This window comes from Miscanthus floridulus, chromosome 5 (genome assembly GCF_019320115.1).
Source record: "Miscanthus floridulus cultivar M001 chromosome 5, ASM1932011v1, whole genome shotgun sequence".
NCBI lineage: Eukaryota > Viridiplantae > Streptophyta > Magnoliopsida > Poales > Poaceae > Miscanthus > Miscanthus floridulus.
Genome location: NC_089584.1, coordinates 88168738 through 88240826, shown reverse-complemented (window position 1 = coordinate 88240826; position 72089 = coordinate 88168738). Strand labels below are relative to the sequence as shown.

The 72089-nt window shown below is 45.0% G+C and overlaps 2 protein-coding genes across 7 annotated transcripts; one reads left to right on the top strand and one right to left on the bottom strand.

The window, feature by feature from the left end:
• The first annotated feature begins 23518 nt into the window (after nucleotides 1–23518).
• LOC136450192 (mitogen-activated protein kinase 10-like) lies at nucleotides 23519–32835 on the top strand. Its single transcript, XM_066450547.1, has 10 exons — nucleotides 23519–23933; nucleotides 27841–28249; nucleotides 29347–29474; nucleotides 29588–29647; nucleotides 29914–30063; nucleotides 30163–30318; nucleotides 30409–30620; nucleotides 30738–30836; nucleotides 31700–31866; nucleotides 31939–32835. The coding sequence occupies exons 1-10, from the start codon at nucleotides 23910–23912 to the stop codon at nucleotides 32370–32372; spliced, it is 1839 nt and encodes a 612-aa protein (XP_066306644.1). The 5' UTR covers nucleotides 23519–23909; the 3' UTR covers nucleotides 32373–32835.
• Nucleotides 32836–33289: 454 nt separating this feature from the next.
• On the bottom strand, nucleotides 33290–39065 carry LOC136450191 (uncharacterized). Of its 6 annotated transcripts, none has more exons than XM_066450545.1 (7): nucleotides 38868–39065; nucleotides 37668–37879; nucleotides 36276–36406; nucleotides 35279–35381; nucleotides 34560–35060; nucleotides 33998–34335; nucleotides 33290–33716 (listed from the first exon to the last, which is right to left on the bottom strand). In XM_066450545.1, exons 3-7 carry the CDS (start codon nucleotides 36363–36365, stop codon nucleotides 33558–33560), a joined length of 1191 nt encoding a protein of 396 aa, XP_066306642.1. In that variant the 5' UTR covers nucleotides 36366–36406; nucleotides 37668–37879; nucleotides 38868–39065; the 3' UTR covers nucleotides 33290–33557. The 6 variants fall into 6 exon arrangements, with proteins under 6 accessions (XP_066306642.1, XP_066306638.1, XP_066306640.1 ...); XM_066450541.1 differs by having other exon boundaries at nucleotides 33290–33725; nucleotides 38868–39064; XM_066450543.1 differs by having other exon boundaries at nucleotides 33290–33725; nucleotides 37668–37784; nucleotides 38868–39064.
• Nucleotides 39066–72089: the final 33024 nt, after the last annotated feature.

Here is a 72089-nt window from a genome sequence, read left to right as displayed (position 1 = left end):
TGTGAAACCTCTACAGAGTGTATGGTTGATCGATCGATACATATGCTGACTTGTTGGCTACGGACCTTTCCTGGGTTTCGCTTAAACTAGATAGGAGATGAGTCCTTCTCTTCTTCCCCTAGGAGAAAGTGTTGGTCATAGCCAAGGGCTACGGGCCTTGAGACAGTGCCGAGAGGGAGTTGGCATGTCGACTGAGCGAAGGTGTGGAGATGATGTGGAATGGTATGGTGGAAATGTGGTGATGGTGTGGAGATGGTGGTATATCGATCCCAGGATCGAAACCTGGCTCTGGACGGGAATGGGGTGGAATGTGTGTGGAAATGGTGATAAAACTTGACCAACTATTATTATATACTTGATATGCTATAACATAGGAAACCCCAGCCTTATAGGTTCCTTTTGATTATTTCCAACTTGCATCCAATTTCCACAAAGCAATGCTCATAGGGTTGGGAGTGGCTAGTACAAATCATACTGATAAATTTTAGCACACAGGTTCTGCTGAGGAGTATAGCTCCAAGGAGTTTGATGGTTGAGGGGTTCGTTCCTATGCTCGAGTTTGGTGATCTTATCTTCAAGCTCTTCTAAATGAATGCTATTTTTGGATTCCGCCAATGCGGCGATGTAATAATTTATATATTTCCACACTATTTCTACTCTGATATTATCGTTGTATGGATGTGATATTCGACTAGAATTTGGGTAATATGATCTACAACGATCTTATTATACTTCGACTCTGTGGATTTCCCTTCATGGAAATCGGGTTGTTTCAGTTGGTATCAGAGACATACTTGACCATAGGACGAAACCCTCAGAAATGGATGATAGAATAGGACATGAACAGCCCTTCTTTCGGTTATATACTGACCCTACATCTACTTTTATGCAAGGCTTATCTATTTATGGACCTGCTAACACCTGTTCCTTAAAATTTACAGATGGCAATGAATGTTGACTGGCCGCCTCTAGGACCGCTACCTCTGGACCACGCCAAGCTTACCTTCAACCTACATAAGCTCAGGGGTTTTGCACAAACCCTCTGCCGAGTTCTCGTCACGCTAGAAATCCCTGACGAGCTTGTTAAGGTCACCTACACCGGGAAGCCAGCTTAGGAAGGAGGAATCGAAGGACTGATTGTCACCTCAGTCGAGTTCCCAGCTAGCACTACTTTACCTTCTATCCTAGCTTTCACCGAGATGACTATAGAGGACACAGTCGAGGAGGGACTACAAGCTATCTCACACAAGGCACTTCGCAGAGTGATGAGGGACCACTACGAGCACCTGAAGATGATAGAGTTCCATCTACTACCCCAGGCCCTTAACCTCAGCCTTACCCCTAGTGAGCAGAGCTTCACAGCCGGCAGAGTTATCTTCGCCGAGGAGGACAGATGCCTTCATGTCTCAGCTATTCACCTACTAGAGTAGGACAGGTATGTGACTCAGCTGGAGTAGAGGAGATGTTAGGACCAGGCCCTTTAGTGGGAGTACCAGGAGCGAGACTCACAGGGAGCATAGGAGCGAGCTAGTCTACTAGAGACAGTTGCCAAGCTACAAGACAAGCTCAACCGTCGTGAAGAAGCCCACAGAGCCGAGGTCGCTGACTTACAGGACAAAGCCGCCGACCTAGGCAACAGGAACTGCTACCTCGACAGCAAGGTATTGGAGTTGCAGAGAGAGTTGGACGACAAGAAGGCTGAGTTCAACCGTAGAGGAGACAGAGAGAGATCAAGGGGATTGATATGCTGAAAATCCAATCCTAGAACAAGACCATGACTCAAGAGCTAGAGGAGTTCAGGAAGAAGGCCGTTCGCAACTAGGGTCACCTGATCGAGGCACTCAGGCAGAACGAGTACCTACAGGACAAGTATGAGAGGACATGGTAGGCCTGGCAGAAGTCTGACAAGAAGCGCCTCAGGGAGATGAAGGGTATGTGGGATCAACTACCCAAGGAGATTCGTAGAGTTTGAGTTAGCCCTGACTTGCCTCAACCTAGACGCCTGCCCTACCCTACCTAGAGCCAAGCCTACTAAGGAGCTCACCGAGGCCCTGAAGTACGTGTCCCGACTTCACAAGTCTGATGAGGAGATTGAGATCGAGAACAGTCATATCCCAGCTGTGGTGTACGAGTTATAGTAGATGACCCTGCATGGTCATGAGTCATGTTAGTAGCTTCCATGAGTTATACCCCATGATGTACCCCTTATGAGATGTATTATGAGACACTATGCATAGTACGATTCTCGCACATCTTCAAGTGTAGCTACTGGAGATGATGCTATATAATAAAACCCATGTAATGAATGTTTTGGATTTTATTGCATCTTATGGATCTTATTGCTTCTTTGTAATGAGTGTTGGATAGTATAAATGTTTTTCTTTAAATCGTCGAAATCATGTAATCATATTGAATTATAAGCACTTATGGCACAAACACTAAAAATCTCTATGATCCGTGTTGCAGATGCCGAACCGCCGATCTAATCACCTAATGAATCGTGGACGTGCGCCCACCCCCAAACCAGCCAAACCAAATGGGGGTGTGGTGGCAACAACCGTGGCCGTGGTCGTAGCCGTGGACGTGGAGGGATACCCTTCCACCTAGAGAATACCCCACCACCTGAGGAGAACATCCCACCACCACCACCACCGAACCTAGCAGAGGTGATGGCACAACAGACCTAGCTTCTTGCAGCTCTTGTTGATAGAGCAAACTGTCAATAGGGAGGATAGCAGAATGACTTCCAAAGGAAGCTAGAAGGATTTCTGAAGCTAAGGCCACCTACCTATGATGGCACCGACCCTAACCCGCTGGTAGCCGATGACTGGCTCAAGGAGATGGAGAAGAAGCTTGACCTCACTACTTTCACCGATGATGAGTGTGTTGGAGCTGCCACACACCAGCTCATAGGTGCAACACGCACCTGGTGGGACAATTTCAGTGATTCCCATGAGGACCCTGCCAACATCTTGTGGGATGAGTTCGCCGAAGCCTTCACCGAGTATCACATTCCCAAGGGTATCATGGAGGCCAAAGCTGAGGAGTTCTGCAACATCAAGATGGGAAAGGACAGGGTGACAGAGTACACCACTCGTTTCACCAACCTTCTACGCTATGCACCTTCCTATGTTGTGAACTCTGAGAAGGAGAAGCTGTACTATTATCGCAAGGGACTTAACCCGCACATCAAGCTGAAGTTTGGCGGTATTGAGAGTAGCACATTGCGTGCTCTGGTGGATCACTGCATCCAAATTGAGAAGGACCGTGTTGAAGCTGGAGAGGAGTACAAGGAGAGGAAGCATAAGCCTGAGGAGTCCTTCTGTGGCCGTGATCGCAAGAGGTTCCGCAGAGATGCACCATCTAGGGAATGCTCTCGCCACAATAGGGGTGACAACCCTGGATCAAGTAGGGGTGGTAGAGGCTACACCACCAAATACTTCTTCCCTGCTCAGGATCGCTACACCTGGGATCATTATGCTCAGGATCACAACACTCAGGACCGTTCCAACCGTCCCTGCTTAGCAAATGAACGCCCAGCACAAAACCGCTCTACACCAGGCACTAGAAACTGGAAGGCACCCGCGCCAACCCCAACAGGTGGTACGCCTTTCACCTGCTTCGCTTGTGGCCAACTGGGTCACAGAGCCACCGAGTGCCCTCAAAACTCAGCTGCTCAAAAGTCTCAGTTCAAGGGATCTGCTACTCATGGACGTCTCAACCATCTGGACGCCAAGGAAGCATAGGCTGTCCCTGATGTTGTGTATGGTATGTTTTTAGTTAATGGCAATACTGCATCAGTTTTATTCGACTTTGGAGCAACTTGTTCCTACATATCATCCAAGTTTGCACGAGAGCATGACCTGCCTATAACCCCACATGGAAAGCCTATCATCACCAGCTCACCTTTAGGAGACCTAAAGTGTACCCACATCTATAAGGGAGTGAGTCTTACCATTGAGGGTCTTACCTTTAAAGCTAACCTAACCCTGTTACCTTCCACGAGCCTAGATGTTATCTTAGGCATGGATTGGTTAACCATTCACCAAGGTATCATATCATGTTCACCTAGATACGTCCAAGTGACCCACCCATCAGGCCAAGTCATTAGATGTGAACCCCAGTCTAGAAAGTCCACCTCTATCCTATGTGCCCTTAAAGCAAGTTCAGAATCACAGAAAGAGGAGAAGACAGTTCATGATGTGCCTATGGTCAGAAACTATCCCAATGTATTCCCTGAAGAATTACTAGGTATGCCACCAGACCGTGATGTAGAGTTCATCATTGATCTTTTGCCGGGAACAGGACCCATTGCCAAGAGACCCTATCGCATGTCAGTTGACAAACTGGCCGAGCTCAAGAAATAGCTTGATGAGCTCATCTTGAAGGGGTATATCAGACCCAGTGCTTCACCCTAGGGATCCCTTGTTCTATTTGTTAAGAAGAAGGATGGCTCGATGAGAATGTGCATTGACTACCGGAACTTGAACGCAGTCACCATCAAGAACAAGTACCCTCTGCCAAGAATTGATGATCTACTTGATCAGCTTCGAGGTGCCCAGTATTTCTCCAAGATTGATCTTAGATCTGGCTATCATCAGATGAAGATTCGAGAGAGTGACATCCCGAAGACAGCCTTTGTGACTAGGTATGGACAGTTTGAGTTCACTGTGGTGTCCTTTGGACTCATGAATGCTCCCGCATACTTCATGAACATGATGAATAAGGTTTTCATGAATGAACTAGATAAGTTCGTGGTAGTATTCATTGATGACATCCTTGTTTATTCATCCACCGCTGAAGAACACAAACATCATCTGAGAACGGTGCTTGAAAAATTAGCACAACATCAGCTTTACGCAAAGTTCAGCAAATGTGAGTTTTGGCTATAGAAAGTTGCCTTCCTAGGCCATGTACTATCAGCTGAAGATGTCACAGTTGACCCAGCCAAGATTGAAGCTGTGGAAGAATGGGATCAACCCCGTAACGTGACTGAAGTCAGAAGTTTCCTAGGATTAGCTGGATATTACTGCCGGTTCATCGAGAACTTTTTCAAGATAGCCCGTCCAATGACCAACCTTCTGAAGAAGACCAAGGAGTTTGAATGGACGCCCGAGTATGAACAAAGCTTTCAAGAGTTGAAATTGAAGCTCACCACAACTCCTGTGCTAGCATTGCCTAAACTCAGCAAAGATTTCGTGGTCTATTGTGATGCATCCTGTCAAGGACTTGGTTATGTGTTGATGCAAGGAGGAAGAGTGATAGCTTCTGCTTCTCGACAGTTGAAGGAACACAAGAACCGTTACCCTACTCATGATCTTGAGTTAGCAGCAGTTGTGCATGCCTTGAAGATCTAGAGACACTACTTGATAGGCAACAAGTGTGATATCTACACCGATCATACGAGCTTGAAGTACTTTTTCACTCAAGAAGATTTGAATATGAGGCAACGCTGATGGCTAGAATTGATCAAGGACTATGACCTGGAAATTCACTATCATCCAAGAAAAGCTAATGTAGTCGTGGATGCTCTCAGTCGCAAGAGTTACTGTCACACTTTGATCACTGAATCCGTACCACCTGAGCTCAAGGAAGAGATTGAAGATTTCCAACTTGAGATACTACCGCATGGCTTGTTGAATGAGCTCCACATATAGTATGATCTCACGGATCGTATCCGTCAAGCTTAGAAAAGTTGTGAAGAGATCAAATATCTCCATGGTCTGATGAAACTAGGCTACAAGACCAACCACCATGAAGATGAACGAGGAACCATCTAGTTCAAGGACAGAATCTGTGTACCTTCTGATCCAGCACTACAAGAGGAAGTTCTATCAGAAGCTCATGATTCTAAATATTGTATTCACCCTGGAGGTTCAAAGATGTACCAAGACTTGAAGAAACACTTTTGGTGGAAAGGCATGAAGACAGACATTGCGGGACATGTGGCACGATGTGACACCTGTAATAGAGTCAAGGTTGAACATCAAAGGCCTGCAGGATTGTTGAAGCCTCTTGACGTTCCCGAGTGGAAATGGGAGAGCATATCCATGGATTTCATAGTTGGATTGCCCCGTTCATAGAAAGGCAATGATTCCATTTGGGTGATTGTTGATCGTTTGACCAAAATTGCTCACTTTGTACCCATTAAGACCAGGACCGATGCTGAAAAATTAGCAGACCTATATGTTGAGCATATTCTCAGACTACATGGAGCTCCCTCTAGTATTATATCTGATTATGGTCCTCAGTTTGTGTCCCGATTCTGGGAAGCCTTGCACAAATCCATTGGAACTAAACTTGATTACAGTACCTCTTATCACCCACAGACAGATGGATAGACTGAACGAGTGAATCAGATCTTAGAAGACATGCTTCGCGCTAGTGTACTGAATTATGGCTCTAATTGGGAGAAATGCCTACCCTATGCAGAGTTCTCTTATAATAACAGCTACCAAGCCAGTATCAAGATGTCGCCGTTTGAAGCTCTATATGGCAGACCTTGTAAGACACCATTGATGTGGTCTCAACTAGGGGAAAGATCGTTCTTTGACTCCGCTAAGATTCAAGATGCCGAAGAAGGAGTTGCCCAAGTAAAGGAGAACTTGAGAATTGCCCAAAGTTGATACAAGAGCTATGCTGACAAAAGAAGAAGAGAACTTGAGTTCAATGTAGGAGACTTCGTCTATCTCAAGGTATCCCCGCTATGTGGAACTGTCAGATTCCATGTGAAAGGAAAGCATGCCCCTAGATTTGTTGGCCCATACAAGATTCACAAGAGGATTGGAAAGCTCTCCTACAAACTTGAGCTACCTGAGGAATTGGCAGGTGTGCATCCCGTATTCCATGTTTCATAGCTACGCAAGTGTTTGAGAGTGCCCGATGAAGTAGTTCCATCTAATGCACTTGACATTCAACACACTCTCGAGTATAAAGAGCATCCTATTAGAATTCTGGGCAGAGATACCAAAGAGACCCGAAGCAAGACTATTCCAATGTGCAAGATCCAATGGAGCAATCACACCGAGAGAGAAGCAACATGGGAGAAAGAGTCTGACCTCCGGCTACAATATCCTTACCTCTTCGAAGAGTACGTTATGCTTTAATCTCGGGGACAAGATTCTGTTAAGGGGGTAGGACTATAACAACCCAAAAATCCACCAACCAAAAATCTCAACTACAAAATTTTTCTTCAAAACCCCATGTGATGATGAGTGACATTTGTAGGAGCTAACCCTAAGTGTTGCATTAGTCATAAGCATAGCATGTCACTTGTTGTGTAGGTGTGTGTTTAAAAATCCTTAACACCTACATTCTTGCATGCATTTTAATTCTAAACAAGTGAGTTGCTTTTTATTGATCTTTTGTTGTGCAAATAAAAGAGAAAGGAAAACAAAATAGAGAAAGAATAAATGAAAGAGAAAGGAAAGAATAGGGAGTAGCAGCAGCAGCCTAGGCCTGCTTGGCCTTGCGAACCAGCCCGCCTGACATCCCACACGCGCACGCGGCCCACGAAGCCGGCCCAGCAACGCCCTACCGCCTATGTGCACACAATCCACTGACGAGCCGGACCCACCATTCAGACATCACGCACCGCACGCCACCACATCAGGACAAGCTGACAAACGGGCCCCCTCTGTCAGCCGCCCAGCTACAGCATTGTCGTCTTCCCCACGCTCCCTCCACCACGCGACCAGGAGCCGACCACAGAGTAGGCGCGGGCCCGGGGTCATGCAAATCGCATGACCCCGTTTTCCTCTTGCGCCGCGCCTACGCTATCGCACGCGAGCCGTCAGATGCGCTCGGCGCATCACCACAGCCCATCGCTATCCGCCATTGAAGCCCTTGGGGCTCGGCTATAAAAGCCAACGTTCGTGAACCCTAACCCTCAGCCCGTTCGCCGCTGCCGCTGGTGGCATAGCACCACACCGCGCCAAGTTAAGAGAGAGGGAGGAGGGAGAAGCACGGAGGAGAAGGAGGCCGCTGCAGGGAGGAGCTCGCCGTATCCAGGAGCGCAGCCTCGATCAGCTACAGTGACATAGCTACTCGGCATGGCACTACATCGCCACATCATGGCCTCACCTCACCACTACACCGCCATCCTACCGCCATGAACCCTACAGTGAGCCAACTTGTTGAGACCACCTCCCTAGCCAAATGGAATGCGCATCACCATGATCGAAACCTTGTTGAAGCTTCGAGCTCCGGCCTAGCCCAACTGGTTAGCTAGGGAGACCGCCATGGCCACATGTACCAAGACCCAGGACACGCCGTGCATGCTGTCATCAGCCAAAAGGAGGACCCCAGCCATGACATAGTACATTAGAGCAGGAGCGCACATGCACGAGCACGCTCACCATGGCCGAGAGCACAACCATGGTGAGACCACTGCGTCTTCTACGTCACGGTAAAGGCGACGTTGACACACCGACTGGCCCCACCACGACAAGAGTCATGCCGCACTCACCTTAGCCAAGGAAGAAGCCCACTGGAGCCCTACGTTGCCACACCGCACCTTGTCAGAGCACCACCACCTCTGTTTTGCCTCACCACCGTGGCCAGAGCCACCGGGAGCACTAGGAGCTCCTTCAACACGCCCACCATGGCCGTAGAAGCACTGTGGAGCTCACATGCTTCTCCAACTAGACTCTCGTTACCACCATAGCCCTGTCCATGCACGCCAACAGACCCATGCCGCCGTTCACCATGGCCGGGACCCTAGGAAGCCCTAGCCGCCACCTTGACCCCACCACTGCACTTGCCAAGGCATAGGGAAGCTTTTGCCTACCTTAATCGCGCACCAGTACCGCCCGAGGGGCTCGCCAGTGACCTCACCGCCGGCGGTAGCCCCATCGGGGAACAGCGGGGGATATCTCCCCTCTCTGACCACGACCCCATCGACCTCGTCGACCACATCGACCACCCCGAGCAGCTTCGCCGAGCAGCTCCGACCATGACCACGTCGACCGTATTCTGAGCAGCTCCGCCAAGCCTCCGACCATGACTACGTCGTGCTCGTGAACCGAACCCTCGGGAAGGAGTAAGTGGACCAAGTCCTTCATAGACCGGCTCTATGGTCTATGGACCAACACAGGCGGGTTCACCATGAATCGTGCCTCACCTGCTCCTGTGGACCACGGCCTGTTAGTGGCCTAGCAAGATGATGTGGCCGCACCAGCACGCGCCACGTGGCAGACCAAGGTCCAGCCCGTACCCAGGCTCAACCGGCCTAGTTTGGACCCGGCCTATATTGACCATTGACCGGTCGACATTGACCGTTGACCGGGGCCACATGTCAGTGACTGTGATTCATTGAACGTTGACTCACCGGTTGACTTGACGTTCACTTAGACAGGACCCACCTATCAGCCAAGGTTTAGCCCTGATAATGCCATGCCGATGTCATACCGACGATGTGACCACGCCAGCGTTGGGGACCTCGGTGATCCCTTCGACCACTTCAGCAATCCCTCCGACCACTTCGGTGACCTCTCCGACCACCTCACCAGCTGTTTCACCACTCCAAGTTCCCACACGTCACGTGAACTAGTCATAGCGTGGCACGTGTTAGCCCAAGATTAATTCAACCTTTTCCCATTAAACAGAAATGATTGAAACTTTAAAAATTCATAACTAATTCATACGAACTCAGAAAAGCACCAGAATAGGACCAAAATTCATCGAGCCCTACGCAATAAACCCAAGTTTGAGTGCATTAGGCTCTTTCGAATTCTTATTGCTTCTTTGTGCTATTCTATAGATGTCGCTAACGCGACTATAATGCGATCGTTTGCAGACTCGGAGGAGAACTAGACAGACGAGGACCAAGAGTACCATGAGGAGTACGGAGATGACTACACTGAAGGTGCCACATCCCACCGAATCTCATAGCACCCATTACACATGGCTTATGTAGAACTGCTAATGCTTTACTTTAATGTTATATACACACTATGATAGGAATTGCATGGTAGTATGCTTTCTTGATGACCTTTACCTTGACGCAACCTTACCCCTGCTCACCCTGCTGATAGGCTAGTCACACGCTCGCTGCTATATTTCATTGCTTATCATTACTACTATGCTTGCACTACATTGATGCGTGGTAGGAAACTGGTGTTATCTAGACTATGGGGAGAGTGCTGCGTGTGTGACTTGGGTGCATGGAGGGTGAGGGTTGTGTCAACCGAGCTGGAATAACAACGAGCCTGGGGCGAGTCCTGCCATGTGGTGCTACCTAGGCACTTGGATATGGAATACCTATGGCGGGTAAATGGTAATTGGAGGTGGCCTCGGGTGTGAACCTCATAGAGGTGGAGCCCGGGGTAGAGGTGCTGTGGTGGCATGATAATTGGAAACCCTGACGAAGACATTCTGGCTTGGTCATCCCTAAGGACTTACTAGTACTCAGATTCACCGGGAAGCCTTACATCCCACTCACCCTATATGGTGTGGGACGGTCGGACTACTTGGTAGAGCGGTGCCACTACTGCTAGGCGAACATGTGCAAAGAGGTACGAGGTGCGTGGTTTCCCCCCACACCCTACCGATGTAACACCCCGGCCTAGGGCTTAACAGGATTAATAGGATACTTATACCAACAAGTTGCAACTTCTTTTTTGGAAGCCCATCTCTTAAGAACTCCAAGGTTAAGCGTGCTTGGCCTAGAGCGATGGGTGACCAACCGGAAAGTCCTTCTCGGGTGCGCATGAGTGAGGACAAAGTGCGTAGAAAAGACTTGTGTGGGTCTGTGAGGGCAGTCTATGTCCTAGAAAAGCTACCAGATATAAGCGGGCCTGGCCTTATAGAGGTGGGACGTTACAACCAAGACTTTAGGAGGCCTTGTGGACCCGGCTCCTGACATCCAGAGGGCCCCGGCTCTGTCTACGACTCACAGTATTAGCCATCCCAGACTAGACTTGGGATGTTCTAGGGCTGAGAGGTAGGGTGGCATCGTTCTAGGCTAGCAAGCGACCGGAATCTGCCTAGACGGGGCACCGTCGAGGATGGCTATCTTGTGGGTATGTGAAACCTCTACAGAGTGTATGGTTGATCGATCGATACATATGCCGACTTGTCGGCTATGGACCTTTCCTGGGTTTCGCTTAAACTAGATAGGAGATGAGTCCTTCTCTTCTTCCCTCGGGAGAAAGTGTTGGTCGTAGCCAGGGGCTACGGGCCTTGAGACAGTGCCGAGAGGGAGTTGGCCTATCGACTGAGCGAAGGTGTGGAGATGATGTGGAATGGTATGGTGGAAATGTGGTGATGGTGTGGAGATGGTGGTATATCGATCCCAGGATCGAAACCTAGCTCTGGACGGGAATGGGGTGGAATGTGTGTGGAAATGGTGATAAAACTTGACCAACTATTATTATATACTTGATATGCTATAACATAGAAAACCCCAGCCTTATAGGTTCCTTTTGATTATATCCAACTTGCATCCAATTTCCACAAAGCAACGCTCATAGGGTTGGGAGTGGCCAGTACAAATCGTACTGATAAATTTTGGCACACAGGTTCTGCTGAGGAGTATAGCTTCGAGGAGTTTGATGGTTGAGGGGTTCGTTCCTACGCTCGAGTTTGGTGATCTTATCTTCAAGCTCTTCTAAATGAATGCTATTTTTGGATTCCGCCAATGCGGCGATGTAATAATTTATGTATTTCTGCACTATTTCTACTCTGATATTATCATTGTATGGATGTGATATTCGACTGGAATTTGGGTAATATGATCTACAACGGTCTTATTACACTTCGACTCTGTGGATTTCCCTTCGTGGAAATCGGGTTGTTTCACTACTGGCTAAGTCTTCGACCTCAGGCTCCATCCTCTCAACGGCATCAATGTACTCTTGACTATCGGCTTCCTCTGCTATCTTGGACAAAGGCGCCTCTAGAGTAAGAACCCGAACCTGGGCCAAGACATTCTTGGTACACAGTTGGGCGCACCTCTTCATGAACTCTTGGAAACGAGTCGGAATTCGAGGAATTAACTGAGCCCAAGATTGTCCATTATCCGCTGGAGTTCGAAGAACATCGGCTACTAAACGAAAGGATTTCCACAAAGCTTTCTAGTTTTTAGTAGCCATCACCAACTTGCCAGACAAGTCTTCAATAGTTTTTTGGGCCTGCACAAGATCTCTATCAGCTCCACGCCTAATCAACTTAGCAAGCGCAAGTTCTTCCTCAGCATGAGTAATTACCTCCTCAGCCTTGTTGTGACTAGAATGAACAAGAGTCTTCATTTCATCAATGCCCTTCGAGAGCTTCTGCTTTTCAACTCAGAGAGCTCGACAAGACACCAAACAACAAGTTAGCGGAAAGGAGAATTTGAATATAGAAGGAAACAAAAAGAACCCACAATACCGTTGCACTCCTTCACGGCCTCCAAGTTCTTCATGGCCTCCAAATTCTTTAAAGCCTCCTAGATAGCAGCATCCCTCTGCTTCTCGGCCTCAACAACCCAGGAACGAAGACCTTGTTCCTCCTTCTGATGCATTTTACGCTCAGCCTCCATCTCGGCCTGGCAGAGATCCAGCTCTGCCTTCAGGGCGCTCAACTCAGAAGACAACTTCTTCTCGGTTTCCGACAAGAAGAAGAAGTCGGTATGGTCCCGAGAGAAGGACTGAACAAAAAAGAAAGAGAGAAAGAAGACATAAGAACAGGAGAAAGACGGACATCCAAAGAAAGAACTTTAGAAAACTTACTTGGAGTTTTTCTCCAAAAGAAGTCACAAAGGTCACGAAGTCTCCCTAAGAAGCGGTCAACTCTGACAACCGATGAGTGGCATCAAATTGATGAACCACATCTTTAGTAGAAAGAGGAGCAGAGGGAGAAGATGGACGATGCGGAGAAGGCAAGATCAAGGACACATCATGGGAAGTCCGGGGCAACCAAGACAGCAGCAGCATCATCACCAGAAGGCCTTGTCACCCCCACAACCACTTCACCAATAGTGCGCTGCGAGTCCTAAGGCTCAGTACTCGGTGGCACAATAGAGGGCTAGCAAGAAGTCGACGGAGGGACGAGAGAAGATGAATGCCTCAAAGTTGAATAAAGAAACTCGCCAATGAGAACAAGAGAAAAGGAGAACAGAAGCAAAGAAACAAAACCAGAATTCACTCACACAACTATCTTCTTCTTCGTAAAACAAAAGGAAGACCTCGCAGGGGAACCACGGCAGCAAAAACATCCCCGCCACTCGGTGGCAGGAGCGGTGTAGCCGGTACCAGAGCACCGAAAGAACTCGGTACCAGAGCTATGGAAGAACTCGGCACCAGAGCTATAGAAGAACCCAGTGCAAGAGCCTCGGAAGAACTCATACTCGACGACAGCTTACTACAAAAAAAATCAAGACCAAAGTCAAAACAAAGAGGAGGGATTCAGCAGCAGCAAAATAAGAAAACAACTCACCACCGCATGATAAGGGGTGCATCATCGTCCTCTTCTTTCTCAGTCTTGACCAAGGCCACCATAGCACCAGCTGAAAAAAGAACAAAAGTACTCGGTTCAAGATAAAAACAAGAAGACAAAGGGACAGAGTGTATTAATATGCTCACCTAAGAGCATGCTAGCTACAACTAGAGTACCTGGACGAGTACTTGGCTAGCGAGACTTCTTGGAAGCAGGTAAACCAAATGAAGAACCATCCGCTTGCCCCCTCTTCGAGACACTACGAGGACCTCGAGGGACTGGATGAGGAACATATTCTTCATATACATCAACAACTCTGAAAGAAACTCCAGAAAACACTATGGTGATTGGGAACTTACTGGTTACAGAAGCCCCAGCAAGGTTCTCCCCAGTATTCACCACGGTAGGGAGGACATCAAGGGGAATCGGGTCAACAAAGTTGCGCCCCAATTCCTGCGAAACGAATAAAACAACAAGACAAGGAAAATTAAGCAAAAATGGATGCAGCAAAAGACATATAGAAAGAACCCACACGAAGAAAAAACGACTTACAGCTGGAGGCGGGTTGTTGGCAGAGTACTCGGAGACAGTAAGTGGGACAACGCTTGCTCCTTTTAGCATCTTCTAGAGATCCTCGAGTACCTCCTCATCGGTCAACTCAAGGGCAGGGACCATGCGCGAAGGATCCTCAGCCCCAGAGTACTTGAAACCAAGGTTCTCTTGCTCCTTCAGAGGCTGAACACGACGACGAAGAAAGCTCGAGATGATTCTGAAACCGGTCAAGCCCTGCTGCTTCAGAGTGCTTATCCGCTCAAGGAACGGCTGGATCGCCTAGAGCTCGTCTAGAGTCAGGGAGTTCTTTTCCCACCGGTCGTTAACCAAGGGACCAGATCCAGAATGCACGGCAAGAGAAGGAATCAAATTAGCGGCATAGAACCAATCAGCACGCCAATCCCTCATAAAATCAACCAGGTCATAGTCAAAGAACTTGCTTTTAAGACCCTGGTGAAACTGAATCCCACAGCCGCCAAGAACGTTGGTGTCTTCACGGCGGGGTTGAGGCTTCAAACGAAAGAAGTGACGGAAAAGAGAAAGAGAAGGAGGAATTCCAAGGAAAGCTTTACAGAGATGTATGAAAACAGAAAGATGGAGGACGGCATTGGGAGTTAGATGGTTCAAACTAACTCCAAAATAACCAAGAAATTAATGAAAGAAGGTAGAAGCAGGAAGGCAAAGATCGGCACGGATAAAGGAGACAAAAAGGATAATCTCACCAGGACCTAGAGCAGGGACCCGATGCTCACCTGGAACTCTCCATTCAGCAATGCCCTTGCTCTAGATCAGACCACCGTCGGCAAGCTCGCGAAGCTGGTCTTCAGTTGTTGTCGGAGCTGGCCAAGCTTTCTGGGTAGCCCTCATGGCCATGAACTCCTGGTTCTCGATCATGGAAAGAGATGACTCCTCGTCCATGAAGGTTGCTTGAGACTTGCTCGCAGCCTTCTTCCTACCCATGTACTAACGGAGGCAAGAAGGAACTAGGGGAAGAGAAGGCTTGGACGGCGGCGCTAAGATGGCGGGGGCAATGGCGACGGTGGATTTTTGAAAGCTAGGGTTTCAAGGCAAGAGAATGGCAGTAAAGAAAAAGAGGATGAAAGGTCTTTAAATAGATTTTACAGTGATAAAAATAGCCCACCAGGCCCATTAAAGCACGGTGTGAGAACACAACGGTCTATTTACTGACACAGCTAAAATAATAGAGGGCACAATTCCACACAACGGTATAATTCAACGGGCAGATTTCAGACTTATCCATCCAGCACTATGACGGAGTTATCAGATTACTACAAGAACAACCCGTCAACCATGAAGAAACGAAGGACTACCTCACAAGGAACATAAGAACCCGGTTCTTACGGAAAGAACTCAGGAATCTCATAAACAACCAGGACTACAACAGAAAAATAAATGACAACTCAGAAGACAAGATTCTTTCTATTACAAATGACTTCGAAAGATACAAGATTACACATCTTACAAGACCCAACAAACTCGGAACTACGACAGGCAAGTAGCAAAAAAGGAACCCGGAAACAACTAGGCTCTGGAACGACTACGTGTTCCAAATCGCTACTCGGTAGAACAAACCACACTCGGCTACACTGTTTTCTTCAAAGGACGGACGCAATGCACCCAAGGAGGAAACCAGTAGAACGGCAGGACAACATGGAGCAGAGAAGGCCGGTAGGCATCTGTCTACCCAAGTCCGATGTGATGTTGGATATAGTGTTGATCTGCACCGGACAGTCTCAAGACAAGCGACGAGGATCAACCCAGAACTGCCAGATGAAGGAACGAAGCCCACATCACAAGACTCCCTCCAACTACTGCCATGTACATCCTAGTACATTGCTGCTGTGGGATTAGTCTACCTCTAATCCCTATCACAAGACTTCCTCTAGCTACGACAAGACATACGAGAACTACAAAATGCGTTCGAGGGCTGCTCTACCTCACAAACTACCATATTCATGACTATAGAGACTTCAGAACAAGTAACAAAACGCTCAATGAATCAAAACAGCAATCCAAGAGGGTATTTATAGACCAAAGGAGCGGTGCACATGGACCAGGAGCACCAACGAAACAAGCCTAACAAAGAACATAGTGAAAAGACAGAATTCAATAAAAGAGGACTCAGGCGTGAAGGAACAGTACTCAACAACAAGCATATTCAGGAGAATATACCAACACAGTACAACCTGTGAACAAAAGGCATTTACACTCAACCACCACCATACAACTATATCTGACAACAGCAGACTACCAGAGAATACGCCAAGACCATGCATCCGAGTTCTTCCTGAACAAAATAACCCAGATATATGGTCAGGGGCTGCAACAGGAAAGGTATACAGCTTTTTTGAACAACTCAGATTCAAGACCCTCCAACTTTTTGTTCTAAATAGCAAGAGGCTCGGAGGCTACACTCAGTAAGTGCACTTTTTCCTTTAAAAAACGTACGTCACTCAGAAGACTTCTTCAAGACAGACGACTTCAAGGCCACAAGATAAAAAGAACCCGAACATAGCTATATCCGAGCTCTTTTTAATAAAAAGAATCCGGACATAGCTAAATCCGAGCTCTTTTCAACAAAGAAACCGGGTATATGCTCGGGAGCCTTTCGACGAAGAATCAGGGAGATTTCAAGAAAAGACCCTCAAGCTATTTGTGCCAAACAGCAAGAGGCTCAGGGGCTACATCTAAATGGGGGTACTTTTTTCTTCAAAAAGGTACACACCACGCGAAGAACTTACGAAGTGCTGTACGGTTTCGCTCAAGAAAGCACTCGGACGACGCTTGTTCCTGCTCGACAAGACTTGAAGGAACAAGACGAGGCTTCCAGAACTCAACCATGAAGTGCTCGGGGGCTTGTCGGTGCGGGACCCACGGGATACCCCGCAAGAAAGGGAGAAGAACTAGTCTAACTAGGATTCTTCCCCTGTAATCTTAGTAGTAGTATTATTCTGTAATCCTATTAGGAACTCTCATTGTAAACCGATTAGGACTCTGGCCTCCTGACTATATAAAGGAGGGCAGGGCTCCTTGGATCGAGAGTTCAGACAACAATTGTACAACACAACACTTTACGATCAATCCAACGCAAAGGCTAACACGGACTGGACGTAGGGCTATTACTCGATCTACAATAGAGGGTCCGAACCCGAATAAATCGACTGTCTCTTGCGTTTACCATCGAGTTCTGCATACGCTAAAATCCAAACATACTGCCCCAAATACCCCGTGGCAGGCTATCGGTGGTCAAACATCAATAATTTGTGAATTTTTTTTAAAAAAAAAAGGCTAAAAACAAAAAGAAAAAGTCGGCCTCCGCGGCTTCCAAAGAAAGCAAAACCACAGCAGCCTTTCTTTCACCGTCGCAAGTCGCAAGTCGCAACGCAAGGGGAAAAAAGAGGAAACTCAACACAGGGGAAAGGAAGCGCACAATGCAAGGACGAGCGCGTACGAAAGGGAGCAGCTCTGTTCAGATCCCTGACACCACCACCTGACGATTTTATCCGAAGCCACAGTCACCTCGCTCTCGCGCACGGGCGCAGCCACGCGCCGCGCGACACGTAGCGCGGGGGCCTCGATCGATGGAGACGGCCGCCGCCTGGTGCTGGTGCCTGGCCTGGTGCTGGTGGTGACCGGGCCCGTCTGACCGAAGCGAAAGCGAGAGGACCCGTGCGCCAAGCGCCCCAGCAGCCATCACCGACACTCGCGGGCGGTCAGGTGTACCGAACGACGCCATCGCAGTCAGCGCGCAAGAAAAGCTAAGAACGCCGTCGGAAACGCATAAAAAAGGGATCGTTTTTTTTTGCCGAACCCGTGTGGGCGGCCGGGCGGGAGACGCCGAGACGGCGACCTCCGAACGGAATTGCGGTGGAGGTGCAGGACTGCAGGCACGATGACACGAGTGCTGCAGGATCCTGCGGAATGAAGTGTTCTCAGAGTCGTGTACGAGTACCAGAGTACCCGTACCAGTACTGTCCATTTTAAATTTAGATATCCATATAAGTTTTTTATTGGAGACCACCTCAACTAGCTGGGGCTTCTAGAACGGCAGTTTAGCAGTCCTGTCAGTGTACGCCTACTGCTACTTCGAGTGCGAAAGCACTTTTGCGGCGCATAAAAATAAAGCTACAGCCACGTTAGTTTGCAGGCCGTTCGTTCGTAAATTTTTTAGTAAAAATAGTATTTTTCTTTTATATTAAATCAGCCCGCAGTAATAATCTACGATCATTTCAGCCCTAGCCGAACAGCCTATTGGTTGTTTTAGATGCCTCCATCTGTTACCCAGGGTAGATGTTTATTAATTAGTGGGTGGCAGACGCATGCATTTCTCTTGTTTGTTCTAGACTAACGTCATGTTCGTTTTGCTGAAAAGTTAGGGCTGAAAAGTATTGTTCGCTGATTTATTATGAGAGAAAAATATTATCCATTTGCTAAAATAGTATGGCTCATAAGACAAACGAACATGGCCTAACACGAGCATATATGCCTACATTTTCTTCATCTTTAGCCTAAGTTCGCTCGTCAGCCTTGCTTATCAGGCAAGATACAGTGTTTTTCTCTCACAACAAAACAGCCGCAGCCAGCTTATCAGTCGTAAAAACCATCAGACGAATAGCTTGTTTATTCGTGGACTGTAAATTTTATCAACACTGCTAACACCCGGATGTTCGGACAGATGCCTGTGGCTGCAGTCCATCTATGCGTCTGATGGCGCGTCTGCTGCTCCTAGGAAACCGTGCCCCTCCAATTTCTGTCTGCGCCCCCTCCGCATGCTGCACCCGCATACGGTGCGGGGACCGCCTGCGCCCCTGCTGCCAACGCCCTCCGCTTCCCGCGCGCCACTGCAGAGCAGCGCTCCATCCCTCCGCTCCCTCACGGGCATGCACGACGCCCAACCGGCTGCAACAGGCGGTTGTAGCAGATGGGTCACATTTGCAACATCCCGATCTGCTTTTGAAATATTCAGATGAAACACTTGCAACATACGTACGAAACAGATAAAACACTTGCAACACGGGCCTGAACATTTGCGAAACACTTGAAAACTCTTGAAAGTCATTGCAAACATAAGCAACATCTAGATAAAACACTTGCAACATACATGTGAAACATATGCAACATTCAGATGAAAACACTTGCAACCAATGTATGAAAAAATAGATGAAACATTTGGAACATACACTTGAAGCATACGTGTATATCCATTGCAACATGTGCAACAACACATCTACTTTTGCAACATCAAGATAAAACACTGCAACATTTATATAAAACATCTGAAACACTTGAAACATTAAGCTTGCAACATGTGCTGCATAATGTCACCTTGCTGCTGACGAGGTACTTGAGCAGTGCGGGCACGTCGGTGAAGGAGAGCGCCGCGACGACCAGGAGCTTACCACACGCCAAAGTCGAGGTCCCCACCAGGGAGGTCCGTGTTGATGTGCCCGAAGGAGGTCGTCGTCGTTGTCATCCACGCTGCTGAAGATTATTAAGCTAATAAAATAGAAATAAATATGTATTCATATTCTTAATGGTACACGTTTGCCTTAATAAAATAGCTAATGTATTTTTGCCTTAATTATAAGTAGCTAATAGAGAGCTCATGTTCTGTGCGGGGTCTGGGAAAGGGTGTCAGTGGCAAGCCTTATCCTCGCCTGTGCAATGCGAGGAGACCGCGACTCGAACCCGAGACCTTCTGGTCACAGGCGGTAAGACTCTACCGCTTGCACAGGCCCGCCCTTCTATAAGTAGCTAATGCACGGTAGTTAAATAGCAACCCACCAGGTCTGCAACCAAATAAGGTGCAGTCAACTTCCAGGCAAGTTACAGGCGATGCATTTTTCTCTCAGGGTTCAATCCAAACATGCCCTCATTGCCAGATGCACCTACCTTGAACAATCTCTTCAAGTCGTAGCAGGGTGAGTGATTCATCTTTTAACTAGAAGTTACCAGCACACACATCGTGAGCGCGCGGAGCCTTCACGACGCATGCATCTTATCTTAAGTGGCATGACAATTAGTTGAAACTTCAATTCCATCACTAGTAGCTAATGCCTAATGCTCACCACCTAATGCCCACCCAGGCTAAAAAATCCAGTGCGTCCAAACCCGTACTGGAAACGCAGGTTCATGCATGAGCTAACGCAGTTGGACACGCACTTTAATAGATACGCAAAACACCTTTATTTATCAGAAGAAGGAAAAACGCAAATCATGGATGAGCTAAAAAAAAGGGCGGCTAAATTTTCCAAAAGCGGGAAGCAGCAAGCTGGGATACGAAACCAGAAGTGAGCAGAAACGAGGTAGAAGGAGGCGAGAAAAGGTAAAATAAAGGAGGAAAGGCGGCCAGGGAAACGAAGGTTTGACATGAAGCTCTGGAATTTGTATTTTGCAACGGCAAAGAAAGAGCGCGAGAGCGGCAGGAAGAAGCCTGGCAGCCACGCAAAGCGGCCGCCAGATCCCGCAGAAGCGGACACGACACGATGGAGCTCGCTCCCGCAGCCGCCTGCCCCACTATAGGCAGCTGGTGCTAGTGCGCGACGTTTGCAGGCTCCCCTTTTTACCCTTGTTTGCCTGCCACCGCTCGGCTGCACGTGTGTGTCGGGCTTTCTGACGGCGCAAGCGCAGCGGCCAAAAGCGCGAGCTCGATCGCGTTCAAAAGTTTCGTCTCACCCCTGTCCTCTGTGCACCGCAACAGAGGTTGGATAATGTAATGACCATCGTGCATGCTTATCCGGTCCTGATATATAGCATTCATAATTTCATACCGATGACACGCTAGGACTAGGGATAGGAGTGGAGACGTGACCTCTTAGATGGGCTACGTTAGGGCTTATGCTTTTCAGTCCAACTGTTCGTTTCGCGTGCTCAACCGGAAATGCTTCTGTTTGCGCAAAGGACGTAACTTCCAGCGCCTCCACACTGATACGGATGTGGGAGTACACAACTAACCACAGATACTCTAATCGCGAGTCTAGTAGTTTAGAGAAATTCTGAATCACATTACATTGACGAGCTATGCATGCCTGCGCGCGCGACTTGATTAGCATAATAGCGTCTTCCCGCTAGCGGCTTGCCATGGCTGTTGTTACCTCAAGAGCGGTTCTCATTCTCACTTTGGTGATGGCTAGTTCGGTGTACAATGGTTGACCACATGTATTTAAGGAAGAGAGGATTTTGGATGAAACTTCCACTCTACGTACCGGTGCCGACAATAGTGACACCTTTCATCATATGTTTCTTCTTAAAATTGTTTTCACGCGTTCTTCTACTTCCTCATACCCTGTTCATTTGAACTTATCAGTCCTGCCTTATCAGCTATAGAACAATGTTTTTCTCTCACGATAAATTAATTACCGAACTGAACTAAGAGCACTTTCTTACGATAGGAGATAAAGCTTCAGCCGGCTTATCAGCCGCAGAAACCATTAGCCGAACAACTAGTTAAGATTCTTATCTCCTAGGGTTATCTTGATTAAAAAACAATAAGCAAAATTCACGGTTGGTAGTGGGATATATATTATGTTGTGGCATCTTTGAAGATAGTCACGCAACCGGGAATTTTTTAAAGCCCATGCAAGCCTAAAAATGGCCAATGCATGCATGGAAATTAATCCATGCATCATATCACAAACAAAGTTGTTTTTGACATAGTTCTACCCTCCAAGGTTTGCAATAGCCGTTATCAAGGAAAAAGATCTAAAGCCAACACTGTTTGACGACAATAAATCTGAGCAAATGTTCTCGATGGTCATACCTTAAATCTGTTTCAAGGCATCACAAATGCAAGCCTCTCCTTTGTGCATGTTGCTAGGGTCACATTTCGCTACAAGCGAGAAGCTCCGTGGTTTGTTTGTTGTTGTGGTGGTGGCTTGTCTTGTTTGACTATATACTGTGGTGTATTTACGTGGGTGCTAGCTTATTTTTATTTTGCATTTTTATCATTATATCCAATAAAGGTCTAAGAGTTGAGAACCAGGACATTCATCAACTCCAAATATGCACAGAGATCGAGGATGTGTTTTGTTGGACTTTTACCTAGTGCTTTTGCTACAAAAAGTCAACTAAAGGGGTGGGTTCCCATATCTGCTTCTAGGCAAAAGTTGTTTCTTATCCGGCACAAATCTCGCAGCACCTCCCTCCTTCCCCTGACAGTGAAATCAGCAAGTTCCATGAAATTACCCCCCTCCCCTGCCCCGCCCCTGCGTTCTTCTCGATAGTGAACGCACGCGCTAGCCTTAGGGCCGGCAACCCTCGTTGGCTAGCCCAGCAGATCATTTGACAAGCCTTCTCCAACGGTAGTCATCTCGAGGCGCTCGCTTCTGTACTAGAGCCAGGTGCCCCACTCCGGCGACACCCCTAGGTGCCCCACCTCCTCTCCTTCCGTCGTCAATAGGAACGACCACTCACTCGTCCCAGGGCAGAGGTGCGGTCTCATCCTAGGGGAGGCCACGCTCATTTCGACAACGTTCGTCGCCGCCTGATCTACAACTCGGATCCTCAGTGTAAAATGCTACCATTGTATTCATGTGGATCATTTGTTAATGTTGGATGCATATAGTGTTTTATGATCAATTTGCATATAAATAGTCTCTTAGGCTTTAAGGGGTATTTTTTTACCAGACCTATGTTTCACACCTGTTTTAACCAAACAACTTTTAGTTTTCTCACACTTTATATCTCAATATTTTTTTATAGCTCACAGCACGATGTAGTCTTTTTAGTTTTTATTACAACCCACGACCCAACCAAATAGTAGACTCTGAGACAGGATATTCATGGACCCAAATGTACACAAAGACAGATTTGGCGATCAGGATTGAGAAAGCGAATAGTAATGAATGAGTGCTAAGCAAAAAGCATTGACCTGCCTTAAATATAGGCGGATAAGACTGAGCACGTTAAGTGACCGCCCACCATTTAACCCGTCTATCCTTCTTAGGGACTACAGTTTAAGAGGTGTCATATAAACTGAGCACATTAAGTGACCGCCCATCATCTAACCCGCCTAGCTTTCGGCGTGTTTGATTTAGGACCTAAAGTTTAGGAGGATGTCATATGAGAGTGCCACATGAGTGTTTGGATCCTAATAAAAAACAAATTATAAAATCCATCAGTAATCCACGAGATGGATTTATTAAATCTAATTAATCCATCAGTTAGCACATGTTTACTGTAGCACTACATTATCAAATGATTGACTAATTAAGCTTAAAAAATTCGTCTCGTAAAATAGTCTCAATCTACGTATTTAGTTTCGTAAATAGTTTATATCTAATAATCTATGTAATTGTACAACTAAAGTTTAAGAGATGGACCAAACACCCCTTCGTCTCTCTTTTCATGCTGCCCATAAATGGGGCCAGGTCAGGTCAGACGCGTGATCGGACGGCGGCCAAACCACAGCGCACGGCGCACGCGACCCAGCAGACCCACGACGGGCGGCCAACCGGGGGTAATTCCGTCCAAAGAGAGACCCTCCTCGCTCCTCCCCTAGATTCATGGCCACAAAACAAAGCGAAACGGGCTGAGAGCCCACCCGTCTCGGTCCTCCTCTCTCTCTATTCCCCCCCTCCCCCCAGAGCGCTCGTGCGGACCACGAGGAGGAGGAGGAGGAGGAGGAGAGAGAGAGAGGGAGGGAGCCCTAGCCCTGCCCTGCGCGCCGGCGTCGCCAGCCAGGGTTAGGGTCTCCCCGGGCCCCGCCTTACTTCCTTCCCCGCCGTCTTCGCGCTCTGGCCGATCCGCCCGCCCGACGCGCGGGGGCGCCCAGCTGGAGCCAATGCCGTGTGCCTGACCGTCGCTTTGGGATTGATTCCACTCACTCGGAGGTGGCCAGCCAGCCAGCCGAGCTCGCTGTCCTTCCTTGCCGGTACGGCGTTTTCTGAGGAGGTTCCGTGCGAGATCCGGAGGCCGGCGAGATGCAGCACGATCAGCGCAAGAAGGTGGGCTCGGATCTGTACGTTTCGCGACCACTTCGCTGCCAATTTGCGGCGCGTCTGAGTCTGTCTCGTCAGGATTCGGCTGCTCCTGCGACCGTTTTGTTTTGTTCATTTTTGGTCTCCGGCTGCAGAACAATTTGTTTTCTCTCCTACGTTTCCGTTGATGTAAAACTTTGTTGTTTCTAAAGGTCCAGCCTTCTTCTGGTAGTGCTGAAGATCTTTCGGTGCTTACTCCCTCGTTTCCATGCCGTGCCAAACTCCAAAGTTTGAATTTTCGTTGCTTATTTTTAGAAAGGTCAATTTTCGACATGGTTGTGTTGGTCGCCAGTCCTTTTTCTTCCTGCAGACTTTGAATCTTTGATATGATTATTATGCCCTCCTCTCCACTGGCTCGGCTGGTTGTAGAAACAGAATCATTGTTTGCTGTTTTGTTTTATGCGCTTTCTGCATCCCCACCATACCTTGTTGAGTTCTGAAATATTTCATCTATTTTTTGTTAAAAAGGTGAAATTTGGTGCGTTCTTGCAGCAGCAGCTCGTGATTTACATGCAAATGTTGGCCGCATCCTGTGGTCTCGAGACGCCATCTCTCAAAACACAAGGGCCGCTGTTTAGCCTTGTCGGTGGGCAAAGCTGTTGCTTTATCTCCCGGGCTTTGCCCCGATCTATGCATGGACATTTGACTTTACAAGATTTGCGTTCGAAGATTTCAGTTTTGAACGAGTGCTTAAAGATCTTGCTTGTAAAGGCAGTCTTGGTTTGCAAAACAGTTGAACTTTGCATTCATTTGGTGATGCTACTTCTAGCTTCCCAATGATTGTCGGCCCTCTGAATTTTCGTTAAATGTATAGATTAGCATTGCTGGGCAAGGGTGACACGCACAAATCGAGAAATGGTTCAAATTTTACCCGGGTATGGTGTTAAATGAGAAAGGACCGGGTTGTCGCGATCTGAACACGGTGTCAAATGAGCAAGGATCGGGTTATCGCATCCTTAGTGGCGCGCCACATCGGCGTCCGGGTGTAGTGCAAAATGAGTAAGGGTCTTCACACCTACCTCGGTGGGTGCGAAGGGTAAGGAAGCTAGTCGGGTCAACTAGGATCCGTTTATGTAGCTGGAATGTAGGGTCCCTTATAGGTAAGTTAAGAGAGTTAGTGGACACTGCGGTTAGGAGGCGTGTAAATATCTTATGTGTCCAAGAGACTAAATGAAATAGGGCAGAAAGCGAAGGAGGTGGACAATATTGGCTTCAAGCTCTGGTACACAGGACAACTTTAAATAAAAATGGAATAGGAGTTTTGATTGATAAGAGCCTCAAGGATGGTGTGGTAGAGGTGAGAAGGTAAGGGGATAGGATCATCTTAGTTAAACTTGTCATTAGTGATATGGTTTTAAACGTAATTAGTGCGTATGTCCCCAAGTAGGCCATGATGAGAGTGCTAAGCGACTTTTCTGGGAAGACTTAGATCGCTTGGTTAGAGCTGTCCCTAGTAGCGATAAGCTCTTTATATGAGGTGATCTTAATGGCCATGTAGGTACATCAAGTGTAGGTTTCAAGGCGGTTCATGGGGGTTTCGAATATGGTAGTAGGAACCAGGAGGGAGAGGAAGTCTTAGACTTTGTCATAGCTTTTGATCTGATGATAACTAACACTTTCTTCAGTAAGATACAGTCCCATTTAGTGACCTTTAGTAGCAGCCAGTACTGTAGTCAAATTGACTTTGTTCTTACAAGGAGGGATAAATGAACATGTATGGACTGTAAGGTGATACCTGAAGAATGTGTGGTCGCTCAACACAAGCTGGTGGTGGCTGACTTCCGCTTTCTGGTGCAAGCCAGTGGGAACAAACAAGTTAGGGTTGCTAGAACGAAGTGGTGGAAATTAGAAGTGGAGGCATCAAAGATCTTTAAGGAAAAGGTCATTGAAGAGGGCCCTTGGAATGATGAAGGCGATGCAAACAACATGTGGGAGAAGATGGCAACATACGTTTAGAAGGTTGCTTCAGAGGTGCTTGGAGTGACCAAAGGGAGCGGATGCGACTCGAAAGACACTTGGTGGTGGAATAAAGATGTGCAAAAGGCTATTAAGGAAAAAGAGCGTTATAAGCGCTTGTATCATGACAGGTGTGCAAACAACATAGAGAAGTACAAGGTGGCAAAGAACGCTTGGAGTGACCAAAGGGAGCGGATGCGACTCGAAAGACACTTGGTGGTGGAATAAAGATGTGCAAAAGGCTATTAAGGAAAAAGAGTGTTATAAGCGCTTGTATCATGACAGGTGTGCAAATAGCATAGAGAAGTATAAGGTGGCAAAGAAGATTGCAAAACGAGTGGTGAGTGAGGCAAAGGGGGCGGGCCTATGAGGACCTTTACCGACGTTTGAGTACGAAGGAAGGAGAGAATGCCATTTATAGGATGGCTAGGGCTCGCGATAGGAAGACAAGGGACTTCAACCAAGTCAAGTGCATAAAGGATGAGAGGGAGCAGCTTTTGATGAAGGAGGATGAGATCAGACATAGATGGCAAAAGTATTTTGATAAATTGTTCAATGGTGAGAATGAGAACACCGTTCAACTGGATAACTCGTTTGATGACACTAACAGGCTGCTTTGTGCGGAGGATTAAAGAATCGAAGGTCAGAGAAGCCTTAAAAAGGATGAAAGGGGGCAAAGCGATGGGCCCTGATGATATCCCAATCAAGGTGTGGAGATGTCTCGGGGATATAACTATAGTATGGCTAACTAAGATGTTCAACAATATCTTTCGATCGAACAAGATGCCTGAGGAGTGGAGAAGAAGCATATTGGTACCAATCTACAAGAACAAGGAAGATATCCAAAGTTGTACTAATTATCGGGGAATTAAGTTGATGAGCCACACTATGAAGTTATGAGAGAGTCATTGAGTAGCGCCTGCGAGGAACAATGTAGATATCAACAAACCAATTTGGTTTCATGCCCAAAAGGTCAACCACAGAAGCAATCTTCTTAATAAGACAGGTTATTGGGCGATTTAGAGAGCAGAAGAAGACTTTGGCGGAGTTGTACAGGAGGAGGGAGATGTGAGTTTGGAAGGTCAAGTAGTGCCTAAGAAGGATACCTTTCGGTATATGGGATCGATGTTACAAAGGGATGGAGATATTGATGCGGACGTTAGCCATAGAATCAAAGCAAGGTGGATCAAGTGACGATAAGCTTCTGGCATTCTCTGTGACAAGAGGGTACCACAAAAGTTAAAAGGCAAGTTCTATAGAATGGCGATTAGACCGGCTGTGTTGTATGGAGCAGAATGTTGGCCTACAAAGATTCGACATGTTCAACAACTGAGTGTTGCAGAAATGCGTATGTTGCGATGGATTTACGGTCACACAAGAATGGACCGAGTTCGGAACGATGATATACGTGATCGCCTAGAGGTAGCACCAATTGAAGAAAAGCTTGTCCAACATCGGTTGAGGTGGTTTGACCATGTCCAAAGGAGACCTCTAGAGGCACCAGTGCATTGTGGAGTCCTAAGCCAAGCTAATAATATAAGGAGAGGTAGAGGAAGACCGAAATTGACATGGGAGAGGCAATAAAAAGAGATTTGAAAGCTTGGAATATACCTAGAGGTCTATGTTTGAATAGGAGTACTTGGAAAGCAGCTATTGAAGTGTCTGAACCGTGACTTGGGGCTCTCGGTGGGTTTCAACTCTAGCCTACCCCAACTTGCTTGCGACTAAAATGCTATGTTGTTGTTGTTGTAGCCAATTGTGTTCCCACTTTTTGAGTTATGCTGCATTTACCGTTTCACATCGATTATTTCCATATGATTGACTGATGGTCCATTGATCTGTGAAGACTCTTTGCTGTGGGGACCTTAAACTGTGTCATACATACTTTAGTAATTTAATTTTGCAAAAAACTTTGCAGAGTTCCGTGGAGGCAGAGTTTTTCACAGAGTATGGGGATGCAAGTCGATACAAGATTCAGGAAGTCATTGGTAAAGGAAGCTACGGGGTGGTCTGCTCCGCTATAGATGTTCACACTGGAGAGAAAGTAGCGATCAAGAAGATACATGACATCTTTGAGCATATATCCGATGCTGCTCGGATTCTCCGTGAAATCAAGCTTCTGAGACTCCTAAGACATCCAGATATTGTTGAGATCAAACATATTATGTTGCCTCCATCAAGACGGGACTTCAAAGATATTTATGTTGTTTTTGAACTTATGGAGTCTGATCTTCACCAAGTTATCAAGGCTAATGATGACTTGACGAAGGAACATTATCAGTTCTTTCTCTACCAACTGCTCCGTGCTCTGAAATATATCCACACAGGTAAGGTGAATGTTGCTATCAGATATGCATTGTTTTCCTGGAAGATATAGTTTGTATATGTCATATGATTAATGACATCATGTGCTTAGTGCTTTGCAGTGAAAATGAATTGAGTCAGTGCCTTCTATTTAAATATTTTTGCCATGCACCATTCCATTCATGGTTGGTTCAATTATCCTTTCATTTCTTGTTTAATATTTTACAGTATAATTGATAGCTTAAATGTTGGTTGCAAATAGTGATATGCTTGATTCAACAAGCTTTTGCCTTTCAAATGCACCCAAAATAGTTCAAATTCTACCCAGTTTGTGGCACCCATGTTCACGCGTCGCCGGCTGCTGGTCTTCCAGCAAGTACGCGCCGACGTTTGGATCTACCATTGGGATTAGCCGTGCGGGAGCCAGGAGGGAGGGCGCGATTGGAATCTGGTTCGTTTTCTTCTCAGCTGATCTTATCTCACCTCATTTTTTGTGAGCGAGACCAGCAATGGAGGAGTTGCTAGCGAGGTTGTTTTTCTGTTTTCTCTCATCTCCACGTTGGTGAGAATCTCAGCTAGTGACTTCGACACCCGTTGGGGACACCCTAACTGAGCTAGGCTTAGTTCCTAGATATCTCTTTTGGGTTCTAGATATTTTTATCGAGTAGTGTATCCATTGGTGCATTTATGTTCTATTGTCCTTTAGCTCTGGATCTGGATCAGGTTAATAGTGATAAATAGGTTCATGTGGCGCTTTGTGACACCTTTCAAACTCAATATACCTATAGAGATCAGATTTGCTAAATAATTTTACATGCTCATTTTGTTTGCATATGTTTATTGCTGTATTCTGTTGTGCCAAGGTATCTTAATAATACTCCCTCCATCCAAAATTATAAGAAGTTTTGGCTTTTCTAGATACGTAGCTTTTGCTATGCACTTAGATAAACACTATGTCTAGATACATAAAGTAATGTATCTAGGAAAGCTAAAACGTCTTATAATTCGGAACGGAGGGAGTACTTGTTTTTTAACTAAATAAACCTGTATAAATAATCTATGCAGATGCTAGTTTGCCTGCATATGTTCATTGCTGATAGTATATCTGTGTTAACTGCAGCTAACGTTTATCACCGGGACCTGAAGCCAAAGAATATATTAGCAAATTCTAACTGCAAACTGAAAATTTGTGATTTTGGACTAGCACGAGTTGCATTCAATGATACCCCAACAACGATCTTCTGGACAGTATGTTCTTTGAAATATTTTTCTTCTCTTAGTTTCATTTATCTTTGTTTCTGTCTACTGAATGTGAGCTGGTCTTGATGAATAATGATGTTTCTCTGTTCATTTGCCTGCAGGATTATGTTGCAACAAGATGGTACAGAGCTCCAGAGCTCTGTGGATCCTTCTTTTCAAAGGTAGGATGTGCGGTACATCACAATGTCCCTTGGTTAAACTTTGATTGAAACATCAAGCTAAAACCAATATTGGTCAAATCTGTTTTGGATTCATTGACCTTTTGACGATACAAATTGTTGTACGAATATCAAAAGGCATTTCAGGTATCATAATGGTTAAAATAACTTCTACCATCATATACATATAGTCATGAAAGTAAATGATCATGCCAATTGTTGCCTACTCTGATGTTGTTAATGCAAATGAGTTGTTATTCATATTGCAGTATACACCGGCCATTGACATTTGGAGCATTGGATGCATCTTTGCTGAGGTGCTAACAGGGAAACCTTTGTTTCCTGGCAAAAATGTTGTCCATCAGTTAGATTTGATGACTGACCTTCTAGGCACGCCATCAATGGATACGATTTCTCGGGTAGGGTACAGATTAAATTAGCAACATTGTGCAGCTTCTCTGGTGAGCATCTTTTTGATGGCTTTGAAATTTGGTATTAATTGTTTCTTTTATTCCCAGGTCCGGAATGAGAAAGCAAGGAGGTATCTAAGTAGCATGAGAAAAAAAGAGACAATTTCGTTCTCACAGAAGTTTCCTAATGCAGATCCTTTAGCCTTGGATCTTTTGCAAAGGCTTTTAGCATTTGATCCGAAAGACCGTCCAACTGCAGAAGAGGTAATTATGTTGCTCCAGAGTCCAGATTCATACTTATGTTCATCTTTGGCCTTTTGTGGGCAAATTGTGACTAATTTTGATGTTTTTTAGGCATTGGCTCATCCATACTTTAAAGGGCTAGCCAGGGTTGAGAGGGAGCCATCCTGTCAACCAATCACAAAGATGGAGTTTGAGTTTGAACGGAGGAGAGTGACAAAAGAAGACATTAGGGAGCTGATATTCCGTGAGATATTGGAATATCATCCACAACTGCTCAAAGACTATATCAATGGCACGGAGAGGACAACCTTTCTGTACCCAAGGTTGTAGCACTTGTACATTTGAACATAAATACATGGTGCTTTTGCACATTCATGTATGTTTTATATTAATTGTATGGATTCCTACTGCTCCTAAAACTTATGGGCTTGTTTATGCAGTGCTGTCGACCAATTTAGGAAGCAATTTGCTCATCTTGAAGAAAATAGTGGAAACGGACCTGTTATTCCAATGGAAAGAAAACATACTTCTCTTCCTAGGTAACTGTTAAGCTGTATACTCTGTACTTTTATCATACTTATCTTTTGTTGTATTTTGCATGTTTGCATGGTCATAGTGGAAGAAGGGCAGGCCTGGTGCAGTGGTGAGAGCTGTCTCACTGAGTTACCAGGTCGTGGGTTCAAAGCAGCCTCTCCGCAGATTTTGCGGGGGAAAGGCTTGTCTCGGTTTATCCCTTCCCCAGACCCCACTCATGTGGGAGCCTCCGGCACTGGGTCTGCCCTGCATGGTCATAGTGGAAGAAACACTGAAGCATAGCTCAAGATTGAATTGTTAGGGTTCTTTACTTTGGCCTATATTATAACTAGTGAATAAATGTTTTCCAAATTCTATATAAAGAAAGGCCACACTTTGAAATACATACATCTGCCACAACTGTCACATAATGACAAGGTTGTTTCAGTATAGCTCTGGCAGCAAAGGTGAACCAGCTACAAATGAGAACACATTTATATTCAGGTGTTGAATTTAGGATGACAAATGAACATGATTCTTGCTTTATCCTGCTGTACCAAATGTTAAGAACAGTACTGAAAGGAGTGACAGCTACAGTTCATTCTAACAATTAGGCCAATGTGAATTTTTAATGTTTAATATCAGTAGTTATAAGCACCCCATATTGGGATTTCAGGAACCGAGATAAATAGCAAACATAACATTTCCCCTTGAATTTAACACTATCACCACAATGGTGTAAAGTGCTATTATTCTTACAGTGAAGTTGCGGTTGATTAGTAAGTATTCAGACTCATTCAGACCAACTATGCTTGCATTTCTTGCTTCCTTCCTAATTGTGCACTTTCTTATTTTCTTTTATCTTAAATGGTTAACCTGCCTTTTGCAGGTCTACTATTGTTCACTCAGCTCCAATTCCTGTCAAGGAACAACCCCGTATTGGCCCATCTAGGGAAAGGCCTTCATCTGATGAGACCTACAGAAATCCTCGGAAGACAGAAAAATATTCTGGCAATCTCCCGAGAACGTCACAGGCTCCACAAAGAGTGCCAACAGGTACCTTCGGTTTGTGTCATGTAAACCTTTGGCTGATATTGGTTTAACTACATACTGTTTATCTTTTTGCAGCGAGACCAGGAAGGGTTGTTGGTCCAGTAATGCCTTACCAAAATGGAGACACCAAAGACTCCTATGACACACGAAGGTTGGCAATGAACTCAGGATATCCTCCCCAACAAGAAATCCCACAAACATTTGGTTATTATCAGACACATGGCAAACCAGTTTGCTCCGAGCCATCACAGGCTGAAAGGTATACGCTGCATCAGCAGGCCTATGCCTGCGCAAACCGTACAGCTGTGTCTGATGTTGCTCTGGACATGAGAGCACCCCCTTTTCATCATCTATCGGCAGGGCAAAAAGGTGACTCTTCTGATAGGCCAGCAGAGACAAACTTGTACACGAGATCACTCAACGGCATTGCTGCTACTGCAGCAGGAGTGGCAGCAACTACCCACAGAAAGGTCGGTGTTGTTCCGCTTGGCATGTCAGGCATGTATTAGTGACTGGATCATGGCCGAGTTATGGTGAATCCTACGTGCCTTTGCTGGAGCTATGCTTCCTTCAGGTGGCTAAACATCGATAATGAAGCGGCCAAACAAACCTTTGGCTGGATGCTGCCAAGTTTAGAGTGCAGAGCAATACAAAGTTTTCCTGTGTGGTCAGGAAAACAGGAACCACCGACGGCGGCATGAAGCGTGTCAACATGTTTGTTCTATTTAGGGCACCAGCTTGTATCTGCCTGTGCCTGAGAAGTGTGCCCTTGGTTGCACACGAAAGGAGTAGTCCAGCGGCTTGTAATCTGGGCAATTTAGGCGCCAATTTCTTTTCTAGAGCGAGGAGGCAGAAGGGAAAGGAAGGAACATTAACGTTTTAAATGTTGTATAGAGATGTTTCTCATATATCAATGTGCTACATCAGAATCACTTCAGAAAGATACCAGATATAGCAAAAATCTCCTTGGTATGAATCTTTGCAGATCGATCTTGAACTAGCTCCAAGAACATGTTGCCCATTAATCTTGAACTATATTAGGTGCAGTGTATAGGTAAAACTCGAGCATTCGCTTGTTTCCGTTGAGCTGTCTATCCCTGACTATCAAAATACTTGGACACGGAAATCTGCAACGACCAGTTCAGCCTTGGCATCGCTTTCAAGCAACGTAAGGTCTTAGTGACAACGATTGCTTCAGGAGTTTTAAAGGAATTCCTAGATTAATTATTCTCATGAAACATGATAAAACCAGATCACTAGACTCTGGTTACTAAACGGAGAAAATAACCCACGAACATACATCATATCCCAGTAAAAAATTATCCTATCTCCACTAGACTCTGCTTCAAAAGCAGATAAAGCGACGAGTTTTGACTGGAATTCACGTTAAACATGGCTAAGCATGTTCCTGCTTGAGGCGTCCTCGTGAGCAAAATTGCACTAGATCACTTTATTCAGCACTATTGTTCGTCTCTGTACAATGATCTGTGACACGGAAACCCGAAGGGACATACATATACAAGCCATTTTCATTGACGAACGCAGTTTATGCTTGCTATTTGTAACAGCTAACATAACATAAATGGTGAATCTTGATCCTATACCTAACTTCCCAAGAATGGCCTGCACCATGTGGAGCGAAGCTAACTTCAGCGACAGGATCACTGGATAATACATCTGTATGCCTCCTAAAACTAATTCTGCTCAAGTTTGTCATGAAAGGTCTTTGAAATTATTGGCCTCACGTCCTCTGAATCCACGAGGCTCTCCAGGAATGGGAGTAACTCGATCAGTTCCTGATCTGAGGGGTCATCAAACCAGCTCTTAATTGGTATGCCGTTATCTACTTGCAACTGGAAAACCTGGACAAAGAAATGCTTCAACTAATTAACAAAACAATAATGAATATATATAGTATGTAAATACTTTAAGACAGCAAAAAAGGCTCTGATGAAAAGAAAGTCTAGTTTCTTGCCACCTCTAGTTCAGAAGGAAATAGCTATACATGCCAGGAGGCCCAGGAGACCAAGATATCACAGTATATAGTGATAGACTAGACTTACCAGAGATCAAGATAAAGTAACCAAAAGGGAAACAGATAAAGCGTAAACCTTATATTGGAAAGGGATTGTACCTGTGGAGTATTGTCAACTATTACAACTTTTGCCAAGTCGATCCCCAGAATTGTCAGGTTCTTTGTATAGCAACCGTCAGAGAATATACAAGATTCACGATAAATACGCCGTGAGATATATTTTCCATCAGGATCAAGTTTATCTATAAGTTGCTCAGCATAGATTCTCTGACTAGCTGTGAAAATGACAACCTCAAACACCTGAGCAACCTTCTCAAGAAACATTTTCAGGTAAGGCCTTTTTCTCACGTACACTGTGTGATTTTTCATATTAAAGAAAACTTCTAGGGTAAAATCAGCATTGTCGCAGTGATCCAATGTTGAATGTACAAGAGTCTCTGCATATGAGAAACTGTTAGACTATCATACAAAGAATATTGGAGTAAAAATGTTTATATTACAACTGAATTCCACATTCCTGACCATGACAGGCAAATAACATACAATATTAACTGAAAAATAATGATAACATGCCAGTAGCTAATGAACAGATACTGATAAGTACCAGAAATTAAAAGACACATTCAAAAGTAATATTCCATGAGAGGTTAGTGCTGCTCACCGTCCAAATCAAGCACAAGAGTCACATGTTTTGTTCTCTCTGGTGTTTTCAGTAAGCGGTTGGGCGAGTCAACATCCATTAAATCAGGCAGACATCTAGAAAGTAGCTTTTGATCTAGATATTCAGTTTCAACATCTCCTGCGGCAGAACTACTTTCTGTTTCTGAATCTGTTGGTTTTGTCTGAAGGTATAAGGATGTTTCATCAGGGTCCATTGTGACATTGTCTGCCGGAACCACATCATCACTGTTACTTGGTTTTGGTGTATCATCTAGAGACAGACGAGCCACGGGCCGCTCTACCATGTCAACTAAATTCATACAATCATTGTAGGAAGTACTAACTTCATTTGTAAAATCCGTCAAACTATCAAATTGGAGAGCAGAAAAGTTTTCTGAGACATAGAAGTCCAGAACATCCCAAACTTGTAATTCAGTTGTGGTATTGTATCCTTCATCATTGCCACTAAGAATCAGGTGAAGGAACTCACTTTCATCCATTGCTGCAATTGACAGATAAATAAAAGAAAAGTCAATGAAGAATAATCAGGGCCTTCAGCAACCAACTATCTGATAGTTGGCCAATAATTGGATGAACTAAAAAACACAAACTGATAAAAAGTACAAATGTCAAAGCAACCAAGACATCCAATACGGGAATGTAAATGTAGACACCTGAAATCAAGTTAAGACAGAAAACTTGGAAGCTAAGCCGTGTTACCTGCAGCATTGTAGTTTATCTCTTTCAACTGAAGATCACTGTAGATTGGATCTGGCGACAGGATACTCTCAAGGTCTGATGACGATGGTACTTGTATTGGAACCTAAAAAATATTTTGTAATAGGTTTAGTATTCAATACTGCATAACATCTCGAAACACAATGAAACAAAGATGCTGTTCTGTAGGAAATTACATAATGATGCATTGATGCTAAGGAAGATCATCCCACTCACTTCTACTGACACACAATTGTTTCTAAGCAGAGTGCTCACAGCTTGATAATCGAGAGCACTAGCAGCTGCATTATGACAAATCAGACCATTATTATCCAACTATTTGAGTTGCATGGTTAGTTATAGAGCAGAGTTTTATAATTTGCAATCGCAAATACTGGTTTGACAAATCTCAGTGCTTGTTAGAGTATTGCGAGTTTAAAAACTAAAGACTGTAATTGGCTTTGTCCTACCTCATCGTAATGCTTTTGTTATTTCCAAATATAACATTTGTTCACCAGCACATTTCAAAATTAAAAATGTGGTTTTTTATGAGTTTCAACTTTTCTTTACCAGCAAAGAAAATTCTAAAAAATAACTGAAGCTTTTCACGATAGAGTTTATTAAATACTCCTAGAAAGAAAATCTAAGAGAACTAAATCCAAAATGATTTGATTGAGGGAAGTTGTTTGAGAATCTAAACGCAGCTGCTGTGGTATTAGCTGGAATCAGTACAAAGCTTAAGAACTGGGCTTTGTGGTTGGCTGATAATAATAGTAATAATAATAATAATTATTATAATTACTATGCATGGTGTTGTGTCAGGCTTTGTATTTTCTTTTTCCATTCTTCTTTCATTTTTGAGACTAGAGTCTGAACTCAGTTACTCAGATAACTTGCTCCTGGGAAGCAGAAGCCAGTGTGGAGAGAGAACTAAACTTTAGCGATGCAACTATGCTGGTGTCCTCAGGAACTTTCTGAAAGGAAAATAAAGGTTAATTACCATTGATCTTGAACCATATGACAACAATGGCAATGCTAGCAAACTGGTGGTTCCTGCATCAGATTCATCATGCAATAAGCTGATTTCCATGATTTCTGCGTTTTCCCCTGATACTTTGGCAGTGCAGCACACTGCAAAAGAGGAAGGAAGAAAAAAGTTGTAACACATTCTTGCAGTCCAGCAATAAGCTACTAAATAAAATTGGTACTAATATGCTAAATTATGTTTTCCCAGATCAAGTTCAAATCTCCATGTGCTTGTGAAAGTGCATCTCAATACATACAGTAATGCTGTATCCAACTAATTTTGTGTTGAAGGCCCTAGATTCTAGAACATAAGATAAAGTTAATAATTTTGGGAGGGGAAGAGGGTGCACAGATTTATTCAAACTTGAATTTTTGTGATCAGGACAAAACATTCATTGTAATTCTTTCCTTTCATAAAAAAATAAAAAGGGCGTACCCAGTGCAAAGAGCTCCCGCTCTGTGCGGGGTCTAGGGAAGGGTGTCAGTGGCAAGCCTTACCCTCGCCTGTGCAATGCGAGGAGACCGCGACTCGAACCCGGGACCTTCCGGTCACAGGCGGTAAGACTCTACCGCTTGCACCAGGCCCGCCCTTTACATTACAAGACATTTTTCTTCTCTTGGCCAGTACTGATTCTATGCTTGCTTGGCTTTTTCTTATATATAGGATGGGTTTGAGAAAAGTAAACCCGTATCTTAAAAAAATAAACTTACAATAATAAAAGTAATGTTATGCAGTACCACTGTACCAGCATCATGACATTTATAACAATAACATTTGTTCAGCATATTGCAATATGAAGAACAACTAAAACCCGTATCTTAGACTACTTCTCGATATATTAATTCACCTACCATCATTCTAACACACTAACTAGAACATTCTCTTTTCCACTTTGACACAACAAAGATGCTTCCGGTTCTACCTTACAAGCCACAAAGGGTCAGTTCTCAAGTGTAAATTGACATTTCCCTCTTCTGAATAAAAAAAACATGTGGATATTTAAAAAAAATCAAGTGAAACTCCAACTTGACAATTTCCTGAAGACGACTAGAACTTCTTAGTGAAACTTTGTGTTCTGTTTAATTTAATCTTGCTGTGAGATTAGAACAGTATTTTTCATCTTGGCTGGAGATAACAGGATTAATCACATATGGATGCTAGGCTGTTTCTGTAGCAGGATAAGAAAAGTACGTCTCCTCTCATGTTACAAAGTACCGTTCAGTCAAAATATCAGCAGATTATCTTTTGTGGAGTTGCTTTGACCATACATACACTCCAAGCAGGAAAAGCACAATTCATTGACAGTAGGAAAGATTGAAATGAATCTAGCCAGGTAGATGAGACTGGAAACTATGCAGACTTTACCATTTTGATGACTTATTAGTGTTGACCTAGCCGCTGTTTTATCAGGTGTAATCTCTTAAGGGTGTGAATGTCCCAATGTTTCAGTGGTCTTACAAAATGTATGAGGCTCCTGTGTCCCTAAACAGTCGTTGCTTAACATTTTATTCATCCTTAATGCAAGTATTTGCAAAAAGCATGTTCAAAGTACTGCAGTTCCAGTAGGAAAAGGCCAACTGTTGAAACATTTGATATCACGAAAAAGTGAAACAGTAAATTATCTACAACCTAATGTAGTCGAAAGAACATACTTAATCACTAATAAATCTGTTCTAAAGGGAAAGCCGCTAATCAGTTCTACATGTGAAAACAAACAGGATTAGTCTGTGGACAAAGGAAGTCATGTAAAGTGTAATCATTATCAACAAAACAAGAAGAGGCTATGCGTCTTTGACTAAACAATAGTACTAGTTACTAACAAATATCTCTACTCGAAACTCGAAAGCAGTTGTCACTTCTCGCATGCCGGGAGCATATTATAAGTGAATTCGCCAAAGCAAAACAGCCCCCCTAAATACTCTGGGATCCTCTGGCAGCAAGTAACAACTCTACCGGTGACTAAATGCCCTCCTGTTCCCTTCTTTCCCCTTTCCCCTAATTTTCGTTTTGTAGACCCATCACAAATCTCCCTCGCAAGGACAGAAAAGGAAAATCGGAGGCGAAATATACCGTACGTCAAAGCAGCAACGAACCCCGTAAAATTCCTCACATCACATCACAAAAAGAGGGGCTCACTTCACTCCTCGTCGTCGGCAAATCACAGCGCGCACTCACGAGGAGTAGAGAAAAAAGTGCGGAGAAGAGAGACCAGGGCACCAGGCCAACAACCTTCACCGAACATCTCTGTCCAGCTTAGAGTCTGGAACTACATCATCGTCTTTGGGTACCCATCGTCTTTTGGGGATTTGAATTTCACACAGAAAAAACAGAACGGTTCCGTGTTTCTCAGCAGCTCGCCGAAATCTCCTCATGTTCATGCTAAAAAATCCCCACAAATTCCCACTAAATGCACCGTGAGAGGCGGCCGTAATCACACACAAAAATTTTGAAAAGAAGCATCGATACTACTACAGAGACCAAGAGACGAGCCACGAACTTGTGCTCACGAAACCTCCGTCCGACCAGACCAAGCATAGCTGGAGAGAGGCGAGAAGAGATACGTACCCAGGCAGCGCGCTTGCGTAGCGCCGATGACCTCTGGCCGAGCACAGCACCCTCCTCCCCTCGCGCCTAGCCTTTTACTCCGGCAAACACCAGGAAGAATCAGAGAAGAGGCGACGAGGAAGAGGAGGGAGGGAGCAGGGAAGCAAGCAAGCTAGCAAGGCGCAAGAGGCAAAGAGCGCACAGGCAGGGGACAGCTCGATCGCTCGCTAATCACGCACCACGTAATCTATGCGACCGATCCGCGTCCGCCAAGACCGGGCCTAATCTCCCTCCTTCCGCAACCACAGACATGTGGGGCACGCAAGGCCGGGCCCCGCGTGGACGTTACACTAGAAGGTACAAAGTTTTGTAGGTTTTGCATTTTCACGGTGGGTTGCGGCTCTCCCCACTCCGCCTACGTCCTCCTGCGCCTCCCGTTACCCTTCTCCAAACCTACTTCCCCACGGACATGTGGGGCAGCCCTGATGTCAGTTACAGAGGTAGATAGTCCGTCTGGTGCGTGTAGGATATTTAGGCCGGAAGGGTACACGTGGACGGTGAGGATGCGGTAGCTCATCATGCCGGATGGAGTCCACCGTTTATTTATTTATAACGCCTGGTCCTACTTTATCAGGTCGGCATACTAGTCGTACGCGTCTCTGCATTCCGTCACTGACATACTGGCGAACGTATGTGGGACCATCCAGCCAGTGATAGGAGCTGTGCGTCTGCCCGCGGAGCATGGAATTGACGGAGTTGGTGGGGTACACGTGGACCAGACAACGGCGCTTGATCTTCTGCGCCCAGCTTCCGGCCGCGCCCACTGCTTTGCCGACGCGTCGCGCAGTTGTGCCGGGCTAGAGCGTACCCTTCGCTGCCGGCTGCCGGCAGCCCCCACGCGCGTGCGGCCGCCGCCGTGTCTACTGGCCGCGCGGACGACAGGAGCCGGACGACGCGACGGAAGCGACGGCGCGGCGCTGGTGGAGCGCACGTGCCATGGAACGCGGCAAAAGAGCCGGTGATTTGGCTCTGGATTGCAACGTTTTACGCGATAAACCTTGGCGCCAACGAGCTTGGTGTAATTACTTGAGTGACCCTGCTGAAGGGTAGTTCAAGGAATCAAGGGTGCGGTACCTGCGGTCCATCCTGAGCGTTTCTAGCGGCGTAGCCTTTCTTTTTTTCCTTTTCTTTTTCTTTTCCATTTCTGTTTTTTCTTTTTATCTAGGTGTTTGTATTAAATTTTTTTCTCTGCTAATACTTAATATAATATGGTAATTCCCTTGCTGTTTTTTCAAAAAAAAAAATTGCTAAAGGGTAGTGAAAATAAGATCACCCTGCTGTAATCATATGAACATATTAGTAAATGGCAATTTTTTAAATAATGATCAGTAAACATGTTTGATTTGGAGATGTAAGATGAAAATGTCATGTCTTTGTTTTTTATTGTACGATCCCAGCTCAGTGTTTGGTTAGAGAATGGATCTTAATTTTTTGTTTAGTAGGAGGAATTGAGAGGAACAAGATAAAGCTGGTTTCTCGCATCATTAGCAACATACTTCAATGGTTTCCTCCATCTTATTTTTCTTTGTCAACCCAAAATGGGTCGTCGTTGCTCACCCATACTCACCTCCCCATGTGCGTTGCTCGCCTCTGTCCGCAATAGACTAAGCCGCATGGTGCCTTCCCACCCTGACCTGCACCTCAGCCCGTCCTTGCATCACCAGGCCGTCACAAGGCCACAACTCCTCGAGCTGCTGCATGCCACATCAAACTCATCAATGTCGCTGCCGAAGGTAGAAGGAGCACTAACGGAGGAGGATGCCATCAAACCTGGACGAGTCCTTCTGCCTGATTTTTAGGGTTGACGTCGCCGAATCTAAGAGGTATTCCTCTACCAGAATGACCATGTTCCCCTCACTTTCATTCAAATGCACTTATTTCTAGGGTCGTCTCGTCTCATCCCCTTCTATCACCAGAACCAAATACACGTTAAGTGGTATATAGTTGCCATATTATAAATAAAATATGTAGGGAGGACTTCATTGAAAAAACATACATGTCATTGTTCCTTGCGGCCACTTGGCCTTTCACGGCTACACAAGATAAATTTTGTGCAGGGCTAAGTTGGTTTGGTATAAGGGCATGAACAATATAAAATATACTTACATGGGTAGCGGTAGGCCCCGTATTAATTGATGTAAAGTTCACATTGCACCAAACCTTAAGGTGGGACTCATCAGGGGCATGAGGCAACTGGGGCGACTAGAGGTCTACCCCCCAAAGACGAAGATGTTAAGAATGATCGATAGTTTTTTTAAGCTAGCACTATGGTCTATCCTTAGTCGGGTTTGTTGACACTAGGCATGTTTCCTCCTTATGTTTGAATCCTGGCTCCTCCCTAAATACTCATAATGTATTAAAAACCCTAGCCCAACTACCGTTTCTCCTACTCCTCCAATCAATTCTCTCCTGCAAGATGTCAGTTTGCATGGCACACCTTCCCTCCACCCACACGGCACTGCCCGCACCCATCTTTGCCATGCCTCGTTCCTTCGCCAACACAACGGGAGGGCACCCATCCCTTTGTCTGGCCCCATAGCATCATCACGAAGACCTCACCAAACCCTACATCGCCACCATGGCCCCAGTACGTTGCCTCTCCCTCCTCTATTAGTCATTGTGATTCCTACAGCACTCCAGGCTACCTCCTTTACCCGTGTCACCGTGTGACACTCTCCTTCACTAGATTGAGCCACTCCTCGACCAAATTGAGTTACAAAGTGGTCAAGATGATGTGTCGGTGTTTTGTAAACCAGACTAGTAAATTTATACGATTGCCATGCTGCTCTAGAAAGTCGATGGTAGCATCCAAAAGACACAAGGATTTATATTGGTTTAGGCTGGAGCCCTATGTCCAGTCTCAAAGATGATCGAGTGTATGTTCCTCGCTTGAATGCTATTAAGTTCTTATAATGGGGGGTGCAAGAATGGCAAAAGAGGTAGGAGTGCTAGAGCTAGAAGACGGGCTGCCCGAAGGGAAGCTTTAAGAGCCCTTCTACGGTGTAAGAATGAGTGAATGAGTTCGGACCCCAAGATGGGTGCCTTGGCTACCCTTATATAGAGTTTGGGGCCAGGGCGTATACAAAGAAGAAGGTTCTCCTGACCAAAGGGTTGTGAGTCTGAGGGAGGACCTAGCTAACTTTGCTTGCAAGCTATGCCATCTTGTGGTGCATGTCTGGGCATGGTTGTCATCATGGTCCTGTGGCCACGTCGTGGCATGGTGTGGAGTGGTGCTACTGTGCTAGCCATGATGACACTATAAGCACGGTGGTGGTTTGCTAGCTGTTCTGTGCGACGTGGTGTCCACCGTGGTCATCGTCATCGCTTCCTAGTTTCCTAGGGCATCGTACAGGAGTTGGTAGCCACCCCCAGGTCATCGATCACCTGGTTGGCTTGTGGAGCTGAGGGCCATGATCCCAATCATTGGGGTCATGGCTCCACTGGTCTGGATGGCCTCTAAGTCAAGACTTTTGTTGTGGATCCCATCCCATGGTAGATAGAATCGTACATGCATCTTGTCGGGCCATATCTGGTCGTTGGGCACTATACCGGCCGTCACCGCCTTGGGTGGTGTTGTCTTGTCTAAGCTGCATGGTGCAGGGGTGGCGTCTGATCGGACCGAGGTGATCGCTGTCCTCTTGGTTCTTATGAGGTTAGTGCAACGTGCTTATTCCTATCAGGGTAGGCACATTTGGCTAGGCTCGACCTCTCCCCGTTCCTCCTAGGGGTCGGAGCAGTGGGAAGGTCGCGAGTCTCTTGCGCCTAGTTTTCTTGGATCAGTTGGGCCTCGGTCGTTCGAGCTCTTACTGGCTGATGTACCATGGGCCACTCAGCCTGCTATCTAATTGGTTCCCTGAGACACCCCGAGGTGATAACCCCGATAGTAGCCCCCGAGCATTTTTGTGATCTCAAAGTGATCGCGAAAGCGCTGTATTGCGTGCATATCGAATGCAGGTTTGTAGTCTGTGGCTTGTTCAAGCTTCATTGGTTGACCCCTTATGGGCTGGTGAATTCAATGCGGTAGGTGGCCGTTGTGCTCCGTCCTATCAGGATGCCCTGACGATGTGGTTCATGACCGCTGAGCCCTGCCATGTCAGTGTGTTGCGTATCGGGGTTCGTGACCCAAGCAGTTCCGAGTGGTCTCGTCGATGCTGCATCGGCCCTGCTGGGAGGGTTTTGATTTCTCTAACCTCACACGGACATATGACATTGGCTGTGGCTTCCTGTGGTGCGCCACATGGTGCGAGGGTCTTAGGCTGCTTAGTCTGCCCTTGATCTTATAAATAGGGATCTTCCTACTGCTTGAACCACCTCTAACCATGTCTACGTATTGCTTTTAGCCCTTTTGCAAGGCTGAGTTTGAGTAAGGAGAAGAGGGAGAATTTTAAAGAGAACCATGACCCTCATAGGATGTGTTGCCCTTCGGTTGAGGATTAAGAACTCAGGGCTTAGGAAGGAGTCGATCGAGGTTGGACCTCGACCTAAGTGCAGGATCATAGGTGTGCGCCTCCTTTTTCCCTGTTGCCTTTTTTGACCCAAGGGGTCATGATGCATTGTTACGGGCAAGTTTGGTTTCGCCCCACGCGAGGAGAGGCATGTCCACTATAATCACACGGTCAGAGTCGATGAGTAATTCGAGCGGGACCCGATATCCTCCCCAATCGATGTGGAGTTTAGTTGTGCCTCGTCAAGAGACGTCTCATAAATCGTCAGCCATCAAACCCATCGATCCCCGACCGCCTTTGTCGTGGTCAGAGGGCAAGATGCCTCCCCCTAGAGGGGGTCAACCCGGTGACTTCGAAGTGAATGACTCGAACATAGAGAGAGATGGTCGCATGGTTCCACACCACCGATTAGAGCCATAGGGGCCCATCTCACCCTGCCCCTATCCCTTTGTGGCCTTGAGCCCTTCTAAGGACCGGCCCAAGAGTGGGTTTCCTAAGCATGACGCTGGGTTGTGGACATAGTTGACTACCTTGCACGTGGGCCTAGGGGCTTTCGGGCCTCCCAGGCCGTAGCGTGACTTATTGGCATCCACTTGCGTGTGATCGTGTTACACGCCTTGCAGTCATGATGACCAAGGATAATTCTACGCGCGAATCCTGGGGACGGTCGACCTCCCTAGATTCTCTGTGACTTAATGGCATTCCTACACGTTATGGCATGTCGACTCATTTACTGAGGGCTAGTGGGATCTATACTAGGGCGGACTACATGTGGACGTGGTTTGCTTCCCCGATCACCGCCACATAAATAGCTCTGTCTATCTGAGCCTGCCCCTTACCTCATTCTTGCCTTATATCGCCATTCCTGCAATTTGAAGGAGAAACAGAAGGAAAAGGGGTCAAATTCATGAGGGTTACCTCTAGATCGTGTGTGTCATTGCCACTGCTGTCTGCTTCGTTGATCTCTCCTGGAGGGGTCTAGCCTTAGGTCTTGGACCTAGGACGTAGGGAGGAGTTAGGTCATGGCTTGGCCTTGACATCTTACGGGGTCATGGGGACCCAACTCTATTTTTCCCTAGCGTCCTTTCTGACCTAGAGAGGTCGTGTTGCCCTGTTACATCGTGTTTGGTTTTGCCCCATGTGGGAGGCATGTCCACCATAACCACGCGGTCGAAGTGGTGCATCTTGGTGGGGTCAATGGGTAATTCGAGTGGGACCTGATATCCTCCCCAATCGATGTGGAGTTTGGCTATGCCTCGTCAAGAGACATCCCATGAATCATCGGCCATCAAACCTATCGGTCCCCGACTGCCTCTGTAGCGGTCAAAGGGCAAGATGCCTCCCCCCAGAGGGGGTTAACCCAAGTGACTTCGAAGTGGATGACTCGAACACGGGAAGATGTGGTCACGAGGCTCCACACCACCGATTATAGCCATAGGGGCCCACCTCATCCTGCCCCTATCCCTTTTGTGGCCTTGAGCCCATCGGCTGGCCAGGGGAAAAGTATCCTAAGCGCGCCATGAGGTCACAAGCGTGGCATGTCACCCTACCTATGGACCTAGGGGCTTGCCGCCTCCCTAGTCACTTCATGACTTAACAGTGCCTGTTTGCTCGTGAAACAAGATGTTCTGCGTAGGAATTTAAGGAAATGGAAAAAGGGGTGTAGGTCTTACGCGTGTTTTGCCTGTTGGTCCTTCGTCCCTCGTCCTTCATCTTGTCCTAGTGGGGCCCTTCCTGTCTATGATCTTTTGGGAAAAAGGCTAGTTCCTTGGTTTTTGCCCCACGCGGGGAGAGGTATGTCCATTGTAACCATGCGGTTAGAGCGGTGCACCTCGTCGGGGTCGATGGGTAATTTGAGTAGGACCCGATATCCTCCCCAATCGACGTGTAGTTCGGTTGTGCCTCGTTGAGAGACGTCCCATAAATCATCGCCCATCAAACCCATCGGTCCTCGACCACCTCCATAGTGGTCAGAGGGCAAGATGCCTCCCCAAAGCGAGTCAATGTTGATGGTCTTTACCGATCAAATCTGACCGCCAATCAAGACACAAAAAGAGGAGAAATAAGCAATCTTGATCACATATGCATTTACTACTAACCAAGTTCCATATGTATTTGGAGAACATTATTTTGCAGGTCACAAACACAAATACATGGAATAATTCACTGAAAAGGCACTTTCCGACGCTGATTTGCGCAAAGAAACAAGGGAGACGCCCATCAACTTAGTGCAAACTAGGCAAAGCACCATTGGGCTCTAATATAGGTCTAGTCCGGAGCCTACCACGCGAAGACGGTGGTGAGGCGGTTCAGTCAGGGGGTGGGCGACTCCCTGCCGGCGCTACTCAGCCACCCCTTCGACAAGCGGTGGCATGGCTCCATGCTATGGCGGTGGGAGCCGGTCCTCGTACTAGGAATAGCCTCCAGGACCGCCTAGCTCCATGTATAAATAGAGAGGCACACCTCCCTCTACAATACACACTTCACATGAGCATCACCTCACACACCACTACCTCACTCACTTCTAGTAGTTGTAGTTTTACTTTTTAGTAGCTTTAGAGCAAAGCAAAGCTACCTTGGAAAGCTTGGCTCCTTGGAAGAAGAGACCTTTGGGTATGAATAGAAATATGAGTTCTTCCAAAGTTATGCTCTCATATGATATTTATAGTCATACTTATGAACTAGAGTATAGTTATTGTGTTATAATCTTGATATATGAACTAGTCTATAGTTTATGTGTCATGAAACTAGCGCACTTAATTTTATGCTTAAACACTCATATAACTTATATAATTGGAATTAGAGCAAAGTTGAGGTGGCGGTTCATCGTGCTATTAGGTGTGCCCAAGTTCTTTACCTGTCGATCCGTAGGGTCGGGGACCCGGGAGAATTTGGGTAGTTTCTGTATACGCAAGCGCGGTGCTTGGGTACAGAGAGACAGGTGAATGCATTGTCCCTTTCCACGGTTGAGGGGTAGACGGTAGGTGGTGACAACCCTGTCCATCCCTTGTAATCCCCCACGTTCGACTGGGGTGTAGGAGTCTAAATTGTCACATGAGGTTGCTGGCAGACCAGTACTCGGTGGCCTCCCAACCTACTTCACACTTAGCCCTAAGACTAATTATGTAACTTGTATGATCATTAACTAATCTTTGTATGACTATACTAGACTAATGCCTGCTTGACTTAGATTATTCTTTTACTCTTTCTCTTTATTTTATGTTTTGAGGAATGCCAAGTGTGTGTCCACTATCTTGAAATCACCGTTTTTACCCCTGCTATAAACATTGGTGTACTTGCAAGCATTATTATTCAAGTTCATATCCATACTAGACTCTTAATCAAATACCTTCCTTTGGGAAATATAAATAACGATATCCTGAATACTTCCGAGTAAAATGCTACAATGATAGCTCCGTGCGCTTGAGGATAAATATCTAAAATTGTTAAGGAACTATCTAGGCTATTACTTAGTGGCATTGCTAATCATTAGTGATGACGCTAAGAAATACCAACAAGCATTTCTGGCGCCGTTGTCGGGGATGGATTCTAACTCCATACTTGGTGATTGCGTTTGGAAATGCCAACAAGCATTTCTAGCGCCGTTGCTGGGGAAGGCATATTGATTAAAGAATCTAGTAGGACATGTTCATGATAATATGCATGTAAGGTCGCTATTGTTTATGTAGGCTAACTTTGCTTGTTTTCTCCCATTGTGGATGAAAACGGGATAGTGTATGACCGGTTACAAACTGCCAAAAAACTACATCGAAAATCCGGAGGCACTCCTAAGGAAGAAACGGTCCCATACCACTTCTTCTGCCACTCCATCGATAGTCAAACTAGTCACCCCTGCACCATCCGCTATTCGAATCATGGCCAAGACCCTCTGCGACTACTCCACCCCTGCTGTTGCCAACATGCCCATTGGGCTGGCTGTCAACATCGGTGATGGGAACTTTGAGCTCCGCACCGGCCTCATCACGATGGTGTAGGTGAACCAATTACATGATTTGCCAAGCGAGGACGCGAACGCACATCTCCAACACTTCCTTGAGTTGTGCAACATGATCATCATCAAGGATGTCACACCTAAGAGCATCAAGCTCTGCTTGTTTCCCTTCTCCCTCTTGGGGAAGGCAAAGCAGTGGTTTTACAAGAAAAAGGAAACTGTCAAGACGTGGGACAAATGTTTCGTGGCGTTCCTCTCCAAATTCTTTCCCATAGCCAAAATTCTTTCCCATAGCCCTTGTGACTTAGTTGCCTAGCTCAGCCAACTATCAGAGGTCCCGACAAGAGCCGGAAGTGTCGACTGTCGAAAGTCCCGGTAGTTGTCGGCAGTTCTAACTTTGGCCGAGTCAGCCAAGTTGACTACGTGTTTGAACAATGCTTTTCTGAGGACGATCTGTGTCAGAACTTCCAATGTAGATCTGAATGGTTGGATTGTACCTTAGAGTATAAATAGCTCTCTCCTCTCTTCTAACTGTTACCCACTCATTCATTGCGACCAAACTCTATCCAAAACTCCTCCCAAGCATTCAAGGCTCTCATCTTCTCTCCCCTTTGCTCCTAACTTTGATTCCCCCAAGGATTTAAGTGATTGGAGAGTGAATTGAGTGAGAGAATCACTTTGGCAAGCTTGAGAACTTGATTTCTTCGTCAAGCCAGTTGGATTTGTGTCTATTACTCTTGGAGCCTTGCTCCTAGCCGGCTAAGCATCACCCAAGAGCTTCCATCTTGTGGAAGAGCCTTGGGAAGTTTGTATCACCCTTGATTTTTAGTGGAAAACTCAAGTGACCTTTGTGGTTTCCGTGAGATAGGCAAGGAGGTGGAAGAGACTCCGACTTTTGTGGTCACCTCAACAATGAGGACATATGAGCTCCTTTATGGGGTTGCCGAACCTTGGGATAAATCCTTGTGTCCCACGTGCTTGTTGTTGTTATGATTTGTGCTATCATATTTGTTCCTAGTTGTCTCTCTTCCTACCAAAAGCTTCTTCTAGGGTTTTGTCGGTGCGGGACCCATGGGATACCCCACAAGGAAGGGAGAAGATCTAGTCTAACTAGGATTCTTCCCCTGTAATCTTAGTAGTAGTATTATTCTATAATCCTACTAGGAACTCTCGTTGTAAACTGATTAGGATTCTGACCTCCTAACTATATAAAGGAGGGCAGGGTTCCTAGGGACGGCGACTCTTAGACAATTGTACAACACAACACTTGACAATCAATCCAACACAAAGGCTAATGCCGACTAGACGTAGGGCTATTACTCGATCAAAGATCGAGGGTCCGAACCAGGATAAATCGATTGTCTCTTGCGTTAACCGTCGAGTTCCGCATATGCTGAAGCCCAAACATACTGCCTCGGGTACCCCCGTGGTAGGCTATCAGTGGTCAAACATCGATAGCTGGCGCACCAGGTAGGGGCTTTTGACAAATTTACACTTGAGAGCTCGACAGACCTCGTCAATATGATCTTCTCGACGGGATCAACCTTCATCTTCGGTTCATGGATCTACGAGGCAGGCGACGATGGCAAGCTTCAAGGCCGTCTCCTCGAAGATTCAAATCATCATCAAGACCTTTCCATTTCAGCGACAATGATAGATCAACTTGCTGGAAGATTCGCACAGCTCGCAATGTTTGATCCAACTTAGATTTCGTGGCTTCACGCATCTGATTCAAACTCAGGTTCCGCTTTTGAGACGGAGTCTTATCCGAGTTCTTTCAGAAAACTAAGTTATTTTCTAATAAGGCTTCGGAACATAACCTCAACCTATCAAGAATACAACTCGGAGTACACTCATAGTACTCTAAAGAAGACAGGTCCTTTTCTGTTCGGCCTCGACAACATGGCAACATCTTATCGGGCATAGCTCAAAAGATCTCTTAATCCAATGCTTGGAATACCACTGACAGGAGCTCAGAAAGGTCTCATACTAACCATAACATCTCAAGACTGCATCATCCACTAGCCAGGTTCTATTCCTAAGGATAGCAGTACCTAGCTAGTTGACACAACAACGACTGCAGCTCTACCCTACCAAGAAGGAGACTCGATCTGTGACCTTGAAGCCTCTACTGAAGTTATTAACAACTCTGGCAGTACGGAAACCAATGCCGATGATAGAACAACTCACGCTAGAGAAGTACTCATGATTCGCCGTCCTTGATCACCATTGGTCCCCCTAGAAGTGCCCGACGTCAGGTCTTCAGATGAATCTGAGTCCAACATATCACCATTTACCTAGGGGCATGATGGTAAGACCAAGGGTCAGAGGCAAGCTAGAGAAAGAAAGAACAAATTGAAACAAGGACGTCAACACCGTGCTAAGCAGTGCAAGGAAGCTTGGATCAAATATGAGTCAGACCTAGCCGAGTATAATAGAAGAAAATCAGAGCAAGAAGTCGAAGAAGGACGAGCAATGAATACACCCTACGATAAGATCCAAGAAGCACTAGAAGAACTCAGGGCGATTTCACATTCCAGTGAAAAACAAGAACAGCTCAGAGACTTCCTTCGATCAACAGTCCTAAGGACGCATGATAGAAGGGCCCACTCAAGACTACCTAACAAGTCAACATCTCATGAGCAGGAAGATCAAAATCAAAGGAAGTCCGCTTTCGAGAGACTTGGACCAAGTGGAAGTCACAATAGAGAAAGTAGAAGAAATCATAGTCAAAACGACCTAGTCGAACAACAAAGAAAGGCCAGAAGCAAAGCACCTACTCAGACAGCCACGCAAAACTACTCTCACCAAGACAATAGTTGGCAAGAAGGGGGCGCTGAATTAGAATACACAGAAGCCAGAACGCACGATAGATTCCCCTATTTCGCAAACAGACTTACTTCAATTCGACTGCCTCACAAGTTCAAGCCGTCCAACCACTCCAAGTATGATGGCAAGACTGAACCAAGGCAGTGGCTCAGGATTTACTCACAATTGATTGAATTGGCTGGAGGAGACAATGACATCAAGACCTTGTTCTTTCCCATGGCCCTAGAAACCATGCCCCTTCAGTGGTTTGACAAATTGAATCTAGGATCAATCAGAAATTGGGAGGACTTGCAAAGAGCTTTCTGTGAAAATTTCATAGGTATCATTACACACCCAATCACCCATGCATAGTTAAAAGGACTCAAGCAAAAAGGAGGTGGAAGTCTTAGAAATTACTATCGATGGTTTGGCGAACTACGAGCTCAAGTACATGACATCACCCAACGAGAAGTAATCGAAGCTTTCTCTCATGGAATCATGGCTAGGTGGCAATTTCAAGACTTCTACAAAGAAAACCCAAGAAACAATGAAGAATTCAGACGAATAGTGGAAAAGATGAGTACCGTAGAGGAAAAGACACGAGAAAGATTCCCGGATATAAACAACAGAGACAACCCGGATAGGCAAAATCTTCAAAACAACAGACATTAGGAAAGAAAACGTGGACCAGACAACACCGTAGCAGTGACTGACAAATCAAGGAAAATTTCTAAACCTAGAAGGTATGACGACATTGAAAACATGCGTTGCATCTTACACCCCAAAGGAAATCACACCATCAGAGATTGCTACACCTTCAAAGATCGATACACAAGGAAAGACAGTAAGGAGAATACCAAAGAAGGCAATCAGAAAAAAGAAGAAGACAACCACGAAGACAAGGGATTCCAAAAATCTAGGGGACAGTAGCAGTAATCTTTGCCGGGTTCTAGATTCCAGAAGCAAACATCAAGAAAAGCTAGCGTTACGAACCACCATGGCAGCAGAACCTGCTACACCAAGATATCTCAATTGGTCACAGTATCCAATCCAATTTTTAAGAGAAGACCAATGGACTAACGTAGGAAACGTAGGCCATTACCCACTAGTTCTAGATCCAACTATTGTCGGTATGACTGTTACGAAAGTACTAATCGACGGGGAAGCCGGACTCAACATCATTTTTTCAAAAACTCTAAGGAAGATGGGACTACAACTCGCCGGGATGATTACACCAACAAGCATGCCTTTTTATGGCATAGTACCCGATAAGGCAGCAATGCCACTTGGACAAATCACTCTACCGGTTACTTTTAGGACTCCCTTGAACTACCGTACAGAGTTCATCAAGTTTGAAGTTGCAGACTTCGATTCATCATATTATGCAATCCTCGGGCGCCCAGCACTAGCAAAATTCATGGCAATACTGCATTATCCGTACCTGTTGCTTAAGATGCGAGGGCCTAACGGTGTCCTTTCTCTTCGGAGTGATTTGAAGCATGCTTTTGACTGCGATGTTCAGGCAATCCAAATTGCAACAAAAGCACATGCCGCCGATGGAAGAAAAGAAATAGCCACTGTTGCAGCAGAAATGAGTACAGAAGAGCTAGTGATACCGGCTAAAAAACCCAGCATCCTAGCACCACCAAAAGAAGGCAACGTCAACCAAATTGACATAGGCACCAATGATCCCTCCAAAATGGCAACCATCAGTGCCCACCTCTTGGCAAAATAGGAACTCGCGCTCACCAATTTTTTTCGGGACAACAAAGATATCTTCACTTAGAAGCCGACCGACATGCCAGGGGTCCCAAGAGAGTTGGCTGAGCACATAATTGATATCAATGAAGGCTCCAAGCCTGTGAAGCAACGACTACGATGATTCTCACCCGACAAGAAGGTAGCAATTAAAAAAGAAATCACAAAACTAATGGCAGCCGGATTCATCAGAGAAATCCTCCATCCAGATTGGCTAGCAAACCCAATTCTGGTACAGAAAAAGAATACGGACGAGTGGCGCATGTGTGTCGACTACACAGATCTCAACAAACACTACCCAAAAGATCCGTTTGGGCTACCATGCATTGATTAGATAGTTGATTCAACAGCAGGATCTGCCCTATTATCCTTCCTTGATTGCTATTCAGGATATCACCAGATTGCATTAAAGGAACAAGACCAGAGCAAGACATCTTTCATCACCCTATTCGGTGCCTACTGCTATAAAACAATGTCATTTGGACTCAAGAATGCTGGTGCCACTTACCAACGAGCTATCTAAACGTGCCTCGGTGATCAGATAGGCAAAAATGTAGAAGCATACATGGATGATGTAGTAGTAAAGACAAAGAACCCGGATACACTAATTGAAGACTTAAAGCAAACCTTCCAAAACCTAAAAAGATGGAGGTGGAAATTGAACCCAAACAAGTGTGTATTTAGAGTTCCCTCAGGACAACTACTTGGATTCTTGGTCAGTCATCGCGGAATCGAAGCAAGTGCCAAGCAAATTCAAGCCATAACAGAGATGGGCCCTCCTCGAAGTGTCAAAGATGTGCAGAAACTAACAGGCTGCATGGCGGCCCTCAATCATTTCATATCAAGACTGGGTGAAAAAGGGTTACCTTTCTTTAAATTGCTAAAGAAGACAGACAAGTTCAAGTGGACAGAAGAAGCCAATGAAGCTTTCAAGAAGCTCAAGGCATACCTCACCTCCTCACCTGTTCTCATACCTCCGAAGAAATACGAAGGCATGATGCTGTACATCGCGGCAACTTCTACTGTGATCAGCACAACAATTGCCATAGAAAGAGAAGAAGAAGGGCGTGTATATAAAGTACAATGCCTCGTATACTACATCAGCGAAGTACTGTCAGAATAAAAAATCCGGTACCCACATGTGCAAAAATTACTCTACGCCCTCCTGATCACTTCACGCAAGCTTCACCACTATTTTGAAGGCCACAAGATTATCGTGGTGACAGATTTCCCACTCGGAGACATCCTGCACAACAGAGATGCAACAGGGCACATATCTAACTGGGCAGTTGAACTTGGTGCTCTCAATATCGATTTCACCCCATGGAAGGCAATTAAGTCTTAGGCCCTGGCCGATTTTGTTGCCGAATGGACAGAAATTCAACAACCTATGTCAAGTACAATCCTTGATCATTGGAAGATGTACTTTGATGGATCACTCAAGCTAGGCGAAGCCGGCGCAGGCGTCCTCCTCATTTCTCCAGACAAAAAACAACTCAAGTATGTCCTTCAGATATTATAGCAAGCTACAAACAATGAAGCAGAATATGAAGCCCTCATCCACGGGCTACGAGTGGCAATTACCCTTGAAATCAAGCGTTTACTCGTATACGGCGATTCAGCAGTAGTCATCAATCAAGTCAACAAAGATTGGGACTGCACCAAACAAAACATGGGCGCCTACTGTGCTGAAATACGAAAGCTCGAAAAACATTTTCAAGGATTAGAAATTCTACACGTCCTGCGCGATTCTAATATTGCGGCAGACGTCCTCGCCAAGCTTGGATCAGACAGGGCGAAGGTCCCACCCGGTGTATTTATACAGGAGTTATCTGCTCCCTCTATCAAACAACCCGGTGAGATAACCCCTAAAATCTCAGCTAATGGCACCCAGATTTTGGTAATCACCACTTCATAGACCCAGGTTTTTATTGATTACATCAAAGAGAATAAGTTGCCAGCGGAAAAAGAGGAAGCTACCCGAGTTGTTCGTAGAAGCAAGAATTACGTCCTAGTAGGAGACATGCTCTTCAGAAGAGCCGCATCATTAGGAGTACTCCTAAAATGCGTCTCATTTGAAGAGGGCAAAGAGATCCTAGATGAAATACACTTAGGTTGCTGTGGAAATCACGCCGCTTCAAGAACACTAGTCGACAAAGCATTTTGCACCAATTTCTACTGGCCAACCGCTTTGAAAGACGCAGAAGAACTCGTCAGAAGATGCAAAGGTTGTCAAAAGTTCGCAAGACAAGCTCATGTGCCAGCTCACAACCTCATCTGCATCCCACCCGCTTGGCCTTTCTCCTACTGGGGGCTGGATCAAGTAGGACCTCTCAAGAAAGCAAAAGGTGGTTTCGAATACATCTTTGTAGCAATTGACAAGTTCACCAAGTGGATTGAATACAAACCACTCACAAAATACAGCGCAGCCAAAGCAGTAGAGTTCATCCAAGACATTATGCACCGCTTTGGCATGCCCAATCGAATCATCACAGATTTGGGTTCTCCCTTCACAGCCATAGAATTCCAAAGTTGGGCATAGGACTATGGCTTCAGAATAGATTACGCATCAGTCGCACATCCAGAGGCCAACGGACAGGTGGAAAGGGCTAATGGACTAATACTAGCCAGATTAAAACCATGATTGTATGAAGAACTAGTGGACTATGGATCAAAATGGATTGAAGAATTACCCAAAGTCGTATGGGGGCTATGGACTCAAATAAGCAGAGCCACCGGATACTCACCTTTCTTCCTAGTTTACGGATCAGAAGCCGTACTACCTGCCGACTTGATCTGGACGTCACCAAGGATAGAACAATATGACGAAGGAGAAGCAGAACACACCCGAAGATTGGAACTCAACAGTACAAAAGAAGTTAGAGTAAACGCTACCCTTCAATCAGCAAGATACCTCCAAGGATTAAGATGCCACTACAACAAGAATTCCCAGCATCGATCACTACAAGTCGGCGACCTAGTACTAAGAAGAATACAAAAAACTGACGGACGCCATAAACTACTCAGTCCATGGGAAGGTCCTTTTATTGTGTGACAGAACCTCCTAAGTTATAGGGCCCACATGCACCTGTCACTGTCCGACGACCTTTTGACATTTATGCATATGTTTCCAATAACTTAAAAGACTGTCGGGTGTCCTCGGGGAACCCCGAATCATCCACGATTTCCGAGCAGGATCACGTTACAGAGTCATTGCAGTATTACAACATTTATTCAAATATCAAAACCAGAGTAAAAACAGCGGAAGTCTTACAATAACATAGTTTACAAACAGTTGTTTCAAACCTTACAAACTAAGTTCCATAGTTATTACAAAACAAAATAGTGGAGTGGCATTATAATATAGTACAAAGCACACAATGAAACTGCCCTGCCCAAGGGCCACACATTTACTTCTCATCGTCAGAACGAATGATAGTCATGCAGCACGATCCAAAACAGATCTACTCATGAGGCTCACCTGCAACAAGGGGTCAACGAACCCTGAGTACAAAGGTACTCAACAAGACTTATCCGAAATCTTAACTGATAAACTCAGTAATGCAGGCTCAAGGATTCAAGGTATAGCTTTAACAATGATCAAAGTTCTTTTGCGTAAAAGCTCTTTTAACAACATTCTTTATATAGAAAACTTCTCGAAAATTATATACAAAGCTGACACAATCCGCACTGAGATCATGAAACTTCATATCCAACATCTTCACAAGCCTTAGTCAAGTTCCGGTTATTAATTCTACGATGATGAACAGTGAGTTGAGTCTCCATAACCGAGGAGCAACGACGATTCAAACCGATTAACAACCCAGCTGGGAATTCTAGACCACACGACATATGCAGGTCCCCGACTCACATATATCAACCTACCCTCGGATCCTCTAAAACAAGAATGGGTCTGCGCCACCCGAGAATACAGCACACCTCAAATCCGGCCACATTCCAGCCATGAGGGTACACGCTATTCCCGCCATCTCTCCACTCCTAGTGCGCGAGTAGCCATTCTCGTAATAGAATTGCCAAGTTCAGGCTTACCGGAGTATGTGGTTAGTACTACAAATTCTCACCTCATGCAATTCAACAACGGACGTGCCTTAATCGACACAGGCGGAAAGAACCCGCTCACAAGACCTCCATGTCTTGTGGCTCACACTCACCGAGTCCGCCCGGTCTAGATTTATTACTCCACATTCCCATATCACATGCTAACATAATTAATCAATGTTCCATTTAAAACTTGCAGGTGGCAGGTAGTCACCCGACTTTCATCGTTCTACGCATAGCTAAGCAAGACTAGGCATATATGAGTTTAAAACTGGTAATATGGTAAATATGGAATAACAAGGGTGGTAATGCAACAATTAGGCTTTTACTTAACTCCTAATCACTTAATGCAGTAACGGAAAGCAAAAGCGAAATTAATTTATAAAACACAAGGTAGGGTTGTATGCATCCGGGGCTTGCCTTCGTTGACGGAAAAGTCCGGTTCCTGCGACGTTACACAAGTATTCGACCCGACTTCAACAGACGGATTAACCTCTTCAACAGCTTGATTAACTACCACGTTTTCACCTTCGTTCACTACACGTAATAACAATGCCATGTTTAACATGATGCGGAATTCGAAACATGATGCTCGATGAGGGATGGAAAATTAATAATTTGAATACAACTTTCCTTCGCGGTACAGTTGCAAGTCAAACAAACTAATTCTTTTTCGTAAACACATACATCAACTGCCAAGGATCATTAACAACAAATGACCCAAGGTCATCACTCAATCCAAAATTCCAAACAAAACCTAAATCACTAAAGGTTACTATTTGCTTTTATGAATTAATTATTTAATTCAAAATTATGAAATAAATCAACTTATTCTAATTGAGCCCAAAATTTTAGTACATGTTCATTACATGTTAACTAAGTGGCAAAACAAATTTCATAATTTTTGGATAAATAAATAAGCCTAGAAAAATCCTGGAAATCCATTTATGAATAAATTGAGCAATTTTTATCACATTTAAAACTTACTGAAAAACACTATTTCATATTTTTCTTAAATATTATACATCTCAGAGAAGTCACACAAAAATTTTCATAATTTTTGGAGCTCTAAATAAATCTACACAAAAATAACAAAAACAGACACTATTCATTCAAATCTGAAAATAGAAAAAATCCATTTGAACGTTGAGTCACTGACATCGGACCCCACCTGTCATCATCTACCTCCCGCGTGTTGACTACGACGACGACGGCGCTGACCGGCGCAAACTCACCGACGGTGAGTCCAAAGGCGACGGTCAAGGTACCAAAATGACCACATCATCCCGGCGCATCGACTAAAGGCACTAGCTAGACGAATTACTACGAGTTACGAGCTTGGCGTCGGCCATGGCGGATGCGGTGGCTCGGCGACGTTACGCCGGCGAAACGAAGCCGAAAACGGGGAAACAGAGGGCATGGGAAGATCCAGTAGCTCACCACGAACACGTTCAAGCAAGAATTAAGGCCGGAGAAGCAACGTAGACACGGGTCGACGTGAACAGCAACGACGGCGGAGCAAGGATCGTCGGTGACGGTGTGCCGGCGACTGCAGTGGATAAAACGGCCAAACAATAGTGAAATGAGCACTACGGCATCGAGACGAAGCTAAAGGGACATCAATCAAGGGCAACGGCTCACCGACGGGCTCTGGCCACGAAGATGCGCATGCGACGGTGAGGTTACCGGCCGCGAGGAAGAAGGCGATGAAACTCGAGTTCCCGGTGAAGACAAGCCAAATTGGTGGGTCAGATGGACGCGCAAGGTTCAGGCGGAGCTGGGACTAGCTTAACAGCGACGGTGGAGCACGACAACGACGGCACGGGCTCGCCGGAGATGGAGCAGCGGCGACGGGAAAAACAGAGAGCGAAGAGAGAAGAACGACGGCGGCTCCAGAGCTTTATAGGGCAGCCAAGGAAGCACAAGGAAGCCACGACAAAGTCTTCAGCGCGCCAACGCGACGCCCAGACGGCCACGCGCGCGACTGGAAGCAAGCCGAAGATCGCCGCCGGTGTAGCCTGAGCGGTGAGTACTGTTCACAGAAATTACAAGTTTGCCATTCGCCAAATTTCATAAATTACTCTCAAATTTTCATAACAACTCAAAAATCTCCAAAAATAAAAGTTGTTCAAAATCAAAAGTTCTACAACTTTGCTTTTATAACCATCTCCTAATTCGGTCTAGATTTTGAAATGAACTTTTGAATTTGAATAGGGAAATTTACCGAATTACGCCTTTTTGATTTACTCAAAAATTTTCTAAACAACTTGAAAAACTCCAAAAACAAACTTTGTATAACTTGCCAAGCTCTACACGTTTGCTTTTGGGCCCAACCCCAAAATATGCTTAAATTTTGAAATGGATTTTCAGGGTAGGGCTTACATGTTGAAACGCGGGGTTTTCTCGAAAAATTCAAAACCCAGGCAAACTTTGAACTTGAGTCAAACAATACAATTCAACACTCATTACACAAATGTAAACTTGTTTTAGTAAATGCACATCAAAGTTTTCACCAAATGCCAAATGCTTTGCAATGCATATGATGACATGTCAGATTTTAACATTTAAACACCCGAGGTGTTACAATCCTTCCCCCTAAAAGAAATCTCGCCCCGAGATTCAAAGCCATAGGGTAAGTAATGGAAAAGGAAATGTGTCGCAAGAACACATACAAACTCTGTCCATAAAACAGCTAAGGTTACTTTTACAAAACACAACATGTACTACCGAGCTCAACTAACATTACTCGATTCTATATTGACGCTAAAAATTCGGGAAACTTTTCTAACAAGTAATCTTCCGATTCCCAAGTAGCTTCCTCTTTTGAATGTTGATTCCATTGTATTTTATAGAACTTGATTGTCTGTCTTCGAGTAACACGATCTTTCTGATCTAACACTCGGATAGGATATTCGGAATAAGTTAAATCCGGTTCTAGTTCCACTCCTTCAACTTCAATATTTTGTTCAGGCACTCGGAGACACTTCTTCAATTGAGAAACATGGAACACATCATGCACAGCTGCAAGATGTTCAGGTAATTGCAAGCGATATGCCACTTTTCCATACCTCTCTAAAATTTGAAATGGTCCAATATATCAAGGTGCCAACTTTCCTTTAACACCAAAACGGGTAACTCCCTTCATTGGTGATACTTTCAGATATACAAAATCTCCTTTGTTAAATACCAATGGTCTCCGTCGTCTATTCGCATAACTCTTTTGGCGGGACTGAGCTATCTTCAAATTACTCTGTATTTGCCTAACCTTGTCTTCTGTTTCTTTCACAAGATCAACTCCAAAGAATCTTCTTTCTCCAGGCTCAGACCAACTCAATGATGTTCTGCATCTACGACCATAGAGTGCTTCAAATGGAGCCATTCTAATGCTTTCCTGATAACTATTGTTGTATGAGAACTCGGCTAAAGGTAAGCATTCATCCCACTTTTTTGGAATAGTTAAGGACACAACACCTTAACATATCTTCAAGTACTTGATTGACTCTTTCAGTCTGCCCATCAGTCTGCGGATGATAAGCTGTACTGTACAGAAGTTTAGTACCCAACGAAGAATGCAATTGTTTCCAAAAGTTGGAGACAAACTGTGTACCCCTATCTGACACAATAGTTTTGGGTATTCTATGGAGACTCATGATTCTTGCTAAGTACATTTTGGCATATTGGATCGTAGGATATATTGTCTTGACTGGAAGAAAATACGCTGACTTAGTGAGTCGATCTACAATAACCCATACTGAGTCAAATCCCTTTGATGTCTTGGGTAGACCAACAATAAAGTCCATGCTTATGTCCTCCCACTTCCAAGATGGAATAGGTAATGGTTGTAATTCACCAGCAGACCTCAAATGTATAGCTTTCACCTTTTGACAAATATCACACTTTGCTATGTATCTAGCAATCTCTATTTTCATTTTAGTCCACCAAAATCTTTGCTTCAAATCATGGTACATCTTGTTACTTCCCGGATGAATGGATAACCTAGTAGCATGTGCTTCATCTAGAATTGACTGCCGCAACTCAGGAACTTTTGGTACCACCAGGCGATCCTTGAACCACAACACATCTTCATTGTCAATGCTAAAGCATTCCGCTTTTCCATTCTTGACTCTTTCCTTAATATGGGCTATACCCTTGTTTTCCTTCTGAGCATCAATAACTTGATCTCGAATAGTGACTTCAATAATTATGTTGGTCAAACTTCCTTGTTGAATTACTTCTACATTCAACCTTTCCATTTCTTGACATAAATTCAAACCCATTGTTCTCACTGTCAAACAATTGCAATAACTTTTGCGACTGAGAGCATCTGCAACCACATTTGCTTTACCAGGGTGATAATGTACTTCCAAATCATAATCCTTAATCAGTTCTAACCATCTTCTTTGTCGCATGTTCAACTCTGACTGAGTAAAGATATACTTTAAGCTTTTGTGGTCTGTATACATATGACATGTATTACCAAGCAGGTAATGCCGCCAAATCTTTAGAGCATGAACCACGGTCGCTAACTCCAAGTCATGAGTCGGATAATGTTCTTCATGTTGCTTAAGTTGCCTAGATGCATAGGCAATGACTCGGCCTTCTTGCATCAACACACATCCAATACCAATACCTAAAGCATCATAATAAACATCATACGGCTTCTCGATGTCAGGTTGGGCTAACACTGGCGCAGTAGTCAACAGTCTCTTCAAAGTCTAGAAAGCCTCTTCACAATCTGATGTCCAGACAAACTTAACTTGGTTCTTCAACAATTCAGTTATGGACTTTGATATCTTTGAGAAGTCTGGAATAAACCGACGGTAATATCCCACCAAACCCAGAAAACTCCGAACTTGATGAACTGTGGTTGGCGGTTTCCAATCAAGCACATCCTTCACTTTGCTGGGATCAACTGCAACTCCTTCGGCTGACAAGACATGTCCAAGAAATTGCACTTCCTTAAGCCAAAAATCACACTTGCTCAACTTGGCATATAGTTGATGTTCTCTCAAGCGGGTCAGAACAATTCTGAGATGTTCTGCATGTTCTTTCTTATTCTTGGAATATACTAAAATGTCATCAATAAACACCACTACAAACTTGTCTAGCTCCGGCATGAATACTGAGTTCATAAGATACATGAAATGAGCTGGAGCATTTGTCAAACCAAAAGACATTACCAAGTATTCATATAACCCATATCTTGTGGTAAATGCCGTTTTGGGAATATCCTCAGGCTTTATCTTGATTTGGTGATATCCTGATCTCAAATCTATCTTGGAGAAAACTTTGGCTCCGGCCAGTTGATCAAAAAGCAGATCTATCCGAGGTAATGGATACTTATTCTTGATGGTCACTTCATTCAATGGACGATAGTCAACACATAACCTTAGGGTCTCATCTTTCTTTTTCACAAAAATTGCCGGACATCCCCAAGGTGAAGAACTAGGTTGGATAAACCCTTTCTCAATCAATTCTTGTAACTGAGTTTTCAACTTGGCCAATTCCTTAGGTGGCATCCTATAAGCTCTCCGAGAAATCGGAGCTGTTCCAGGTTGTAACTCTATATTGAACTGTACATCCCTATCAGGTGGTAGACCGGGTAAATCTTCAGGAAACACATCCGGAAATCCACACACTACCGGAATATCACTAATCTCTTTGACAACAGTTGCACAAATCTTACTCACTGATCTTCTTAGGGTTGGAAGTTGGATAAGAAGTTGAGAATTATTATCAGGCAAACTCACTCTTAAGGTCCTATTCAAAGCATCTATAACAGCCTTATGCTGATACATCCAATTCATTCCCAAGATTACATCTATATCCTGATCCTTAAGGATAATCATGGTAATGGGAAAAATATGCCCACCCAGGTTTACGGGTACCTGGTATACCATCTCCTTAGTACACAGACGTCCCCCGGGCGACTGTATAAAGAAACTTTCCTTTGTTGCCCCAATCGAAATTTCATGCTTCACGACAAATGTTCTATTGATGAATGAATGTGATGCGCCAGAATCAAAAAGTATAACTGCAGGGTGATTGGCAACAAGAAACATACCCATCATTACTGGCTCCCCTTCCGGAATTTCTCCAGCTTGAATATAGAACACCCGTCCTGTCTTCCTCTCATCTTTGCCCTTCTGAGCATTCTGATTGGGATTCTTGTTTGGTGCCTGACCCTGTTGTTGATTGGCAGGAGCCTTTTGATAATTTTGATTAGCCTGCCTAGGATATGGACATTCCCTGGAGAAATGACCAGTCCTTCCACAATTATAGCACGGATAGTTGTGACCCTGGGATGTTGGAGCATTGCCACCAGGAGCATTGGTTGACTATGAACTCGGATAGGTTATAGCAGGACGGACATTTGACTGTTGCCCGGCTTGGAACTGTGGCGGACGATAAGGAGGACGATTATGATGTACTGGATGATAAATCACCCTTTGCCTCTTCGGATTTCCCCCAAAAGATCCAGACGGTACACTCTTTTTCTTTTTGAGCTCCTTGTGCTGCCGATACTTTGATTCTGAAGCAATTGCAATATTTACTGCCTCATGATAAGTGACATTGGTGCAAGTGGTCATCATAGTCTGCAACTTGGTATTCAGGCCTCTCATAAACCACCTCTTCTTCTTGACATCGGTATTGACATGTTCGGATGCATATTGGGACAGATGATTAAATCTTCCCACATACTGCATCACGCTTTGATCTCCTTGTTTCAAAGCAAGGAATTCATCTAGCTTCATAGCCATTACTCCTTCAGGGATATAATGGGCTCTAAAGGCTGTACGGAACTCAGCCCAAGTTATTGGAATGCCAGTTGGTTGCATAGCCACTAAGTTTGCCCACCAAGCACTTGCTGCTCCTCTAAGTTGTTGGGCGGCAAACGTAGGTTTCTGATACTCTGTGCATGGGATAAGGTCAAATTTCTGCTCCATGGTTCGAAGCCAGTCATCAGCCTCCAATGGTTCATCTGCCTTGGTAAACACTGGGGGTCTTGTGTCTGTGAAATCAACATATGTAGCCTCCTGTCGGTTATGGTGGCGTCCACGGTTTTCGTACATCTGATTCTGATTACTCTGAGCCATCTCATGAAGCAAACGAGAATTTTCAGCCGTCACATTGACAAGTGCGGTTATAGCATCAGCTAAATTGGTTGGAATTGGTGGCGGATCAGGAATACCGTCCTCATCTTGTGAAGTTCCCGGAATAAACGAACCCCGTGTACGACGCATCTGCTCATAACAAACCAAACTTTATTCACATGTCTTTATTGAATTGTACCAAAGCTTACTCTAGACACATTACATGGAGCTTACTAATGTACAAACAAACCTACGGGTACGAAAACAGAACTACATAACTTAACTAGAGCTACTATTATACAACTCTCCTCCTTTCCTCAATTTCTTCAAACTTCAGGCTCGGTATCCATTCCGAAATTATTACCGCCTTCATCATCACTTTCATCGATCATTACTAATTCTTCAGGATCTTCTTCTTCTTCCTCTCCCGATTCATCATCATCAGCAAGGATGACACCGGGGTCCATGTCATCAGCTTGAGGCTCATGATTTGGATTCAGTAGATTGCTAAGCCTATGAACTTCCTCATGTAGATATGTATTATGTTCTTCTAAATCTTCTACATAGAATTCTAGCTCATGAGTTCTAGCTCTAGCTACATTTTCCCTGTGCCAAGCTTCATTTCTTCCCTCCACCGTACGAACTAACATACTTTCGCAGTTCCTATGCGCGGTGGTGAGCTGCCTCAATTGACCCTGTAATTCACCTATTTGCATAACATCCAAAGCCCTATCTCTAGTAGATTGTGCTAACTCTGCGGAAATCCTCTGTATCTCTGCCTGAGGATCAGGCCTAGTACTGCTACTGCTAGCACCATCATTTCTAGGGGCAAGTTGGTGACGAGGAACTCCTTTGGGTCCGGTGGACTTACGGGGCGTCATCTTAGCACGAGCCATACTGTAGGAAACCAATTTAATCCAAGTAAGACCATTTGATCAAAATCCAAAGAGTAGCTAAGATGGATTACATTCCTCAAACCAGTCTCACTACTTAACTCCAGACTAAGAGGTGAAGGAAGTAACGAGTGAATTATTCATGATGCATGAATCGTTCTTACGAACAAAAACATCAAACTTTATAATGCATATAAACAACATTTATTTTTATATAGGGCATAGTATAATTACTACTCCACCACACAAAACATTTTAATCAAATAGGGAATGGTGAGAAAGAATTAAGATAAGTCAGAAGCAATTTGGACCAAATTAACAAGTTAAATTTAGTCATCCCAAATCATTTTGAAGTTTTTGTAAAACAATACAACAAAAACTTTGTAACGATCGCTCTGATACCATTCTGTGGCAGAACCTCCTAAGTTATAGGGCCCACATGCACCTGTCACTGTCCGACGACCTTTTGACATTTATGCATATGTTTCCAATAACTTAAAAAGACTGTCGGGTGTCCTCGGGGAACCCCGAATCATCCACGATTTCCGAGCAGGATCACGTTACAGAGTCATTGCAGTATTACAACATTTATTCAAATATCAAAACCAGAGTAAAAACAGCGGAAGTCTTACAATAACATAGTTTACAAACAGTTGTTTCAAACCTTACAAACTAAGTTCCATAGTTATTACAAAACAAAATAGTGAAGTGGCATTATAATATAGTACAAAGCACACAATGAAACTGCCCTGCCCAAGGGCCACACATTTACTTCTCATCGTCAGAACGAACGATAGTCATGCAGCACGATCCAAAACAGATCTGCTCATGAGGCTCACCTGCAACAAGGGGTCAACGAACCCTGAGTACAAAGGTACTCAACAAGACTTATCCAAAATCTTAACTGATAAACTCAGTAATGCAGGCTCAAGGATTCAAGGTATAGCTTTAACAATGATCAAAGTTCTTTTGCGTAAAAGCTCTTTTAACAACATTCTTTATATAGAAAACTTCTCGAAAATTATATACAAAGCTGACACGATCCGCACTGAGATCATGAAACTTCATATCCAACATCTTCACAAGCCTTAGTCAAGTTCCGGTTATTAATTCTACGATGATGAACAGTGAGTTGAGTCTCCATAACCGAGGAGCAACGACGATTCGAACCGATTAACAACCCAGCTGGGAATTCCAGACCACACGACATATGCAGGTCCCCGACTCACATATATCAACCTACCCTCGGATCCTCTAAAACAAGAACAGGTCCGCGCCACCCGAGAATACAGCACACCTCAAATCCGGCCACATTCCAGCCACGAGGGTACACGCTATTCCCGCCATCTCTCCACTCCCAATGCGCGAGTAGCCATTCTCATAATAGAATTGCCAAGTTCAGGCTTACCGGAGTATGTGGTTAGTACTACAAATTCTCACCTCATGCAATTCAACAACGGACGTGCCTTAATCGACACAGGCGGAAAGAACCTGCTCACAAGACCTCCATGTCTTGTGGCTCACACTCACCGAGTCCGCCCGGTCTAGATTTATTACTCCACATTCCCATATCACATGCTAACATAATTAATCAATGTTCCATTTAAAACTTGCAGGTGGCAGGTAGTCACCCGACTTTCATCGTTCTATGCATAGCTAAGCAAGACTAGGCATATACGAGTTTAAAACTGGTAATATGGTAAATATGGAATAACAAGGGTGGTAATGCAACAATTAGGCTTTTACTTAACTCCTAATCACTTAATGCAGTAACGGAAAGCAAAAGCGAAATTAATTTATAAAACACAAGGTAGGGTTGTATGCATCCGGGGCTTGCCTTCGTTGACGGAAAAGTCCGGTTCCTACGACGTTACACAAGTATTCGACCCGACTTCAACAGACGGATTAACCTCTTCAACAGCTTGATTAACTACCATGTTTTCACCTTCGTTCACTACACGTAATAACAATGCCATGTTTAACATGATGCGGAATTCGAAACATGATGCTCGATGAGGGATGGAAAATTAATAATTTGAATACAACTTTCCTTCGCGGTACAGTTGCAAGTCAAACAAACTAATTCTTTTTCGTAAACACATACATCAACAGCCAAGGATCATTAACAACAAATGACCCAAGGTCATCACTCAATCCAAAATTCCAAACAAAACCTAAATCACTAAAGGTTACTATTTGCTTTTATGAATTAATTATTTAATTCAAAATTATGAAATAAATCAACTTATTCTAATTGAGCCCAAAATTTTAGTACATGTTCATTACATGTTAACTAAGTGGCAAAACAAATTTCATAATTTTTGGATAAATAAATAAGCCTAGAAAAATCCTGGAAATCCATTTATGAATAAATTGAGCAATTTTTATCACATTTAAAACTTACTGAAAAACACTATTTCATATTTTTCTTAAATACTATACATCTCAGAGAAGTCACACAAAAATTTTCATAATTTTTGGAGCTCTAAATAAATCTACACAAAAATAACAAAAACAGACACTATTCATTCAAATATGAAAATAGAAAAAATCCATTTGAACGTTGAGTCACTGACATCGGACCCCACCTGTCATCATCTACCTCCCGCGTGTTGACTACGACGACGACGGCGCTGACCGGCGCAAACTCACCGACGGTGAGTCCAAAGGCGACGGTCAAGGTACCAAAATGACCACATCATCCCGGCGCATCGACTAAAGGCACTAGCTAGACGAATTACTACGAGTTACGAGCTTGGCGTCGGCCATGGCGGATGCGGTGGCTCGGCGACGTTACGCCGGCGAAACGAAGCCGAAAACGGGGAAACAGAGGGCATGGGAAGATCCAGTAGCTCACCACGAACACGTTCAAGCAAGAATTAAGGCCGGAGAAGCAACGTAGACACGGGTCGACGTGAACAGCAACGACGGCGGAGCAAGGATCGTCGGTGACGGTGTGCCGGCAACTGTAGTGGATAAAACGGCCAAACAATAGTGAAATGAGCACTACGGCATCGAGACGAAGCTAAAGGGACATCAATCAAGGGCAATGGCTCACCGACGGGCTCTGGCCACGAAGATGCGCATGCGACGGTGAGGTTACCGGCCACGAGGAAGAAGGCGATGAAACTCGAGTTCCCGGTGAAGACAAGCCAAATTGGTGGGTCAGATGGACGCGCAAGGTTCAGGCGGAGCTGGGACTAGCTTAATAGCGACGGTGGAGCACGACAACGACGACACGGGCTCGCCGGAGATGGAGCAGCGGCGACGGGAAAAACAGAGAGCGAAGAGAGAAGAACGATGGCGGCTCCAGAGCTTTATAGGGCAGCCAAGGAAGCGCAAGGAAGCCACGACGAAGTCTTCAGCGCGCCAACGCGACGCCCAGACGGCCACGCGCGCGACTGGAAGCAAGCCGAAGATTGCCGCCGGTGTAGCCTGAGCGGTGAGTACTGTTCATAGAAATTACAAGTTTGCCATTCGCCAAATTTCATAAATTACTCTCAAATTTTCATAACAACTCAAAAATCTCCAAAAATAAAAGTTGTTCAAAATCAAAAGTTCTACAACTTTTCTTTTATAACCATCTCCTAATTCGGTCTAGATTTTGAAATGAACTTTTGAATTTGAATAGGGAAATTTACCGAATTACGCCTTTTTGATTTACTCAAAAATTTTCTAAACAACTTGAAAAACTCCAAAAACAAACTTTATATAACTTGCCAAGCTCTACACTTTTGCTTTTGGGCCCAACCCCAAAATATGCTTAAATTTTGAAATGGATTTTCAGGGTAGGGTTTACATGTTGAAACGCGGGGTTTTCTCGAAAAATTCAAAACCCAGGCAAACTTTGAACTTGAGTCAAACAATACAATTCAACACTCATTACACAAATGTAAACTTGTTTTAGTAAATGCACATCAAAGTTTTCACCAAATGCCAAATGCTTTGCAATGCATATGATGACATGTCAGATTTTAACATTTAAACACCCGAGGTGTTACATATCGTCACGGAAGTCACTAGACCAGGCACATACAAGTTGATAACCGAAGATGGAAAAGAAGTCAACAATACATGGCACATCAGCCAGCTAAGAAGATTCTACGCATAAAAACAACTCAAGAGAAAATATATATACAAGCCACAAGAGATCAATGTTCATGATCAACAAAGATGGTGCTCATCGACAACATATGTACTATTATGACTTATCAATGTTCATGATCAATAAAGATGGTTCTTTCTAGACAACATATGTCTTATTATGGCTTTCCCCGAGTTGTTTCCAATGAGCCGAACCAAAAAAGCAAAATGGCTAAAAATACGCCTAAGCATACCGGCCGAGAGCAAAAGAGCTGAAAACATGCTTGAGCCCGCCGATGAGGGTAGCTAATAAGCTAACACCCAAACCAAAAAAGCAAAATGGCTGAAAAGACACCTGAGCATATCGGCCAAGAGCAAAAGTGCTGAAAAGATGCTTGAGCCCACCGATGAGGGTAGCTAATAAGCTAACACCCGAACCAAAAAAGCAAAATGGCTAAAAATACGCCTGAGCATACCGGCCGAGAGCAAAAGAGCTGAAAACATGCTTGAGCCCGCCAATGAGGGTAGCTAATAAGCTAACACCCGAACCAAAAAAGCAAAATGGCTAAAAAGACGCCTGAGCTTACCGGCCGAGAGCAAAAGAGCTGAAAACATGCTTGAGCCCGCCGATGAGGGTAGCTAATAAGCTAACACCCGAACCAAAAAAGCAAAATGGCTGAAAAGACGCCTGAGCATACCGGCCGAGAGCAAAAGAGCTGAAAAGATGCTTGAGCCCGCCGATGAGGGTAGCTAATAAGCTAACACCCAAACCAAAAAGCAAAATGGCTAAAAATACGCCTGAGCATACCAGTCGAGAGCAAAAGAGCTGAAAAGATGCTTGAGCCCACCGATGAGGGTAGCTAATAAGCTAACACCCGAACCAAAAAGCAAAACGATTGAAACTAAGCCTGAGAATAAATCAGAGCAATTCCAAGACAAGGCCCTCCAGCTCCTTATTCCTAATAGCAAGAGGATCGGGGGCTACACTCAGAAGATCCCAAGAAGCGCTACACGGTTTCGCTCAAGAAAGCACTCAGACGACGCTTGTTCCTGCTCAACAAGACTTGAAGGAACAAGATGAGGCTTCCAGAACTCAACCATGAAGTGCTCGAGGGCTTGTCGATCCTAGGATGTTTTTGCAACCATAGATAGGACCAGATGCTGACCACACTCTGAGTTAAGCCGAAAAGAAGCTAGAGATGTCCTAAGTCTTTTCAGTACTAACAAGAACAAAAAGTTTGTCGAGACAACGATCTATACCGAGTTGTTTACAAGCCACAGACGAAAGCCAGACAAGCACTCGACAAATCAAGGAAGTCTGCCAAAACATCAATCTACATATACCGAGTTGTTTACTAGGCACAAACTAAAGCCAGAAAAGCACTCGATAGATCAAGAAAGTTTGTCAAGACAAGGATTTACCTAAGCCAGGTTGTTTACGAGACAAAGAAATATAGACAAAGAAGACATCAACAAAAAAGAAAGAATCTCCATTCAGTCTTCAAGTATAGTGTTTTATTACAGAAGCTGGAATACAAAGGTCGACTACATTAAGCATTGTCATCAGGAGAAGAAACATCAATGTTAAGATTATCTACAATCTTCCTGGCTAAATCATCGACCTCTGGCTCTAACTTCTCAACAGCATCCAGATACTCTTGGCTCTCGGCTTCATCAGCAACCTTGGACAAAGGAAAGTCCAGAGAAAGAACCCAGACCTAGGCAAGGACATTCCTGGTACAAAGATGGGCACACCTCTTCACGAACTCCTAGAAATGGGTCGGCACTTGGGGAATGAACTGAGCCCAAGAATGACCATCATCTGCTGGAGTTCGGAGAAGGTCGGCTACTGACCGAAAAGACTTCCACAAAGCTTTCCAGTTCTCAGTAGCCATTGCCAACTTGCTAGTCAAGTCCTCAATGGTCTTTTGGGCCTGCACAAGATCTCTGTCAGCTCCATGCCTAATCAATTTAGCAAGCGTGAGTTCTTCTTCAGCTTGAGTAATAACCTCCTTAGCCTTATTGTGGCTAGTACGAACGAGTGTCTTTATCTCCTTGATACCCTCCGAGAGCTTCTGCTTTTCAACTCGTAGAGCTAGACCAAGCAAGAAAAGAGAAGTCAGCAGAAAGGCGAATTTGAATACAAAGGGAAGCGAAAAAGAACTCACGATACCATGGCACTCTTTCTTCATGGCCTCCACATTTTAAGGCCTCCTGGGCAGCTGCATCCCTCTGCTTTTCTACCTCAACTACCCGGGCATGGAGAGCCTTCTCCTCCTTCTGATGCGTTTGATGCTCAGTCTCCAACTCGGCCCGACAGAGGTCAAGCTCTGCCTTTAGGGTACTCACCTCAGAGGACAACTTTTTCTCGGTTTCAGATGAGAAAAAGAAGCCGGTATGATCATGAGAAAAAGACTAAGCAAAAAGAAAGAGAGAAAAACAAGAAATAATGACAGGAGAAAAACGAACATCCAAAGAAAGAAATTCTGAAAAACTTACCTAGAGCTTTTCCCCAAAAGAAGTCATGAAGGTCGCCAAGTTTCCCCAGGCGGCAGTCAACTTCGACAATCAATGAGTGGCATCAAATTGCTGCACCACGCCATCAGCCAAAGGTGGACCATCGAAAGTAAGAAAAGGAGAGGGAGAAGCCGGCCAAGGCGAAGAAGGCACAACCAGGGCAATCTCCTAGGAAGCCATGGCCAATCCCTCAGATGAACCCGCCGCCATGGCCATGGTCACCTCAAGAGTTAGAAAATCAATAGCTATGTACTCCATCCCCCTCACAGCCACCTCAACGACCGCGCGCTCCGAGCTCTGAGACTCGGTGCATAAGGGCACACCAGAGGTCTGACAAGAAGTCGACTGGAGGCTCAGAGAAGATGAAGGCATGAAAGTTAACAAGGAAACTCGCTAATAAGAATAAGAAAAAAGGAGAACAGAAGCAAAGAAATAAAACCAGAATTCACTCACTCAACTATCTTCTTCTTCATAAAGCCAAAAGAAGACCTCGCAGGGGGAACCACAGCGGCAAAAACATCACCGCCACCCTGCGATAGGAGCGGTACGGCCGATACTAGAGCACTAGAAGAACTCGACCCCGATGATCGCTTACTATAAGAGAACAAGACCAAAGTCAAAACAAAAAGAGGGGTTCAACAACAGGAAAACAAGAAAAGAACTCACCGACGAGTAACGAGGGCAGCATCATCATCCTCTTCTTCTTCACTCTCGACCAAGGCCACCATAGCGCCAGCTAAAAAAAGGACAAAAGTACTCGGTCAAAGATAAAAACAAACAACAAAGGGACAGAGCGTATTAATATGCTTACCTAAGAGCATGCTATCTACAACTGGAGTACCTAGACGAGTACTCGACTGGCAAGACTTCTTGGCAGCAGATGGAGCAGAAGAACTATCCACTTGCCCCCTCTTTCTGAAAGTACGAGGAGCTCGAGGAACTGGACGAGGAACATACTCTTCATATATGTCAAAAAATGTGGAAGAAACACCAGGAAGCATCATGGTAGTTTGAGACTTACTGGTCAAGGACGCCCCAGCAAGACTACCCCCAGCCTCCACATTTGCAGGGAGATCATTAAGGGGAATTGGATCAGCAAAATTATGCCCAAATGCATATAAAAGAGTAAAACAACAAGACAAGGAAGATTAAGCAACAAGTGGATACGACAAAAGACACTCAAAAGTACCCACATAAGAAAAGAACAACTCACAGCAGGGGGCGGGTTGTTAGCACTGTACTCAAGGATAGCAAGCGGGACAACGCTTACTCCTTTCAACATCTTCTGAAGACGCTCGAGCACCTCCTCATCAGTCAACTCAAGGGCAGGGACCATACAAGAAGGGTCCTCCACCCTAGAGTACTCAAAACCATAATGTTCGTGCTTCTTCAAAGGTTGAACTCGACGGCGAAGAAAACTAGAAATAATCCCGAAGCCAGTCAAGCCTTGCTGTTTTAGAGTGCAAATCCTCTCGACAAAAGGCTTGATCGTCTGGAGCTCAGCAGTCGTCACAGGGTTCTTTTCCCATCGGTCATTAACCAAGGGACCAGATCCGGAGTGAACGGAAAGAGAA

What these genes read in the sequence shown, in the direction of transcription:
- LOC136450192 (XM_066450547.1), top strand. Translation starts at nt 23,910, where the DNA reads ATGCAGCACGATCAGCGCAAGAAG. An exon ending in AGCACGATCAGCGCAAGAAG is followed by an intron (nt 23,934 to 27,840) that starts GTGGGCTCGGAT and finishes AAAACTTTGCAG; the next exon opens with AGTTCCGTGGAGGCAGAGTT. An exon ending in CAATGGATACGATTTCTCGG is followed by an intron (nt 30,064 to 30,162) that starts GTAGGGTACAGA and finishes TTTTATTCCCAG; the next exon opens with GTCCGGAATGAGAAAGCAAG.
- LOC136450191 (XM_066450541.1), bottom strand. Translation starts at nt 36,365, where the DNA reads ATGGAAATCAGCTTATTGCATGATGAATCTGATGCAGGAACCACCAGT. An exon ending in GATAAACTACAATGCTGCAG is followed by an intron (nt 35,061 to 35,278) that starts GTAACACGGCTT and finishes TGTCAATTGCAG; the next exon opens with CAATGGATGAAAGTGAGTTC. An exon ending in TAGTTGACAATACTCCACAG is followed by an intron (nt 33,726 to 33,997) that starts GTACAATCCCTT and finishes TTCTTTGTCCAG; the next exon opens with GTTTTCCAGTTGCAAGTAGA.